Source organism: Humulus lupulus, chromosome X (assembly GCF_963169125.1).
Source record: "Humulus lupulus chromosome X, drHumLupu1.1, whole genome shotgun sequence".
NCBI lineage: Eukaryota > Viridiplantae > Streptophyta > Magnoliopsida > Rosales > Cannabaceae > Humulus > Humulus lupulus.
This window is the reverse complement of record NC_084802.1, coordinates 18,283,020-18,355,108: the sequence shown is the minus strand read 5'-3', so window position 1 is coordinate 18,355,108 and position 72,089 is coordinate 18,283,020. Positions and strand designations below refer to the sequence as shown.

The following is a 72,089-nucleotide window of genomic DNA, read 5'->3' as shown; positions in this document are numbered from 1 at the left end:
ATTTTATCGTTCATGGATGCATACTCTAGATATAATCAAATCAGTATGCATCCACCTGATGAGGATCACACTAGCTTTCTAATAGATACGGGACTTTTCTGTTATAAAATAATGCCCTTCGGTTTGAAAAACACTGTTGCGACTTACCAGCGACTAGTCAATCATATGTTCAAAGGGCTGATGTAATGCCCTGAAATCCCTAATGCGGTTTAATGGTTGGATTAGTAGGCCGGGAGGGCCATAATTGTTTATTATACCATTAAATGATTACGTGCATGCTTATATGAATTATATTATAATATGATGTTAAATGCATGCACGTAGGTCCACATTTCATCATAGGGGCATTTTGGTAATTTGGTCTGTGAAGGCGTAATTGTATATTTGTATGCATGTCGGTGATTTATTGTTGAGGCCACATTAAAATGTGGATTTTTTCGAGCCATTCGGCATGAGACGATTTTTGAGTAACAAGTTAGAGGTTTGGTCATAACAGGTTTAAGCTCGAGACTCGGGGTGAGTCTCGAGGTGATTTGATGACTAGATCATTACCGGGAATTCAAGGATAACGGGATATGAACTTTTTATATTTGAGAATTTTAGAAATAACGGGAATTGGAGAACGTTAATTATGATCAGCGGAATTAGAGGAGAAATGACATGTTTGCCCTTACTAGCCTTTATAGAGTTTTACTTAACCTAGGGGCAATATGGTCATTTGGCAAAGGATATATGTGATTCTAGTAAGCTATAGAAAATTGAAACCAAAATAGAGCCTTCTCTTTTCCTTCTCACGACCATCATCCTACTCTTTCTTCCTTTGGAATTCTTGAACCCTATTTGAAGAACCAAGCTAGGAAATCAAGGTTTGAAGCTTAGAACTTTAGTTCATCCATTGAAGAGGACTCAATTCAAGCTTAAGGTAAGAATTCAGCCATGAAACTTTGATTAAACTCTATTTTTCTAATAGTTTTCAATTGAGAAATTTGAAGTGATTAGTTGAGAATTCATTGAGGTTTTTGAGAAAATTTGCTTGGGTTTTGTTGTTGGTATGTTGATTGTGTTGTGGTAATACTTGGTTTTGGATTTGGAGATGTTTGAGTAAGTTTTTGGAAGGATTGAAAGAGGGAAAAAACGAGGTTTTGATGGGAGAAAACATGGGTTTTTGGCTACTGGGAGGCAATGCCGCGGCATTGGGTGCAGGAGCTTGAGGTTGGCACCTCTGTTTGGGAGGCGGGCCGCGGCATGATGGAAGTAGGGTTGCGGCCCTTAAGAGCTTTTTTGGCCAAAAATGTGTTTTTGTCATGGGAACTCAAACCTTAGGCCTCGGGATCGTTCCTACTACCCAGTTTAGTAGGATTCGACGTCCCGGAGGCTAGATCTTGGTTCGGGAACTTTTTATTATTCATTTTATTGATTGAATCCCATATTTGGTTATGACTAGGTGACCGCTAAGGGACTAAAAGACTGATCATTCTCAAGGGTCGTTCTTTTATTAATTCTCGCTCGAACCAGAGGTAAGAAAAATTGCACCCCATATGTGATATGCATGGTTATTCATGAGGCATGTTGAGTGTTTAAATGTGAACATTGATTGCATATCGAATGCTTAGCAAATCTTGCTCACTTGTGCATGGCGCTGACTAAATAGTCAGAATTGGCAATGGTGTCAGTATTAATTATGAAGCTATGACTCATTAGTCAAGTTCGACAGTAGTACTGAGCACTGATCACCTGGTATTGAATAATAAGTCAAGAACAGTCTTAGCGTGTTTAACGCAAGCCAACAAATATTAGATCTAATTGACATCTGCATTGAATGACTCAAATGAGCACTAATGCCAGACCGACCTCAAGTTCGATGAAAACTAAAAGCACTTGTCTAGCCAAAGGCTAGTCACTTAGAGTCAGGGCCAGAGAGCCCCAGTGACTGTTTAGTCACATGGTTGTGGGTGCCGAGCCCATAGTGACTACCCACCAGTCACTCATCTGATTAGAGCCAGGGCCAGAGAGCCCCAGTGATTGTTTAGTCACATGGCTATGGGTGCCGAGCCCCGTAGTGACTTTCTCGTCAGTCACTCATTATGGTTTACCAGAACCTCAAGTGTTAAATCACTCAACTGATTAGAGCTATATGATCCTTCATGGTTAACGTAACCACAAAGTGATATTCACTCATCTGTTCAGGGCTATAAGCTCTGTATGATTATAATAATAATCATTTGATAATATTTATATGCAGTAATAAGTTTTCTTGCTGGGCTTTAGCTCATGGGTGCTATATGGTGCAAGTAAAGGGAAAGAAAAGCTCACCCAGCCTTGAGTGGAGAGCTTAGGTGGTGATGTGTACATATACGGCCGCTTGACCACCACGGCCAAGAAGTTCTCAGGGGAACTAGGGGGTTTACCATATTTTTGCCGCTTAGATCGGCGGGTTGTAAATTTAAACTATAATGACCTTTTTGGATTGTAAATAACTTGTAAATGTTTTTGATGGGCCCATGAACAGTTTTATGTTTTAAATAAAAATATATCATTTCCTTTTGATTGGTTTTTTTTCACCTTAACCTATTAATGACACCTAGATGCACGTTTATAACCAAAGAACTTGATTAGCAAGTTAAGCACGGTTCAAAGTTCACAATAACGGTCTTGGAGTAACCAGGGTGTTACCACTGATTGGCATTAACATGGAAGTATATGTCAACGACATGCTGGTCAAGTCAAAGAAGGCCGAAGAACACATCAAGGACCTGCAAGAATGCTTCAACATCTTGAACAAATATCAGATGAAGCTGAACCCTCTCAAGTGTTCCTTTGGTGTTGGATCAGGAAAATTTCTGGGATTCATAGTAAACTCATGAGGAATCGAAGCTAATCCTGAAAAAATTTAGGCACTAATCGAGATGCAGTCTCCTGCCAAGATAAAAGATGTTCAAAGCCTAACTGGAAGAATTGCCGCCTTGAGTAGATTCATATCCAAGTCAACAGACAAGTGTGTTCTTTTTTTTAATCTACTTAGGGGCAACAAGAAGTTTGAATGGACAGAAGAGTGCGAGTAGGCCTTTCAAGCGCTAAAATCCCACATGTCACAACCACCAGTCTTGTCCAAACCGGTCGAAAAAGAAACTTTGTTCATCTACTTGGCAATCGCAGAGTATGCTGCTAGTGCTGTTTTAATTAGAGAAGAAGACAACATTCAGAAAGCAGTATACTATGTAAGTAAGAGGCTAGTAGGGGCAGAATTACGGTATCCACCCATAGAAAAGTTGGCCTATTGTTTGATTTTGGCCTCTAGGAAGCTGTGACCCTACTTTCAAGCTCACCCAATCATGGTACTCACCGACCAGCCATTACTGCAAGTCTTGCAAAAACCAAAAGCCGCTGGTCGATTATTAAAATGGGCAGTTGAATTAGGGCAGTTCAAAATTTCCTATTCTCCACGCGCAGCTGTGAAAGGACAAGCTCTAGCAGATTTCATCGCAGAATTCACCAGAATCTCAGTTAGCAAATCGATGGAAGAAACTGAAAGTCAAAATCAAGCTCCTCCCTGGAAGTAGTTCATAGACGACTCTTCCAACGAGCACAATGCAGAAGCAGGTTTGATTTTGATCACACTCGAAGGACATCGGTTCCACTGTGCAATCAGATTCAACTTTACAGCGTCCAACAATTAAGCCGAGTACAAAGCTCTGCTCGCAGGATTAAGACTAGCTAAGAATATGGATATAAAATCACTAGAGATATATAGCGATTCCCAGCTAGTCGTTAATCAAATTATGGGAGAGTATCAATCTAGGGGTCGCAGGATGGTTGCTTATTTGAACAAAGCAAAGGACTTATTGGCATAATTTCAAAAGTATACTCTCCAACAAGTGCCTCGCGATTAGAATTCAAATGATGATGCCTTGTCCAAGTTAGCAAGTGCAAAAGATGTCGACGCCTTGAGCATAGTACCAGTTGAACATTTGTTGGCACCGAGCATTCAAATGGAAGAATCCTCACTAGTGATTCAAGCGACAGACACGTGGATGACGCCCATCATTGAATATCTCAAACAGGGATTGCTGCCAGCGGAAAGGAACAAAGCGAGAACGCTTCAAAGATAGTCGACTCAATTTATTTTGGTCGACGAAATTTTGTATAGAAGAGGATACTCAATGCCTTTGTTACGGTGTGTTTCTAAGGAGAAAGCCAAGGTACTGATGCAAGAGGTCCATGAAGGTTTCTATGGAGATCATGCTGGGGGGCAGAGTTTGTCGAAAAAGATTCTAAGGCAAGGGTATTTCTGGCCTACCATGAATGAGGACTCTATGGATTACGTTAGAAAATGTTACAAGTGTCAGAGATTCTCCAAGATACCGCGAGTAGCCCCAAATGAGCTCAAACAGATGCAAAGCCCGTGGCCATTCGCAGTATGGGGAATTGATCTAATCGGGTCTTTACCTGCAGGAAAAGGGAATGTTAAGTATGCTGTAGTTGTAGTGGACTACTTTACAAAATGGGTTGAAGCTGAGCCATTAGCAAAAATTGTTATATTATTTTATAATATAATGTAAAATTATATTATATTATAATATAATGTTTTAGATTAAATAAATGTGACACAGTGTGTCACATATTGTAACATATAATAGAGAGTTACAATATTTAGATATATGAGATATATCCAAATAATGTAACATATTTGGTGTTACAAATTTGTAACCTCCAAATATTACCCTTTATTGTGTAAATTGTTGTTACACAATATTGAGATGAATTTCATAAAGCCATATGTGATATGGCTGTTAAAGATATGATTTTAACCCCAATGATGTGTTTTGGGAGTTACAAAATCATTTGGGAGGGTTTGGAACCGTTTGGGAAAACAGCACAATTTTTTGTGCTGAAATTGGTCAGTGGCTGCGGCCTGTGGCACAGAGACCAGTGGCCGCGGCCACCATTGTCTCTGCCCGTGGCCACAGGCCAAAAAACTGACCAATTTTTCAGTTTTTTCAATATTTGTTGAACGGCTCAAAAAACCCAAATAACTCTCAAATCTCTTTTTTAATTCCATATTAATCCAATTAAACATTGGTAACAGCCATGGGGGTTGGTGGAATTTGAAATTCAAAGGGTGTCTCTAAACTCTATAAATAGGAGCCTATAGCTCACTTGTAAGACACAACTTTTCTATCCACTAGAGCACTTGGCTATAAACACCTTGAGGCTTGATAATTCCATAAAGCTTTTCCAATATCTGAGAGAGATCCCTTAGTGCTTGAGTTAGGGGGAAATAAGCTTTTGGACAAAGGTTTTAAACCTTGTTCGAGTTGGTGATCCCCAATCCTCTTCACTTAGGTTGTGTAAGTGAGAGTTTGGTTGTGTTTCTGTTCTTCTTTTTATTTTATTGCTTTTCTTCTTATTCTCTTGTTCTATTTACTTGTATATTTTGTTTAAGAGTTGTAATATTTTCATTTGGTCTAAACACTTTATTTTACTTGTAATCTTTTGCTTAGAGTTGTATTCTCACTATTCTCCTCTTCATCATCATCTTCTTCTTTTCTCTAGTTTATTTGTATTTTCAGTTATAGAGTTGTAACTTTATTTAATCAATCTATATTTACTTGTAATATTATTGCATAGAGTTGTAATATTATAATCATTTCCATTGAGGCAAAACAATATTTTCCTAACAAAAATAACGACCAAGAAAGTATTGGACTTTTTTTTGTCAAGAACATCATATGTCGCTATAGGTTGCCAAAGAAAATTGTCTCAGATAATGGCGCACAATTTGATAGTGATCTTTTCACTGATTTCTGCGAACGGCATGGAATTATAAAAAGTTTTTCATCGGTAGCTCATCCACAGGCAAATGGACAAGTTGAGGACATCAACGAGATCCTAAAGGACACACTGAAGAAGAGGCTCGAAGAAGCAAAATGGGCGTGGCTAGAACAATTTCAGAAGTACTCTGGTCGTATATATCATCCCACCGAACAACAACAGGCCATACACCATTTTCCTTGGCCTATGGGTATGAAGTCATGTTGCCTGTTGAGCTAAATCCACCATCACATAGAAGGCTAACATACGACCAAAACACTAATGACCAATTCTTGATGGAGTCTTTGGACTTAGTCAACGAAAGGCGCGAGCAAGCTCAACTTCGAGTAGCAGCTTACCAATAAAAGGTCGCTCGATATTTTAACTCTAAAGTATGTGAAAGAAAGTTTAACATGGGGGATTTGGTACTTAGAGGAGTTTTTCTCAACACTCGCGATCAGGCTACTAGAGTGCTCGGTCCAAACTGGGAAGGTCCATATCAAATTGAAGAAATCCTTCAACCAGGCACATATAAACTTGCTCGCTTAAATGGAGATCTCATTCCTTGCTATTGGAATGGAGAACACCTGCGCAAGTATTATCAATGAACAATTATTTTTAAAGAATTGGCTTGTATTAACTTTATTTTTTACAAGTTTATGAACAATGGCTAGTCAATTAAATGGTTGGTCGCTCATAAGTGTAAGATCAATTCTTGATCACTCGTACAAACACAATTTTGTCCATTTTATTACGATAAATAAAAGGAACTGTGCGCAGCCAGTTATTCTTGCCAATTATTGTATTTATTATAAGTATTTTCTCATTACGTGTGTTGTTTTGCTATATCATCGTTAATTGTTTATAAGTACGCGAGCAGTAATGTTCGAACAGGACTTGGTCATGTCAAGTGACCGAGAACCTTAAGCTCCTCGATCACTTGGGGGCATATAAGATACCAAGCAAGCAAAGCATATCAGCAGGCGTATGTAAACACACGAGCAAAATAAGGGAAAGTTTACTACGACACTTAGAGTATTTTTCAAAAAATTTAGTTAAATTTTGCAAAATCTAGAAAAAGTGTTATGCTAAGTTCGGTCATATGAACAGATGTTATAATAGTAATAAAAATATTATAATATCAAAATGAAATGTCTTTACACCGCGAGTTTCTGCTCGGATGTAATTAAAAGTAAAAGAAAAGTTGCATTACGCAGCAAAATCGTCTCAACATTATGAACCTTTGTTCGTATGTTTTAATTACAAATTAAAAAAAATTATAAATCATTGTGCAGCTAGAGGGTCTTGCTGAGGGTGTTGGTTGACTGTTGCGCATGCATCTTCTTCGGCTCTGTCGACGCCTGTCGCTAAGGAAATTTCAGGAGATTCTTGAGTTTTTTTTCCTCTTCCAGGCGAGCAGCACACTTCCCCAGTTCAAATTGCCTCATCTGCTCGGGAAGGTAGTCGAAATTCGCTCCTGGGTTGTTCTTCTAGAGCAAATAGAAGCAATTAAAGGTTGCTCCTCTGACCTTCTCCAGGTTCTAGAAATTGGTTTCCTCGAGCAGCTTGACCCGCTCCTCTAGCTCAGTGGCCTCTTTCATGCTGGCCGCCAGGTTCTCTTGGAGTTTGGTTGCTTCTTTGAAGTTGTTCTCCGAAGCCTCCTTAAATTTTTCTTTGATAACAACAGCTTTGGCCAACTCCTCTTGGCACCTCTTCAACTCTGTGGTTAGACTGGTGACTTTGTCTTCAGCCGCCTTAACCTTCTCCTCGCACACCTTGGTCTCCTCGGCATGTTTGGCCTCGATCTCCTTAGCACGATGCCAACTATGGCTCATGGTCAGGATACCCTGCGAACAAAAAAAAAAGAGTGAAACAGTTAGAGGCAATTAAAGAAAATGTTGCTCGATATAAAAAAAAAAAAACACTTACACTAAGTACTTCAGAAAGCTCACGGCTCATGACCTGGCTGTGCTTTAGTGGAGGAATGTAACGCCCTGGTTACCCCAGAATAGTTACGGTGAACCGGAAATTTGACTCGCTACCCGAGTCCTTTGGTTAAAAACGTGCATCTAAGTGTTATTAACAGGCTAAGGTGGAAAACCAATAAAAAGGAAAGGATATATTTTATTAAATACATAAAACTGTTCATGGGCCCATCAAAACATTTACAAGTTATTTACAACTCAAAATGGTCATTACTGTTTCAAATTTACAAACTCGCCGACCTAAGCGGCAAAAATAGGGTAAACCCCATAGTTCCTCTAAGAACTCCTTTGCAGTGGTGGTCAAGTGGTCGTATATGTACACATCACCACCTAAGCTCTCCACTCAAGGCTGGCTGAGCTTATCTTTCCCTTTACCTGCACCACATAGCACCCATGAGCCAAGGCCCAGCAAGAAAACACAGTATAGCATGATATAATATCAACAATGATCATAATAATCATTCAGGACTTTCAGTCCAAAACAGGTAAGTCACAGTCGCAAAAGTCACTAAGTTGGGTACAGCTCCCTTTTTCCATGTGACGATAGGGTCACCGGGGCTTAATAGATAAGTGAACCTTTCACTAGCTTAAACAGGATAGGTGCATGATGACTAGTCACCAACATAACCTTCCTCATGACTCTAGAGTCATAACTATGGAACATTGTTCCTTAGCCATGTGACAAGCAGTCACCTAGGCCTTAGGCCTTGGCTCTGAGTAACTAGTCTTAGACTAGCCAAGCGCTTATAAGTTTCATCGACCTTAGGGTCGGTCCAGCATTAATGCCTTAGATCCATTCAATGCTGATATCGATTAGATCTAATCTTCATTCGGCCCTGCGTTCATGACACTTATGTCGTTTCTGACTCTTAGGTCAGTGTCCCTGACTAGTCAGTGCCATATACAAGTAAACAATATTCACTAGCATTTAATATGCAATCAATGTCCACATTTATCAACCAACATACCTCAACAACAATCATGCATGTCATACACAGGGTGCAGTTTTCTTACCTCTGATTCGAGCGAGAATGAATAAAAGAATGACCCTTGAGAATGATCTGACTTTTAGTCCTTTATCGGTCACCTAGTCATAACCAAATATGGGACACCATCAATAAAATGATAAACAAAGATTCCCAAACCAAGATCTAGCCTCCGGGACATCAATCCCCACTAATCTGGGTAGTGGGAATCCTGAGGCCTAAAACCAAGTTCTCGGGGCCAAAACACTCAAACGGGCTCAAACATGTCCAAGGGTTGCGGCCCTAACACCTTGGGCCACGTCCCCCAGACAATCCAGGAGCAAGGGCCACAGCGCCCTACACCTAGGGCCGCGGCGCCCAGTAAGGCCAAACTTGCTCCACCTGCTTCTTCGAGATAGGGCCGCAGTCCCCAACCCAGAGCCATCCCCAAACACGTTCTCCTTCATCCCAAACCTACCAAAAACATACCTAAACACTTCCAAATCATCAAATCAAAGTTCCTAAGCTTCCCAATGATCCAAAACCATCGAATCCCAAAGCTCAAACGAACCAAAAACTCAACTATTCACAAAAGCCAATTCGAAGCTTAGAAACTCTAAAAAATCAAAACTTAAAACTTAGATTACCTTTGATTGGATTGTTTCTCGTCAAATCCTTCAGTCAATAAGCTTCTAATCTTTCCTAGGATCGCTATGCCTCAATCCTCGCTTGATTCCGACTCCTAGAACTCGAGATTTCTTCGAAAATGCTTCGAACGGTAAAATGAACTAACGGGAAAGAACGAGAGGTTTTCTAACGTATGTTCTATCTAACAAGCTACTTCAAGCTTAAGTAACCTCAAATAAAACCTAGTGCTCGGGGTCCCAAAAACCTCCCCGGGAACATTATAGTCAAAACTTCCAGAATTTCCTCCTGATCTCAATAACTCCCAATTTATCATCAAATAACATTCTCATAACTCAATATCCCAATAAAAGACCCCCGTTATGATAAAACCTCTAATTTATAATATAAGTTCGTCTCATGCCGAATGGCTCGAATATATCTCCATAATAATGGGATCTCATTCACAAATCACAATATGCACCCAAATATACAAATATGCCCTCAACGGGCCAAATTACCAAAACACCCTAATAATCAAATGTGGACCCACATGCATGCATACAACATCATATTATAATATAATTCACATAAACATGCACATGCACATAATCATTTAATGGCATAATTAAACAGTTATGGCCTCCCAGCCTACTAATCCAGCCATTAAAAATTTTAGGGCATTACAAGAAAGATGGGCAAAGGCTTCCTAGTTGGGACGGTGCCTGGACAGTCTTTGCAGCTTCTTGTGGGTAGCGGTAAAGGCACTGTTCAGCAAATCAGCAGCCAAGGATCTCCCTGCCTTCTTGGAGGAAGGGCCACTGCGAGGAGGAGTTGTGGTCCTGGATGGAGTGGGCGCTAGAGGATCTTTTGTTCGAGCCTTTTTTCTGGAGGGATCATTGCTGCTCTCCCCAAGATGCTTCCTGCTTGATTTCTTTTTGCTCGCAGGAGCTTTAACATTGGTGTACATGTCGAAAGCATCTTTAGAAGGCATGACTGCAAGACAAAAACAAATGATCAGACAAAGTAGTTTGGAGAAGTAATGGAATAATGGAAAGGGAAATTCTAAGTAGTATACCCAAACTATTATTATTGGTCGATATATAATTTATAGAATTACAGCTACACTCACTATCTGCCTCGAAGAAGTTCGAACTTAAATTACTGGTCGTAAATTTAAAGTTTCCATCCCTATCGAATAATTGACAGGGGATAAGCAAGTTATCTAAGAATGAGAGGTCAATATTATTCTCATCAGAAGATTCAGATATAGGGTCGGTATACTCCAGTAGTTTTTGTTTTCCCCTCCCATGGTGGGCAGGGGCAGCAGCAACCCAAGGGTTGTTGGGTGGTTCTCGGATGGTCACTCCCGTTGTTCACCGCCTTGGGGGTTGTGACGCAACTTGATGCTGCTCAGGGATTTCCTGTCTGGTGCCCTCTCTAGTAGCACTCCTCACGGTGGATTCCCTCAATTCCTGATGAGGTTCTAAAAGGCCGACCAGCCTTAGATTGCTTTCAGTAACCAGCTCCTTGACACTTTTCTCTATGTTCATCATGCTGGCTAAGGTTGTGGTCCTTATCTCCATTTCTGGAGTAGGGTCTGGTCGGTGCCATGGACCTAGACGCGACACCAATTTTCTAAGGACAATGAAAGGAAAAATCGACAAAAATAAATGACCAAAAGGTCCGACTAGAGATTGAAAAATTTACCTCCTCGAGTAAAGGCCAAGTTGTCAGCGACCAGGTCTATCGTAAGGAAGTACTCCTGGAAGTATTTTCCTACGTTGGATTTGTAGGTAACATCACTCAGGAATATGCGAGCAGATTCCTAGTGGCGAAAGTGGAAAAACCCCGTGTTGTTTTAGTTGGGGTTGGATTTAAGATCGAACAGATAGTTGATCTTGTGTGGTGTAGGCACAGGCCATTTTTTATGGTTGTAAAGGATATATAGTGTTGATAGCACTCTATATCCATTGGGTGTTATTTGAAAGGAAGCGACTTCGAAATAATTGGCCACCCCTCGAAAAAAATTGTGCAAGGGCATGATTGCCCCTGCTTGATGTGATACCTTGACCAGGCGCCTCCGGGCATGTTTGCCCTTTGGTCGGGTGTGGGTTTGTGTAAAGTAATTCCAGGAAGTCCGTATTTCTTGGAATACTTGGCCACCATCCTGGTCGATATGACACTAGGAGGGGCAACGTACCAATCTACTTTTTCTTAGGGGCCATCGCGAGGGTGGGCTTTTGGCTGAATGTCTGGTGGAGAAAAATTTAGAGGTTGAGGTATGTTTGACATACCATCGGTATTGGTTGCTAGATGGTTAGAAGGACAATTGGTGGTTTTCTTTTTCTTCCGAGCTGTGTATTTGACACGACCCCTGTGTATTTGACACGACCCATGTGTAACCGACTGTCTAAAGGAATAGTCGTGGGATTTTGATGTGAAAATGAAGGCTCAGCGAAGGGAAAGGAAGGTTGGTCTTGATCCTCGAACAGCAACGCAAGAAGATCATCGTCTATTGGTCTCTCACCTCCCCAACGATCATGCATGAATATCTGAGAAGAGAAAAGGGGAAGTGAGAATCTACGACCAATAGATAGAAGAAAGGGAATACTAAGGATAACGTTGCTCGTGTATAAAAGTTAAGCTTTTATACGAGCAACAACATCCTAGTATAAACACTATAAGCATGCAAGCAGTTTGAGAATACAAATCAAAAAGCAAATGCAAAAAGTTTTATTTTTTAGAAATCTTTTCAACTCCGAAAACAGGCGGGAAAAACCCAGTTTTTCCAAAAACAATAAAATCGAATTTTCACTTCGATTTTGGACTCTAAACCTATACTCCTACGTCCTACATTGATTTCTAAGCTTCACCTAGTATTCTATACTACCTAAAAAATCCCTACTCTAGCATGTTTCTATATATCTTTGGATAAACCTGATTACCCAGAAAGTTTTTTCTCAAGAACTATGGAGGCACAATAAGAAAACTTGTGAAATCTATCATAGATTGCATAAAAAGAGAAGATGGGTTCGAAACTTACTTGGATTATGGCTTGCAAAGGAATCACAAAGGTTGTTGCTCGGAGCTAATCGAATGCGCCTCGGATCACAGAGGTTTTATGGGTTTTTTCTTGAAATTTTTTTCTGAGTTCTTGAAGAGAGAGAAAACTTTGGTAAAAAGTGAAAATTGGAAAGGTGATATATTTATGCTGATCGTGGTGTCGTTGAAAGGTAATGATGGAAGTGGGATTTCGATGTATGGGAAATTGCAATAACCGTCGAAATATTAATGGGAAACTGTAAAAGCCATGATTGCTTACTTTTTCGAAAAGGTGCTGACAGATGTGATAGGAATAGCTGGTCGAGTAAGTTTATTAAATGCTAGTCGCAATAAAATAAACTTGGGGGGCAAATATTTACCCAAAAAAGATTCACTTGATGACGTGGCAAGATTAGTACGCACGTGAGATGTGCGTGACTATTTAAGTGGTTACGTTCTGGTCAACCATAGACCAGAGGAGAGTTCGTATTGCAAAGGGCATGTTTCATAGGTGACCAGAGCTGGTCGCAGTATATCATATATTTTCTAAAGATATTTGATCTTGCATTTATGTAATAATTATAATTTCCATTATTATTCAGATATGTTTGTATTAAATATAATCAAGGCCCATTGGCCCATAAGTAGATCCTTGAGCCTATAAATAAGACTCAAATGGCTCATGAGAAGGATCTTTGGAAAAGGGCTCATGAGAGGGATCTTGGGAGAGACATGGAGAGATAAAATAATTATTTTTACACAATTCTTTGTATCTATTACTGAGCTTGTGAAAGTTGGTAAACCCTTGTTTACTAATCGCAGGTTCTAATTACATTAATAAGAACACTCACTACAACAATTTTCACTTTTAATGACTCTCTATAATGACTTACACCAATGGTGTAAGTCATTAAAAGTATTCAGGGATATTTAAAGTCTAATAGTGTAAGTCATTAAAAGTTCTTGTTGATGACTACCAAGGTAAGTCATTAAAAGTGGTGGGAGACGTTAATTTAAAAATATGAATATAAAATTATTTATTTATAAAATATCATACATGTAAGAGCATCTAACGTCTCCCCTGGGGAGACGTGCCAGACATCTAACGTCTCCCTTGGGGAGACGTGCCACATGGGACGTCTCCCCAGGGGAGACGTTAGATGTCTGGCACGTCTTCCCAGGGGAGACGTTAAATGTTTGGCCTAATATATATTCAACCTTTCTTTCTTCTTCCCCGAGTGCACGAACCAGAGGCGGAGAAGGGCGATTTCAGGGCTATTTTTTGACGATTTTGGCCGATTTTAGGCTATAAAATCTCATTTGAGGTAAGTTTTTATTATTTATAAGTGTTGTGTAATAGTTAGGATAATTTTCATGCTTATTGTCTTTAGTTATTAAGGAATTGATATTGGGATTTTAGGGTTTATGAGTTGCGGTTTTGGGTGATTTTTGGCTCAACAAAGTGGATTTAAAGCATATTTGAGGTAGGATTTCAAAATTAAACAACGTATTATATTTAGAATGGTAGAAAAAAATATTTTTGTGCATTTTTTTTAAATGATTTGTGGGTTTTGTTAGAAATATTAGTTTAAAGTATAAAAAGTAATTTTTATGTATATTTGAGATACTATATTGTTTAATTTTAAGATGATACCACATTATTTACTATTTTTAAATTTTTATTACTATTTAATCCGAAAATTATACATTTTTAATTAATTTTTAATGTTTGTTAAGTATATATATATATATGTAAATATGTTTTGCTAAAATGTATTTAATAATTGTCTAAAATAAGAAAAATATTTTACTTTTAATTTTACATACAAAATAGTAATTCAAGTTTATAATGTTTATAATTTTTTTAATTTATATTACTATTTAATTAGAAAATTATATATATTTGTAATCTTTATTAAAACTTAAGTAGGTTATTTATATATAGTTATGTTATTTTATTGATTTATTAATCTTTTATTAATTAATTAATTAAAATTTATAAGTTGTAGTTTTAACAGAGATTTTTATGAGATTTTTGTCTCAAATTTTCGATTTCAAGTACACATTTGAAGTTTTTAAGTTTCTAAAATTTCAATAATAAGTTATTGTTAATCTAATTATTTAGTGAAGTTTGTTTAGTAATATTTTATTTATTAATTAATTTACTTTTGTAGGTTGTGAATTTAATAGCAAAAGCGCTCTTTGCAAAGTGAAGTAAATTTGTTAGCAATGACTATTAATTGCAAGTGGTACATACATTATCTTCTTTCTTGTTTTAGTATTATTAAAATTTTGTTAGTGGGGTTTAAATATCTTAAATATTCATCCACAGTGAAGTAGGTTCTGAGATTAAAATTGTGTGTTTCGGTGATAACAGAAGGTTGAGAACTGTGTGTTTTAGTAAAGTAGGTTCTGGAAAATTGGTTTGTGTGTTGCGGAGCTATAAGGAAGAAACTTATTATGTGTTGTTTGAATTGTTTGACTTGTTGTTCACAGATGGTTAGATCACTATTATAGGGGAAATGCTGCTCGATTTTGTCTAGAATTATGTATTTTATTATTCTATTATTATATTTGTATTGTGTTGTTCTTATTCGATTGAATTTGATTAGATTGACAAATGGTTAGGTTACTAATATAGGAGAAATACTGCCCAATTTTTCATATGCTTATTTAGTTTTTTTTTTTAATTTTTCATAGACATAGGAGATGATATGGATAGAAAATGGATGTCTGCGAATAAGTTATCTGTGGAATATAAAAATGGGGTCAACCTTTTTCTGACCAATCTACCAAAACATCCCGAGATTCCAAATAATATAGAAATTGTGCAACCTAAAGTAAGTAACTACAACTTCAATTATTTTGAAAATCTATAGTTGAATTTTACTAATATTTTTTATATTAAGTATTTTTATTTAAATATTAGTGTCCACACCAACCAGACAATATGGCATTTGGATATTATGTGATGAGGATGTTAAAGGATTACATTGAATATCCACGACCTGGACGTTACTTGAAGAAAGAGGTATGTATATAAATTTACACAAAGTTAACAATTTATTTATTATTAAAGTATATATAATTAAATAATAATTAACTAATATATTTTATTTTGTATTTTTTTGTAGCTAAACACTACGCCATATACACCAACACAGATTAATGACATGCGACAACACTTGGTGAACCATATGCTACCGATAATTCAAAGTCATTGTCCCACATATTAGGTTTTTTTTAACTTTTTATTTCTTACTATATGTCTAGCTAGCTAGTGTAATATTTGTTAATTTTGTATGTTTAACAACAAATATTACATTTTTTTTATATTTAGCTAGCAAAAACATATTATATACACATTTCAGTTTTATTAATGAAAATTCACAATTTAAATTTGCATATAATTTAGATTTTTAAATTAATATATTTAATTCTATTTTAAAAAAATTAATATATTTAATTATATTAATTAATATACTGAAAATAATTATTTAATTATTTAAAAAAATACAAAAATCAATGATTACTCATTATATGAGTCATTGAATGTCTACAAAGTCTCCCCATGGGAGACGTTGTAAGTACCTATGACGTCTCCAATGGGGAGACGTTGAATGTCTACAAAGTCTCCCCATGGGAGACGTCATAGGTACCTACAACGTCTCCCATGGAGAGACTTTGTAGACATTTAACGTCTCCCCCTGGGAGCATCATAGGGTGTACACGTACACCCTATGATGACTCCCAGGGGGAGACGTTAAATGTCTACAAAGTCTCCCCATGGGAGTCATCATAGGGCCACTTTAGATGGCTACTGCAACAACGTCTCCCCTAGGGGAGACATTAAATGTCTACAATCTCTCCCCCATGTAGCCATTAAATGCCTATATTGTTGTAGTGTACTTAGTGGATGTAGGTCATTATCATCACTTGGGGCTGAACCACTATAAATCCTTGTGTCATTTATCTTCTTGACTTTAATTCATCTAATTTCTATCGTTTTATTTGACTTCGTGTCGTTGACCAAATCAAGGGTCAACATAGTATACTAAAAGTAACTTTTAATAGTAAGTTATATAGTAATTTGTTATACTTTATTGTAACTCATTAGTTTCTAAAAAATGATTAATCGGCAACGTAAAAGTATCTTAATAATAATGAGACACCATAATATAAACTAAAAATGACTAATTGGTATCTTAAGATAAAAAAAAATTCAACAAATAAGTTTTGGAAGTAACGAAAATGTATATAAAATAAAAATAAAAACAAACTTTTTATGAGAAAGTAACCAACTGGTAACTTATTCATTTTAAGTAACCAAAAGGTTACTTTTTAAAACCTAGAAAAACGGGCAAAACGAGATTTCGGGAATGTTTCAAATTCAGGTATATTACTTTTAGAATCCGATATTTTTTTATGATGTGGCAGGGCATTTTTGTAGGTAATTTTTGTAATTATTTTATATTATTGTAAAGATCCCTTTAATTTTTATGTTTTTATTGGCTAAATTTAAGGTTTGAGTTTAATTTTTAGATTTTATTTTTGAGAAATTTGTAATTTTGGTTTCAATTACATTTTTAAAAATAATATATTTTTTAAAATTGAAATTTACATTTTTTTTATTTTTTCATTTTTAATATATAAAATTTTATTAAGGGTGATTTAAAAATTAATACATAATAAAATCTTAGAGTATTTTGGCCATATTGAAAAATAATTTGATCAAAATCGAGTCTAGGGTACTATTTTGATCTGTTTTGCAAAATACAGGGTCCGAATTCTAATTTAACAAAACATAGGAACCGATCACGTATTTTGAAAAACACACAAGGATCAAACTAATATTTTCCTACACATAATTATTTCTTAAACAATTTTTGTTTTGTTTAATACGGTGGAACAATGCTATGGTGTGTGGACATACAACCAAAAGTTATCATCATCATCTAATAGTTAAGTTAATTATTAAAAATTGATATACTATCAAAATAATTGTATATTTCTCATATATTAAACTAAAACAGCCCAAAGGCAGTCAAACATGGTGATTCTCAAGCGTACATCCAATGAAAAACACTCAAGCCCCAAGCCCGACCACAAAGCCAATAGTCTAGAGAGTTAGGTTGTTGTGCATCGAGACGACAAGGCCATGAGCACCACTGAAGCTGAAGGAAAGTTGTCGCATATTCCACCACCAAATCTATCAGCAAACAACGCCTCTCAGCTAGTGTTGTGTCAGCTACACGATCAAAGGCAATGGCAGCCTCCCTAGCCAAGAGCGGAGAAGAAAATCAAAGGGAGGGGACCCCGACAATACTAGGGTTTTCAAGACGAGAAAGGAAAGAGAGATAATATCAATTAACTATTTATTATAGTATGAAGTGATAATTATATAGTTACCATTTTTAATAAATAATTAATTCAATTTCATATGTAATAATCTAATTTTAATTTTAAAATTATAATATAAAAAATAGTTATATATTGATAACTTATTGAAATATCCAATAGGAAGTTATTAAAAGTGTAACTAATTTTCACGTAATAATGATTAGATTCTATTTCATATGTATATATATATGTTAGATACAAGCAATGTGTAATGTACGTTTGCTTAGTTTTATTTATAGAATTTATTAATTATTTTTATTAAATTTGTATCATTGTCATATAAATTTCAAATAAATAAACAATATTTTATATAAAAGAATGATATAAACATTTTAAAAGAAAAATTAAACCAAAACATTGTTTGTAGATTTTAAAAATATATATAATATGATAGCTTTTTAAATATAAATGATATTTTTTTAATAAAAATTAAGATTATGTATTATATATTATTGCTATAATGATATTTTATAATATTTAAAGTTATATTAATATAAGTATTAAATATCTAATCTTGTATTAAATATTATTATAATAATAATATTTTATATAATTACGAAAAATGAGGAATTAGTTTTTCACTCTCTCTCCTTGCTTGGCCTGTGGAGATTGTCGTGACTGAGTTTGAAGGTTGTTTATGCGGCTGATAATTCTTTGATACAGATCAGATGGATCCATATGAATTATCTGCTCTTTATGAATCGCTTGAGATTGATGACCAAGAGAATGATATTATCATTGCTAAGTTTGATGAAGAACAAGTGGTCGAATGGTTGGCAAATGTGGCAAAAACTGTTGTGGGATGTATCCTTACAACAAGAGCAATACCCAGAGATGACCTAGTATGCTTTGTTAATAATATATGGAAATTAAATGATCTTTTTGAGATGGAGGCAATGGGCTGAAATAAATTCCTTTTCCGGTTTGCGGTAGAGTCCGATTGAAGACACGTGTTAAGGGGTGGATCGTAGATTTTTTAGAATCGCTTGTTGGCTTTGAAAGAGTTAGAGGGAGCGGGTTACCCCAGAACAGTTGCGGTGAACGGTGAATCGAAAACTTGACCCGCTACCCGAGTCCTTTGGTTAAAAACGTGGTCTAAGTGTTATTATCAAGTTAAGGTGAAAAATCAGTAAAAAGGAAAGGATATGTTTTATTTAATACATAAAACTGTTCATGGGCCCATAAAATATTTACAAGTTATTTACAACTTAAAATGGTCATTACAGTTTCAAAATCACAAACCCGCCGACCTAAGCGGCAAAACTAGGGTAAACCCCCTAGTTCCTTTGAGAACTCCTTGGCCGTGGTGGTCAAGCGGCCGCATATGTACACATCACCACCTAAGCTCTCCACTCAAGGCTGGGTGAGCTTTTCTTTCCCTTTACCTGCACCACATAGCACCCATGAGCCAAGGCCTAGCAAGAAAACACAATAAAGCATGATATAATATCAACAATGATCATAATAATCATTCAGGACTATCAGTCCAAAACAGATAGGTGACAGTAGCAAAAGTCACAAAAGTGGGTACAACTCCCTCTAGCCATGTGACGATAGGGTCACCAGGGCTTAACTGATAAGTGATCCTTTCATAAGTTTGACCAGGATAGGTGTATGGTGAATAGTCACCAACATAACCTTCCTCATGACCATAGAGTCATAACCTTGGAACATCGTTCCCTAGCCATGTGACAACAGTCACCGGGGCCTTATGCCCTGGCTCTGAGTACTAGTCTTAGACTAGCCAATCGCTTATAAGGTCATCGACCTTAGGGTCGGTCCAATATTAATGCCATAGAGCCATTCAATGCTGATATCGATTAGATCTAATCTTCATTTGGCTCGACGTTCATGACGCTATGCCATTTGTGACTCTTAGGTCAGTGTCCCTGACTAGTCAGTGCCATATACAGATTAACAATATTTGCTAGCATTCAATATGCAATCCATGTCCACATTTATCAATCAACATGCCTCAATACAAACACGCATGTCACATATACTTAGGATGCAGTTTTCTTACCTCTGGTTCGAGTGAAAACTAATATAAGAACGACCCTTGAGAACGATCAATCTTTTAACTCCTTGACGGTCACCTGGTCATAACCAAAATATAGGATTCGTCAATGAAAATGATTAACAAAGGTTCCCAAACCAAAACCTAGCCTCCGAGACATCAAACACTACTAAACCGGGTAGTAGGATCGACCTCGAGGCCTAAGGCTTGAATCCCCAAGCTAAAAACTCATTTCTGGCAAAAAATGCCCTATGGGCCACGGCTCGCCCCTCAGACAGAGGCGACCCTTCCCTGCCAACCAACGTAGGTCGTGGCTCACCAAAGCCATGCTGCGGCTCATTATGCAAAACAGCAAGGAACCCAACTTTTCTCCCCTGCGTTCTCCTTGAAACCAACCCTTCAAACCAGTCCCAAGCATCAACCTAACACCCAATTCAACCCCTAAACTTCATCTACAACTCACCCTCATCAAAACCCAAGTTAAACACCACCCAAACTTCCATTAATTCCAACTATCCACCAAGAAATCACAAACTGAAAACTTAAACCAAAACAGAGTAAAACCATAAACTAATGGCTGAAACTCACCTCAAACTTGAGATTAAACCCCCTTCAATGGATGAACCAACTCTATAAACTCAACTCCTTGATTTCCTAGCTTGATTCCTCAATTTGGGCTCAAAAACTCCAAAGGAGAAATGAGGGAAAATGATGTACGGGAAGGAGAAGTAAGGGCTCTATTTTTGTTCTGTTATTCTACATCCAACTAAAGTCTCATATAAATCCAAGCCAAATGACCTAAATGCCCCTAGGTCACTTAAGGTTTCTAAAATCATCCCAAGGGTAAAATTGGTATTTTCCACCTATCTCGTTAATCATAATTAACGCTTTCCAATTCTTGCTAATCTCAATATTCCCAAATACCAAATATTCTTATCCCGTTACCCTCTAATTCCCGGTAACGCTCTATTCACCCAAAACACCCCGAGACTCACCCCGAGCCCCGAGCTTAAGCCTGTCATGACCAAACCGATATTTATATTTAAAGATCGTCTAATGCCGAATAACTCAAACCAATCCACATTATAATGTGGCCTCACAATATATCATTGACATGCAAACGAATATACAATTATGCCATCAATGGGCCAAATTACCAAAATACCCCTGTAAACAAATGTGGACCCACATGCATGCATTTAACATCATATTATAATATAATTCTCATAAACATGCATATATTCATTTAATGGCATAATTAAACAAGTATGGCCCTCCCGGCCTACTATTCCCGCCATTAAACACATCGGAGAATTCGGGGCGTTACACATACTGCTTGAGGTAACCTCTCAAAATCAGACCTTCGATCTCATCCTTGAGTTGCCTGCATTCCTCCGTCATATGACCAATGTCCCTATGGAACCGACAATATTTTTTTTGATTTATTTTAACATGTTGATTTCGCATTGGTTCAGGTCATCGAAATAGGACGTGATTCTCATTTGCTATATAAATATTGTCCCAAGTCTCCATAAGCTCGGTGTAAACAGTGTAAATGGAGATGTACTTGTCTCTTTTTTTCTTCTTACTCCCTTCTGCATCAGGACTAATTCCCTCATTCTTCTTCCTCGTGGAGGAGTTATCATTAGAGGGTTGTACATCAGTTGGTCGCCGAGCTTCCGATGGGGTTCATATTCATCGTTGTAGTTATAGGGGCTGGAGGTGTCAGCTGTAATGCTGACCTAGCTTCTTCTACATTGATGAATCTTTGTGCTCACTCTGTAAACTCCATTATGGTTCGAATTGGTTTTCGCTGTAGGTCATCCCAAATGGCGCTTCCTGGCAGGATTCCAGCCTGAATAGCCATCAAGTGACTATTGTCGTCAACATCCTAAGCTTTGTTAGCTTCGTTATTGAGTCTCTCAAGGTACTTTTTGAAAGACTCACCTGAATTTTGCTTGATATTGGCCAAAGACGAGGCCTCAAGCTTAATACTTCTTGCAGCTCAAAACTGTTTTTAAATTCTTTGGACAATTGCTCCCATGATGAGATGGAATTCCTGCAGAACTTATCGAACAAACTTTTTACTGCTCTTGTTAATGTTTTCAGAAACAACATACACTTGAGCTCGAGACCCATGTTACTAATCCTCATTAGCATGTTGAAGGTGCTTAGATGGCATCCAAGTCGTTATTTCCATCATATGGTCCTATGTGGGATATTTTAAACCCATTCGAAAATGCGTGCTCGAAATTTGAGGAGCAAATGGTTCGAGCTCCTCATCTGAATCATACATCTTTTCTTTATTTTTTCCTTCTCGAAAGAGCTTGAATTTTTCTTCAAGCATATTTATCTTTTCTTGAACTGGGTCAATTAGTGGCAGTGCCTATGCTCTGGGGAGCTGGTGTAATGCCCCAAATTTCCTAATAAGATTTAGGACCTTGATTAGGAGGCCGGGAGGGCCATAATTGATTTATTATAGTATTTAATGATTATATGCATGTTTACGTGAATTATATTATTATATGACGGTGAATGCATGCATATGGGAGAATTTATTATTGTGAGGGTATTTTGGTAATTTGACCACTGTGGGCGTAATTGTATATTTTGGGTGCATGATTGTGATTAATTAATATAGCCACACTATAAGGTGGATTGGTCTAAGCTGTCGACATGAGACGATCATGGGATGTAAGTGTTCGGTCTAGTCATAACGGGTTTAAGTCCGGGGCTCGGGGTGCGTCTCGGGGTGAATTTCATGGTTAGAGCATTATCGAGAATTAAAGGGTAATGGGATATGGCTTATTGGTGTTTGAGGATATTGGGAATAGCGGGAATTGGAGGGTGTTAATTGTGATTAATGAAATAGGTGTGAAAGGACGGTTTTGCCCTTGGTGGCTGCTAAGGTTTCATTTTAGACCTAAGGGTATTTTGGTCTTTTTACCCTAAGAGATAAATATCAGCCATTAAGGCTGTAAAAGAGTAATAAAAACAGAGTCTCTCCTCCTTCTCTCCCGATAGATTTTCTTCCTCTTTTCTCTTTGGATTTTCGAGCTCAGTTTGAGGAATCGAGCCAAGGAACCAAGCTTAGCCAAGCTAGGGTTATGCTCCACCATTGAAGAGGGTGTGTTGCCAAGATTAAGGTGAGTTTCTAGCCACTAGAACTCTTGGTTTTGCTCTGTTTTCTTAGTGAAGTTTCTGCTGGTTTTTGAGTTGGAAACTTGGGAATTGGTTGGAGTTTTGGCTAGGGTTCTTAGGGTTGTGGTCCCTAGGACATGTGGGGATGGTTTTTGGGTTCTTTTGGCACCAAAAATGGGATTTGGAAGCATTAGAATCGAGTTGGAATTGAGGAAGTCGAAGAAGGAAGTTTCAGGGGTGGTGCTGTCTGGGGGTAGCGCTACAGCGCCCATCAGAGGGCGCTATAGCGCTACACAGGGCTCAGTTGGGCGGTTTGTGATTCTGTCTTGAGCGTTGGGGCGCTAGAAGGGCAGCGCTGTAGCGCTACCCTGCTCCTTCAGAACCCTGTTTTGGGTGTTTTTAAGGGCTTTTGGCTTGGGGTTTCAATCCTTAAGGGCCGGGATCGAATATACTCACTATGTGGGCATGTTTCGAGGTCCCGAGGGTGGGGTTTAGGTTAAGACCCTATCTTTGGTAATTTTCATTAATTGGAGATTATTTGGTTATGACTAGGTGACCGCTAAAGGACTAAAAGTTGATCGTTCTCAAGGGTCGTTCTTTTAATCGTTCTAGCTCGACTTTGAGGTAAGAAAACTGCACCCTGTGTATATGAGACATGCATGGTTGTTATCGAAGCATGTTGGTTGATTATTGAGTATGACATGCATGGTCATTATTGATGCATGACGGTTGATTATTATGTATGACATGCATGGCTATTCTTGACGCATGTTAGTTGATTATTAAACGTGACATGCATGGCTGTTACTGGTGCATGTTGGATGGTTGGATATGTTGCATGTGATGCATGAGAAACATGTGATTAGGACATGCTTTATATACTGGGTATGATACTGTTCAGAGCTTGAGTCTCTGTGGTTGTGCATGGTCCTAATTGTACTGGTATCTGTTTAGCAAGCATGCTAAATACCTTGTTTATGGATATTGGACATGTGATATATGTTTGGTGGCATGGCTTACCTGTGTATGGCGCTGACTTATTAGTCAGAATCGACAATGGTGTCAGATCCGTCTGTGAAGCTGTGACTTATTAGTTAAGTTCACCACGGGCTGAGCACTGGTCGTGTTTTACCGACCCAAGGGTCAGAAGTGGCAGTGCGTTGTGAACGCCGGGCCAAATAAAGATTGGATCCAATCAAGGTCGGCATTGAATGACTCATATGGGGTATTAATGCTGGACTGACCGGAAGGTCAATGAGAACTATAAGCGCTTGCCTGGTCTATGATCAGATGACTATAGCCAAGGTATATGACCTCGGTGACCGGTTGTCACATGGCTAAGGGGACGTTGTCCATAGTTTCGACTCTAGAGTCGTGAGGAAGGTTATGTTGGTGACTAATCACCTTGCACATGTCCTAATCAAACGTAAGAAAGAATCACTTGTCAGCTAAGCCCTGGTGACCCTATCGTCACATGGCTAGAAGGAGCGATGCTCATTATTGTGACTTTTGGCTATTGTCACCTATTTTCTTGGACTAATAGTCCTGAATGGTTATTATGGTTGTTGTTGACATTATATCAGGCTTTATTGTGTTTTCTTGCTGGGCTTTGGCTCACGGGTGCTACGTGGTGCAGGTAAAGGCAAGAGGAAGCTGGACCATCCTTGAGTTGAAGAGCTTAGGTGATGATGTGTACATATGCAGCTACTCGTCCGCCACGGCCGAGGTTTAAAGTGGAACTAGGGTTGAACCCTGTTTTGCCGCTTAGAACGGCCTGTTGTAAATATTTTCTGTAATAAACTCTGAAACTTTATTTTCGGGATCCCAATGTATATAATAAACGTTCTAATGAAACGTTACATCTTAATCAAAGTTTTTAAACCCTAAACCGATAATCATACCTAGATCACGATTTTGGCCAAATGACTCGATTAGCGAGTTTAGCACTGTTTACAAGGCACACCGTAACAGTCCCTGGAGTTTGGGGTGTTACAGCTGGTTATTGTTTAAGGGAAATGTAATTCCTTGCTTATGTAATGGGTTATAATTGTTCCCATATACTGGTTGTAAAGGCTCACCTTGCTGCGCATTTAGATGAGCCTCAAATCTAGGTTTCGTTAATTGTACTGCCCCCAAGTCTGGTTTAAATGGTCTCGAAGATCAGGACCATTATTCGTGTAATTTTCACAGTATCGCAGATCGGTGTTATAAACACTCACCGACCTACTAATGTCTTGGCTATCCGTAAGATACCTTCCTTCGGCAAAGCTAACAGTTATCTGCTATTGTTATTGGGCATAGTTTCGAGGTGGGTTGTCCATGTGGACCTCGATCCAATAGCTTAAGACCTAGACAAGTGACTTCCCGACTACTGGGGTTACCTTGCTTGTTCTTCTCCATGGCCTACTCCTGCGGGAACCTTCTAATTATCCCTGGGTCAGGGATTTCTATCTCCACTAGGGCTTCTCGTGCTTCGAGCTGGCCTTTGTGGCAGAATATTCTGTGGTATATCTCGTACTGATGACGAGTTCATGATAGGTAAAGGAGGATTTTGAATTGGTGATGGTGGAGGGCTCTCATTATTTTGGACCGGTCTTGCAGGTTCTAGGTTATTGGTCCGAGCTGCCTATGGAGCGGCTCAGTTATTCCCAATGCTTGCAGGGACATCTATTGCCTGGTTAGTGTTGGCTCGTGGGGGGATTTTGAGAAGAAACCCTTAGTTGGCTAGCTCTAGGGTTTGTCGCAGTTCCTTCTGCCTAGGCTTGTCAAGCCCTCTGCTCGCCCATTCGAGCAGCTATACTTCCTCAAGGTCGCCCCTGGTCCTTCTTGGAGGTGTCTGGGCTTCAGCAACTCTTCTTTCCATTTCCTCATTCAGCCGAGTGGCTTCGACCACCCTTTCTCGCAATCTTTGATTCTCTAGCTCCACCATTGGGATGTACCTTTTGGGATTATAATAGCCCTGACGGGATGGTCATGAACTTTGTTCAGGATCACATGGTGTTGTAGATGCACTCCCTTCATTTGGAGTTTGATCATCATTTACAGGTCGTTTGTCTGCCCGTCGAGGATGCTCCTCAATTTGTGGTGTATTTTTCTCTGAAATTCTGGGTAGTGGTCATCCACTTCATGATCCAAGGATGTTACCAATAGGTGCAGCGATCTATACGATGGACAAAGGTTTGAATGGGAGGTATAAAAGAATCGCTTAATACTCTCAACGAAAGCACCAAACGTTTGACAACGTTTTTCATCAACTAAAACAAGAGTAATTAAGCAAATGAATAATTAAGAAAGAAAAGAAGAACATAGAGTTTTTACGTGGTTCAGTGGTTAAATCTACCTAGTCCACGAGTCACTTTTATTAATGTATCTGCGTTAATGCTATGAAATCTATTTCACAGAGTTTTCGAGTACAAGAATTGAGCGTGAAAACTACAAATGACTATTCCCAATATTTATAGACTGGGTTCAGATACTCTCCTCCATGATTTTAGGAGGGAGTTATACAAGTATCTTATTTGAATTTGAATTACACAAGACTCAATCAAAAAAATAATATCTCAACTATAATTCTCCAAAAAATAGGGATAATTTACTTGAATACTGTTTTCTGATTCTTTTCAGCGTAACATCGAGTTGATATCAATATTGTTCGAGCTGACATACTTCAGTTATTCTTTCGAGCTGACACACTTCAGTTATTTTATAATTACATAAATATTATTACTAATGGTAATGATATTTAATTACGAGCCTAATTGTGGTACCTCCGAGCTTACTCTCCGAACAAGTATATTTTGTTCTTGGAAACAGGGTATAACAATATATTATTATAATAATGATATTTTATAATATTTGAATTTATGTTAATATAATTAATAAATATTTATTTTTAATTAGTTTTAAAAATATATTCTATTAAATATTTTATAATATTATGTTAAAGTTAAAAAAAAAAACCTTAAAATCAAGAATGTTTGTGTTCTATACAAATTCTTTAATCCCTTTCAGGATTTAGTCCTTCATGTGAGACTCATTTTTTTTTGGCCAAGTGTCGCTTGTTGGGTGTTGTTGAAATATTTACTTTTTTGCTATTCACTTGCTATAACCGGTTGTTTAAATTGGTTAAAAAAAATGTGGTGATGTGGCTTTAAAAAGTGATGTCATAATTATAATTGTATGTCCAATAATATGTATAGTTTAGGGCTATAAGTAAATTTATATTGAAGTTGACACTTATTTACAATATTGGACACTTAAGATTTTGGTTGTTGCTAAATAATTATTAATGATTTGTTACGGAACACCTATTAGAGTAGTACATAACAAAAACTGATACATATTTTTATTGTTTTGTGTATAATAAATTAATTAAGATTTTTTTGTAAAAATTTGATTTTTTTTTATCACTTAAATTGTCATAATCAAACTTAAAATCCTAAAATTAAAACATAAATAATAAATATTTTGAAAATAAATATTTTTAATTATATTTTTTCTAATCACATTTTCCAGCGACATAGGACCTATTGTGACACAATTGTCTGTATGAGTAAGTCAAATTTTTGTTTTTTTAATCAGAGTTTGTGTATTGTTGATTTATAATGTTTTAGATATAATTTTAATTTAGTGAAACAAAAATTATGTTTGATTAATTTATATATATATATATATATTTGTAGTAATTATTATTTTTAATGCTTAATATTATATATGCATATAATTTAATAAATTTTAAATTTAATTGGTAAAAAGGATAAAATTAATTGTTTAGGTCTTATTGTCATTGAAAATCATATACTTCAAATGTTTAAAAGAGTATCATTTAGAACACTTTTATCTCATTCTCTACTAAAATCTTAATTTTTTCTTTTTTACATCAAATATTTATATTACACTGCTAACTCTACAAAATAGAATTATTTTATCACAATTTAATGTCAAAAAATATATTAATTCTTGAGTTTTTAATTAATTTATTAAGTTTTTAAGTAAATTTGAATTAATTAGCATTATTTTATTTGTATAGAATTTTGTATGTGTTTTACACATTTTGTTTAAATTTGTTGTATTTTGTTTTTGATCAAGAAGGAAAAAACTTCATTGAACAAACAAACAATTACAACCAAGGGCAAACCACCCAACCAGCACAACATAGAACTCGGCCAAAAACAGCCCCAACACTCACACTAGTTACATTGAAGTTTCCTTATAAAAAGCTTATGTTGAGGTAATAACTTCCTATTATGAACAATGTATAACCTATATTTAACTAAGGCAATTACATCATTTGCTATACAACTAGCTGTCAAAGAATAACTATAAAAAATGCACCTATTTCTATTCCTCCAAATGTGATAAATCACTGCAGTTAACACCATATTCAGAATAGAATCCACAATGCCATTCTGCCCAACGTTGAGCCGAACAACCCAATCGGTATAGTTATTAGACCAAGCTTGAAACCCAAGCCAAGTAAAAATGCAAGACAAAATCCTCTTAGAATGGCAGCATTCAAAAAATAGATGGTTGTGACTTTCCAAATGGTCTTCACAAACTGGACAAGATAAGCTATTCAACTGAATGTTGAACCTAACTAAATTGTCTCTAGTCAGGAGGTAAGAATTGACCACCAGCCATAGTAAGAATCTGTGCTTAGGAAGGATTGTCCTACACCAAATTGCATTCTTATACTCCACAAGCTGCTGGTTTATTGTACTGTTATATAATATGGAAGGCTTGAACTTCCCTGAAATGCCAGCAGCAAACGCCTCTCTTTCACTAAACTTGCTCCTTAAATGGCAAAGTTTTCGCCAATACCAGCTACTATCCTGTTTCAATTATTGGTAAATTTTGTGTTTAATTTCTAATCTATTTTCTTATATTTAAGTGTGTTTGTGTTAGATAAAAGTAATGACTTAAGTGAAAGCAAACTTAGAAATTGGTTTAGAAATTATAAAATAAAAGTAGTGTAATAAAAAATATTTAAAGCAAAATAGTTTGCCACTTGTTTGGGACTAACAAATGGTATATGAGTATTTTAAGATATTCTCATTTAAATATTTAAATCTAACTATCTAAACACATAACAAAATGAATCTAATGACTCAAAATTGATAAAGGATTGAAGTGAGGGATGAAAGAAATACCATTTCTTTTATATATAAAGAGATATAAATATTTGATAAAGTAACAATTATATTTTGTAATATACAGTTTTGTGGACAAAAAAAAAAGCAATATATATACATATGAAGTAACATCTCATTATTTATCTCACTTTATTTCATAAAAAATTACAAAGACAAAAAAGCAGACAACAAAGAAATGGACAAAACTAAGGGAATATCACTATATTAATATTCAGATCATAAGAATTATTTTATAGTTTTACTTATTAATTATATATTATTATATTAACGTAGAAGACTCTGCCCCCAGTTGCGCCGGATCAAAATTAAGGTTACAACCGTTTCTCCAAGTAATAAAAATAATAATACTTGTAAAATAATATATAGTTCTACTCTTCAAAATAAATCATAATAATAGTTATGTATCTTTTTTGAGCTACGTGGAGGGTCCGATCACCAAGTGGATGGGATGGGAAGATACTTTTTTAATAATTTAGATAATGTTTATAAATTACATACAGATTAATTACTTTATGTTAATCAAGATTATATTTAATCACCCCAAATAAAACAAAATAATAAAGGGAATATTTTTTATGAGAACAACTGGCTCTATTATTATTATTATATGAAGTTTCCCTTTTGACACAACGAATCAGACCCTGGAATCTTCTTGGCTTCACATTAATAATCATGAAACTAAACTATATTGGATATTCACATCTTCAACTCCTTTAATTTTTTATTATCCAAAATAAAAGTTATATATAAAAAATTAAACATAAAGATAATGAACAAAAAACTTTTGCTAATAAATTACAATATTAAATGTTTCTAACTGTATAAGCTGGTGATCATATCAATGATGGGTTGTACTTATTATAAATTTCATAAACGCAACCTCACATATATATATATATATATATATTGTAGATCACATCTAACCAGTCCAGTTATATAATTTTAATTAATTAGCTAGTAACTGATCACTAATTAGATAATATAATTTTTGTAATATCAATATTAATAGCTTGTACAAAATGAGAATGGAATACAGCTTAACTGCCATTGCTTTATTTTGATCAGAGTACGTACTACTGTACCATTATAATTATATGCTTGGTCAAACAAACTCAATGTGTTTTACTAGGTAACTATTTAAACTACCTGGGATTTTTTTTTTTTTTGAAAGAAAACTACCTGGGATTTGAAATGATTAAGTTGTACTAATATTGCTTAATTATTATGTTAATCAACCCTATCAGCATGTTCCAACATAACAAAACCTACAGTCTAGCTATTAGATCCTATAGCTTTTTTTTCTTATTATAATTAATTACTTAATTGTAGCCTTGTACAATGAATGGAATCTTAACTGTCATTTTATTTTGACTATATGAATATGCTTCATAATAAATATATATTGTACGGATTATAGGAGTACTATGAATATTGTATCTTGTATATAATATATCCACCATTGGAAGTTTTCCTTCCCCACAAGGTGAAATAGTACTTACTCATATATTACACTTTTGAGGACTACAAAAACTTCAAAAACAATCCTAATTTGTGGACCAAAAACAGCTCTTATTTCTTAATTTTGAGATAACAATTTAAAAATATTTGGATCGCAATTGAAAGAGACTAGTACGTAGCACTTTGTATATAGTTTTCAATCTTTGTTTTTTTATGTTGTTTTTCTTATTTAAGTAGAGCCATATAGCCAACGCATGATTCATGCCGTGCCAATTGATTTGTCCAGATTCAAGCATATATAAATAATTAAATATTTCACATACATGTGGTTGTAGATATATATATATATTTATATAAATCCCAATTTGAAAAACTTATTTTATTTGTATGTTTGTGTGCAAGTTTGGAGAACGAACTGTAGTAAATCAAGCAATTATTTTTTCGAAAAGAAAAATTTTGGTTGAAAATTGAAACCTTAATTAGTCACTTTTGAAGTAGTCTTTACTAACTTATAATATCAAATTGAGCATTTTTTGTTTGACACATCATGATGATATCGTTAACTTTAAAGAATAAATAAATATATGCATATAAACACTTGTGGAATATTTATATTCAATAAAAGTGAAATTGGTATTTTCGAAACATGATATGACATAATATGGTACTTCACAAAACATAAACAAATTGTTACGGTATATTTCAAACAATACTTATAGTTTGTGGTATTTATGTAAATATATATAGAAAAAAGATTTTCAGGTGGGAAGAATTTGCTTCTGATTTAAGTTTCAAATAATGCTTTAAGTAGAGAGTTTGATAAGTTAATTTTTCAAAAGTAAACCCGGCTGCTCAAAGGTTTACTTTCACACCTGTAATATCAAATTAGTTGTTCATTAGAATTTTATTTTTATTTTTATTTTTATTTTTTATGAAAGCCCAATAACGAAAAGGACAATTGGGACGTGTTGCGAACTTGCTACTCGTTCAGTTTATCTATGTAAGACTGGAAGAGTGGATATTTAAAGAAAAGTTATGTCCTAATAATTATGAGAAAAAATAAATAAAAAGAAGTTCGATCTTATCATTCATTAATAATTAAAATGAAGACTACAAAGCAAATTTATTTTACATAGGTACTAATGGTAAGGTTTTGGTCGGTAAAATGTAGAAGGCTATGGATTTAGGATGGTTTGTTAGTGTTAAGGGAAGAAAGGTATAATGAGAAGTTTGATTATTTCAAAATTGGGTATAAAAATAAAGATTTTAAAGTGCAACTAAAAATTGAAGGGGCTTCTTAAAAGTGGGCATTAGGTCTAATTTCCTCATTAACTTTTAATATCTATGTTAATAAGTATTTTTTTTTTTGTATCATAAAAAAAATACAATTTAATTCGTACTCTTTATTGAATTAGACTATATCATCTTACAAGATATATTGTACAAAATCTTTCATGAAATGTAAGCGAGATATCTAATCTCCAACACACCTCAATGTAATTCAAAGTTTTAGACCAAAGGTTCATAATCAACTTAATAAAGTAAAAATGCAACTTGTTATCACATTAAGTTTAAGAAATAAATTTAGGGATAAGGAGAAATGTTAAGAGAGATGTGAATGACTAAAGTTTGACTAAATATAATAATCATTGAAAGTTTAGTCTTTAGGTATCTTTTAGTAGCTTTTTGTAAACTACTTATTTCTATTAACTAAAATTGTTTTAGGATTTTGATTGACTATTGCTAAGGGAGATCAACGATGTCCAATACCACTTAATATGATATATCATTATTAGTGCAATTTAATATTGAATCTGATGCTATAATAATATTGGATATGATGCTAAATTGCACCAATTAACATAAGATGATGTTCGGCACCATGGGTGTAACGTCTCAAATTCTCTAATAAAGCTTAGTATCTTGATTAGGGAGACAGGAAGGCAAGAACTGATTAATTGCATTATTATGTGATTTGATGCATGAATAAATGAATTGTGTGAGTTATATTGTAATATGACTGTATTTGCATGCATGTAGACCTGTTTCTTATTAGAATGACATTTTTGTGATTTTTGGCTCGTTGATGGCATATTTGAATATATATATATATATGTTTATATATTGATTGAGACCACATAGGGTGCAAGTTAGTGGTCTAGTAATAACATGATCAAATACCCGACTCGGAGTGAGCCTAGGGGTATTTTGGTAATTTAGTACATTACTGGGATTTTTCGGGTAATAAGAAATTATTTAATGATTATTTGAGGATATTAGAAGTAACGAGAATTATGAGGCGTTAATTATGATTTACGGAATATGTAACAATGAACTAGTTTTCCCTTGAGGGCATAAGAAAGCAAGGCTAAGGGCAAGGGGTATTTCGTCATTTATTGCCTAAGGAAATGATATACCCAGTAATTCAGAACCTAGTGGAACCAAATAGAAACACAAACACTCTTAGTTCTCACTCTCTCCTCTACGTCCTCTCCACTCTCTCACATAGGTGGGTTTGTTTTTTTGAGAAAAACTAAAGGAATTCAAGGCTTGGAAGCTGAATTTGGAGTTGTTTACCGAGATTTTCGGAAACTATAAATATATCGAGAAATAAGAGCTAGTAAGAAAGGAAGGAAATAAACAAGATCAAGATTTTTTACGTGGTTGGGGCTAGAGCTGTAAATACGGGTCGGGCTTTTGAGCACGGCACGAAACCGGCACGAGCCCGGGAGGCACGAGCACAACACGGCACGAAAAAATATGGGTCTGGGCCAGGCACGACATGAATTGAAAATTGGCACGGCACGGCACGACAAGCCCGAAGGCACGACACGAAAGCACGAACAAACTAGCCCGAAAGCACGACATGATAAAAAACCGGATATTTTGACATTAATAATCATAATAAATTTTTATTTGTCAATTATTAATAAATTAAAATGATAATAGAAGTCTTATTTTTCTCAATGTTTATATTTTTATAATTATATTAATTTATTTTAAGATTTGTGAGTTAAATTTTTTAGCATTTATTAGTAGGTATTAAAATTCTAATAATTATATTTGATATAATTTTGTGTAAAATATTGTTAAAAAGTATATAAAAATATCTAAAATAGAATTTAAACAAAGAAATGTATTTGGTTTGGTGGCAAGTCCATTGATAGTTAAAGAGGAGGTGGAGGGTTCAATTCTCCATCCTCACATTTTTTGGCAAAAATAAAGTGGGCCCAAATTTGGGCCCGAATAAGGAAAGTGTGCCGACATGGGCCTGGCCCATGGGCCGTGTTGGGCCTACTCTTTCAAAAATGGGCCGGCCCGACCCGACACGAATTTAACGAAGGCACGAAAATGTGGGTCGGGCTAGCTCACATTTATAGCTCTAGTTGGGGCGTTAATGAGCCTTAGTCCACGAGTCACTTGTATTGAATTTTACAGAGTTTATCAATGGAGGTTTTATGCAAGTTCAACAGCGTTTTTGCGTGCATGAAAAGTCAGATCCCTACTACAGTGCACTAATGCCCCTATTTATAGGTGGTCATGTAGCTTGGGTTATACTAATCCGGGTCCAATAAGGATATAAGCATAATTGCTCTCTAATGGAGCTATAGTACAAATGTAAAACATGATTACAAGTTGTTTAGTCTAGGCCCACTGGGCCGACTTAAGCGTGGTGGAGCCTTACAGCTGCCCTTTGTACGTTGATACAAACTGATGTGTGTGGGCTTTCAGGGGGATTCTGGGGACAAGATCTGTTAGAGTAATGGCAGTACCGATCCTAGGAACATTGTACGTTCCGTGCATATCCCTTTTGCAGGTTAGTTGAGGAGACCAACTGCCAAATTTCTTAGGGACACGTTAGCGGGGTGATGAGTTGGTCTTGTTCGACTAGGATGTATGGTGCAGGTTCATTTACCAAGGTTCATGTTCATTTACCAAGACGAACATCAAGTAGCGATGATAGATTGAAGGATGTGTCCTGATAGTGGGTTGACATGCAAGGATGGACCCGAAAGCGCTATTCGGATCCCTCATGGCGAGATCTGGCCCTTGGACTAGGGCATCCACTACAACAATCTACTTCCCGGAGGATGGAGGTTGCAGGCACTCATGAAGTTAGCCTGGGCCTTCATCTCAGGTCCGGGTTCTCGCTACACTTGTATTATTCGCTAGTCATTGGACCTAAGATGGATCTGGGCCTTCAGGGCTTTGGTTGCTCAGTGTTCGCGGGGCCTTAGCCTATCCTGAGAATTCATGAGGCCCACTTGATAATGCCACGTGTTCTTGGTGGAAAATATGGACAACAGGAGTGGTTTGAAGGCTTGACTTTGGGGTTGGATTGGTAACTGCTAGGGGGACTTAAATCACAATTGAGGTAAGCATCAATGTCTATTTTGATTAAATTCTGCCCCAGTTTTCTAGTGTTCTTGAGCTTTGTGGCTCAAGGTATTTATTTTGAGTTTTGGTGGGATTTTGAGTGAGTTTAGGGCTGAGTTTTGATGGTGTTGATGTGTTGTTGATGCCTCATTGATATAATACACAAGATTTCACCATTCCTTTACATTACTCTTTATCTATCTCTCTCTTTGCTTTTATATTTTAGTCTATATTTTTCTCAATAATTTTATAACAATTATAATTACTACATTAAGTCCTTAAAATATTAATTTTACAACACAACCATTCAAATTTAAAACTAATGTCCCAAAACTAATAACTAAAAGGCTTAAATAATAACATAACATAAAAACAACAATATCTCTAAAGTGCTAACATAGCATAAAAAAACAACAATAATCTAATTAAATATATTATAATATAATATATATTAATTGTAAATGGATTTGATCTGTTACTAATTGAATTTTTATAGTCTTATTAGCCAACCGATTCAATCCAATTAACTTCCAGATTTTCAAATCCAATTCAATTGTAATTGAATATTTAATTTTTCGTAATTGAATTAATTCAGAGTAATTTGATTGGTTTGAATTCTAGGACGACAAATAGATCCACTTGGAGCATACAAACACATAAAGAAAATGAGGTGATGGATAAATTGATTAGACTAACCGAAAGAGGATCTCTCTTGATAAGCAAGCATACATAAGTTGTGTTATATTCTTAACTTAGGAAGAAAAAACTGCATCCATATGGAGATTTATGGCTTTTAGCCTATCATTTGTACTAACATCATTGAAGTTTGAAATAAGTAGGTAGTCCAATATGAAAATTCACAGGGAATGTAAAAGTAACTACTGTTCCTTGAGACCATATGACCCTTTGAGTTTGAGCTTTCCACTCCACTCCACTCCATTCTTGCTTTGCAAATTGCTCTTATACTTTTTCAACAAGATGCACAGAGTCAAAGAAGACATATTCAATGGCATTATCACATAAACAATTGTCTCTCGCTTCATAGTTAAATTCTCCTCGTACACTTTTACATACTCTAACTGGGAGTGTTTATAAAACTGCCCATACCGCACAAACTGTCCACACAGCATCGCAATTTGCGGTTTAGAACTCTTCGCGGTGCAGTTTGTATTTTTTCCAAACCATGCGGTGCGGTCCGGTTTGCGATTTTAAATTTTATAAATGCGGTTCAAACTACACCACATCACATCATTATGTATATTAATTTTTTTATATATTTTTTATAAATTTTATAATATTTAAAGCTAATGCATAAATATTTATATAGTATATTATAATATACACAATATTTAAAAAGAAATATAATATTTCATAGGATGCTAATACATATTATACTTCAATCTAAAGATATTCTTCCTTAATTAAAATAATATTTACTTTTATATTACATTTTTTATTTGTTATTAGTTTGTTATATTTTTATTATTTTGCTTAAATTTTATTAACTTGTTGTACATTTAATTATTTTGTTAATAAATCTTTCTTAATTATAATATTTAATTGTTAAATTATTTGGGGATACGTATAAACCGTCATTTGACTGCGTTTTTGGGCAACGACGTGAGAACGTAAAAAACGATGAAGCCTTCAAGAGAAATAAAACGACACAGACAGTTTTTGAACAGAAAGTAAATAACACACGCAATTTTTATAGTGGATCAGCCCCAATATGTTGGTAATAGCCTAATCCACATAGAGTTGTGATTATAGATCTGTACTCAAGATCAGTACAGATTACAAGAATACAAGAATTCTTTCAGATGCAAGCACTTTCTCTCTCTAGAAAACTCAGACCCAAAATTTCCCCAAAAAGTCCAAAAAGAAGCAGAAGAAGCCTCTTTCTGATCCCATAAGCCATATATTTATAGGCTTAGGATCATACATCTGATATCCCCTAGAATCGGAATATTTCATTATATTTATTATATATAAATTACAAAAATATTCAAAATTTAACAGAATACCAAATTTGTGGGAAGAATGAGAGATTCCCGCGTGTGTCAAGACCGGTTCTTGTTGAAGCCTTTTCTGGGAATCTTGACTTAGTCCTCCTCTATCCGGTCGACCCATATCTCCTTCAAGTTGGTCGAACACACCTCTACTAGATAGTCACGCACTTAGCTGGTAGGATATACACCTGCTGGTAGGACATACACTTGCTGGTAGGATCACTCGCTGGTAGGACATGCAAGTGCTGGTAGGACACATGCATGCTGGTAGGACATGCACTTGCTGGTAGGACATGCACATGCCTCTCGTTTAACATGACACTCTGGTCTAGCATGCCATGTCTCTCCTCTAACATGGCACTCTGGTCTAGCATGCCACTCTTGGGCATCAATGTCACTCCTGGGCAGTAATGTCGTGACTGGTCGGACAAGGTCATACCTGGTCGGTCATGACACTTCTCAAGCCAATCAAAATTTTATCACAACTCTCAGGAGTCAATGTATTTATTAACTTATTAATGTGTCTTTTACGGTCCATGTACTGCCACTTGTCACTTCTATTGTCACGTCATCGATCTCCATTTTTTGGGGATAACACGTCAAAATCGCACTGCACCACACTGCATTTACGGGGCGGTTTATGTGGTTTGAGATGAATGCGGTGTGTATTGCAGTTTAGAAAATTATTCAAACTGTATATGCAGTGTGGTCCAAAAAATTAGAAAAAAACCAAACCAACCGCACCACGAATACTCCTATTAACCGCACCACGAACACTCCTTACTCTAACACACAACGCAATGTTAAGGTCAATGAGACAATTCAACAAACATTTAGTAGTATGTAGTGGTCATGCTTATAATAATTTTAATAGTGTGAGTGACTTCAAAATAGTCTTCACCGGAACGAGTGAGGGAGATGGAATCGTCGGAAGAATAATACAACAGTCGGAGAAGAAAATGAAAAGAAAAGGGAAAGTGGTGTGGTGTGGTGTGGTTTAACGAGAAAACCGTAGAAATGAGAGGAAAGTTTACGATTTAAAGTAAAAACTAAAAAAACAAAATATAAAAATGAGAAAAAAAATCGTATATGCTCTCACTGCCCCCTCAAAAAAAACCCTTTAGGTTCTTTCACTGCCCTCTCGCGGTGGACTCTTCCTTTCCTTGAGCTCCTCACGGTCGACTCCTTCCGTCTCTGCTCCTCAGAGTTAGTTTTTTTTAATTGTTTATTAATATGTGACTGAAATTGGATTTTTTTCTTTGCTATTTTTAATTTCTTAACAATCTATAACAGATGCAGCTCTCTCTCTCTGCTCAGTGCACCGCCATGGAAGACTGGTAAGAATTCTTTATGATTTGTTTTTCCTTAATTTTTGTTTGGATTCAAGGAAAATGCATCTTTACAACAATATAAGTGAGGCTCTAACTGAAGGCTATATTCGTTTTTTCTTTTTTGAATGAACACCAACATACATATATGCATGTATTGTTATTGTATACAAAGATATGACTCTTTTAAACATTGATTTTGCTCACCCTTTGCCATTTTTTTTTGTACTATATTCCTTTTCAATGCCTAATGACCGGAGACTCCTTTATTGGAAGTAGTCTTCTTTTCTTTCTGAGTTTTTCTTTTCTTCTTTTTTTTTTTCTTGGATTGTTGAATAAGTTGATTCATATAATAAAGGTCGAAGTATCAAGGCTGCTGTGTCTGAAGAAAAACTAATATTGATCTAATGTACCACTCATTATCTAGTATGGATAATTCATAATTCCTAACTATAAGATAATAAGTCATATATATAGGACCATTTACTTCATACTTAAAAAGATTTTGTCAAGCCTTTTTGAGAGTTGCTTACATTTCTGTTTTGGATTTTTTGAAGGCTAATAGTTAATGCAGACTTACGAATAGAAATAGTTACTCAAGCACTTGAGGTCACGGCAGTAGCTATCCTCTTACTCACTCCACTGGTTAGTGTTTTTTTAAATAATTTGCTTGACAGTTATTCTTAATTAATAGTGTAAATTATACATTAAAATATCATGTTCTGCTCTCTCTTTTTTTCTTTTTTTTTTGGTTTGCAAAGAATTTGTCATGTTGCTCTTGTTCTGTGTGTGTTTGCTGGCTTAGAATGTTTGAATCAGTCTTGTTTTGTTTGCTGTTTCCTAAAGGATTTCAATGGAGTTCTCGTCTGATGCGGACAGCTTGATTATATTGTTATTTATTTTGTGTTAATTATATATATTTTTTTAAAAATTATATTTAATTAAACGTTGTTATTTTATGAAAATCTATTGCTTTTGGAATAAACTTTTGGTACTTTGAAGTTGGCTTTGAATTAATTTGAATCTCTACTTATGTTTGTATGATTTTTGAACTTTTCATGAATTTTTTTAATTTATGACTTTTTTTAGATCTTATTATGGAACTATTTTATGGAATTTTTAGATACTATTTCTTACGAGGCTTTTAAACTTTTTTTATTAAACTTTAAGTTTTCACTTCAAGGTGATCAGGATGCCACTTCTCCTGACACAGCATTAGAATAACTCATCATCAGTAACCAAAACAAAACTCATAAAGAACAAATTTATTAATGAATCTAACTTGGTCTAGAACTCAAATCAATTTAGTTGTCAACCCAGTACACCAAACAATTGGGAGCAACAAAGAAAACCTTGAAGCCAGTACACCAACTATGGCTGAAATCTTAGAGACCTCACGAGCCCAAAAATTGGACCTTCAGCTACAAACTCTAGGGCCCTTTTCAGAATCACAGCCAAGAGCTTAGAAACGAATAATGAGCTAGGTAGAGCGAAAGGTTTCATAAGGGTGTGGTTGGGAGGGAGAGTTCTTCACTTGGATTCCATTAGACTCCGTAAAGATACTCTGGGAATGGAGAAGTCAATCTTTGGAATTGGTCTGTAATTGGAGCTGTTGCCATTTGATGCGGGTATGATTGTGGTTGTAGGACGGCTGAGTTGCTGGCTATCAATGATTTTGAGAAGGTTCGCTTTGCTCTTCATTAATGTTTGTTATTTTTGTATTGGGTCGTGAGAGGAGATTTGCTGTTGTTTTGTTTTGGGTGCTTTCAGCTTGTAAAATTGTATAGAGGAATCGGTTTCAAAGTGGTGCGTGAAGCTAGTGGTTCGACATTGGGTGACCTAGGCCACATGTTGGTATGGGGTGGAGTTGGGACCCTGATAGACCCTAGACCAGATATGAAATCCAGAGAATAATCTTCATTGATATAAAAAACAGAGGTACAATATTACAAATTTTTGAGACACTTGGAGATCTCCCAAAAAGAGTTCCACTCTTCCAAAATGCGCAATAATCAGATAACTCTCTAAGAGAGATAAGCCTCTAACTAAAACAAAGGATCATCACAGAACAACTCTAGCTAACAAGATGTACAACTCAGCCACTTAAAGAATAACAACTCAGCACATTATTCCTAATTAATTCTATTCTTGTGATTAATATTTGAGGCCTAACATTACCTGCCAAACGTTCACCTTGTCCTCAAGGTAAAGGATAATAAGCCCAACCCTGAAATGTTCCTGCTTTTCCCATTCTCTAATAAAAAAAACCAGTCAAGTAATGTTAGATTTGCGGCTCGATCGCCTTTTGTATCTTTGTTGCTTGCTGTCCAGTTAGATCCACCATTTATGTATGCACCAAAAGAGACATCTTGTCCAGTATGTAGAAATAAAAAGTGGTCACAGAGTTGCCTTTTTCATGTTCCTCATATCCTGAGGCCTTAATTTTTCTCCCAGCAAGTATCAGTCTAGCACCATTCTTAAAACTGATGTGAACCAGTTTGCATTTGCATTCCTATGTCTCTTGAGTAATTTCTGGGTCGAGGACAGCGTGGAAATTGGTTCCCATATTGACTTTTAAAGTGCTTTTGCGTTTCACAAGCTCTCTTTTCCCATGAAATTGAACCACCAGCAATAATATATTATATATGTACTTCCAGCTACACCAAATAGGCCCTGAGTTAGGGTGAAAGAGAAATAGAGACTAAAAATGATATCTGGGCTTTCCATGGTAAGTTGCAATTCGTGTTTTCCTCTTCCATGCTCTCTCCCTCCATCAAAAATCCAATTTTTCTCCTTGCCATGTTTCTCACCTCAATTGCTGAAAGCTGCCCAGATTGTTCAATGTGCCCTTCGTTTGGACCCAAACCAACCTAGAGCTAAGAGGGGATAGAGAGAAATTTATTGTGAAAGGCTTATCGAGTTTTTGAAATATCTAAATTCAAGCAGAGGAGTGCAAATCTAATTGCCAAATATGTTTTTCTTGATGTTGGGCCATGGAGCAATTACCCAAAAACCCGTTGTCCTGGACCCATTCTTTCTTTAATAAAATGTTGCCTAGAATTCACATTACCTCATCTCTCTTGACCTGACCATTCTCATCCATACGAACAGACCCAATTGGCTGGGTTTTCCTTAGTTGCAATACCTTCCTCTCTGGTTCATAACACTCCACACCCAATGGCAATGGTAGAACGTTGTTCTTTCCATCATCCACATTATTTCCCATGTCATCAGAATATTGAATTTGGGATTTGAGTTGTTTTTCAACAATAATAGCTATGGAAAATACCTCTAAGAGAGTTCGAGGTTGAAAAGATTGTACTTCAGTAGCGATTTCTTTGCTCAAAGTAGCGAAGAATATATCGTGGAGAAAGGCAACTGGAATTCCAGGAAGCTCTGCTACCATCTTCTCGAAGTGAGTCCAGAACGTATTCACCGATTCTTCGTATCAGAGTGCCATCAAATTGTGAAACAGATTTTCACCCATTCAACTACAACAATTAAACAAAATGATTCGAAAATCCAACCAGTTATTGATTCGTTCTTGTTCCTCTACCATTTGAAACCATCGCCAAGCAACTCCATTGAGGCATTCTTTAGCAACAACAACCTTCTTGTTTTCAATAATTCGATAGAGGCGAAAATATTCTTCAACACGAATCTCCCACTCAAACTGATAGACCATAGACCAAATATGAAATCTAGAGAATGATCTTCATTGATATCAAATACAGAGTTACAATATTCCAAGTTTTCGAGACTCTTGGAGATCTCCCAAAAAGGGTTTTACTCTCCCAAAATATAGAATAATAAGATAAATCTCTAAGAGAGATAAGCCTCACTTATATACACGGCTCCCTCAACTAAAACAAAGGCCATCACAGAACAACTCTATCTAGCAAGATGTACAACTCAGCCACTTTAAAGGTAACAACTCAGCACATTAATCCCAACTAATTCTATTCTTGTGACTAATTTTGAGGCCTAATGACCCAAATGGATGCCCCTATCTAAGAACTTCTTAGAAAATGGTGCACCAGGTTCAAGCCTCTCAGGTCGGATGGCTAGTTTTTTTTTTTTGAAACAGTAGGGAATTGAACCCTTGCCCCTTCCCACACACTCACACACCCAACCACTTGAACTAGCCCCAAGTGGCAGTCAGATGGCTAGTTTTGGATACTCATTCCTCAAATTGTCAAAAAAAAAAAAAGAAAAAAGGAAAGCCGAACCCACATAGTAAAACTACCAAACTGTCTAATAAGCTGGAAACATTGTGTGTTGACATTTAGATTATATTTTTTGAAAAAATTATAATAAGTTTATAATGCAATATATTGAAGATAGTTTTTATCTTTGCTTTAAAGTCTGATAAATAATTTATTTAGTATTCATATCTTGAATATGAAATATATGGTAAAAAAATCAAATAAAATGTATTAATTTTTTTTATATATATAATATAATTTCTAATAATAATTTTTTAAATTGGTAAAATGTATAAGATGTTGTCCTGCATAACTTAGCCAAAGTTCTAGCAAGTCTCTTGGAAGTTTCGTGTTGACTAGATGTGGGAGTCTGATTCAACTCACGTCTAACCAATTTGAGATGCCTTGGACAATTTCTCACTTCTTTACAAATGGGAATGTTTGAAATTTTGTTTGATGTAGATGTTTTGAACTTGTCCTTTCTCATCTTTCTTTAATCTTTTGGTCTTGTTAAACAATTTTTTTTAATTATTAATAAAAAAAAGTTTTCTACTATTTTCCCATCCAGGCAAAATAATTTGTGGCAAAGCAGTAGTGTAGATGTAAATATCCTTTATAATTATTATGGTAATTAAATAAGTATAATGAAAAAGTTATAGAAGCAGTGTTATCAATGGATTGATTTATAAAAGAGCGATTGATGGGGTGCCATTGCCTGCTCTATTACTCTACTTCCGCACCACTTCCCTCCTCTCCTTCCACAAGTTTCTTCTTCTCCTACCACACTTCCCATACACCACCAGCACTGCCGCTGCCGCCCGCTCTTCTTTTGCATCCTTTGCTTCTCGTTCCAACCCAAATCCAAGGTTAGCTATCTTTCCTTTCCTTTATTTCTTTTTTCTCAATTGATGAAACAAAGTAAGTAAACCTTTTTTCTCATGTGTTTTGATGCTTTTAATTGCTTTTCTATTTGTTTTGCTCCATTTCTCAATCAATTTTTTTTTGGCAATTTTTGAATTGGAGATTATATGATTTTTTTTTGGGTAGTAGTGGCAGAGGAGGAGATATGGAGATGAAGAATGGTCGAGAAAGATCGAGAAGTCATGGAGGAGGAAGTGGTGGTGGCTGTGGCTCTGGTAAAGATAAGATTGAAGCACTTGGTAGATTGATGTAAGAACTACATTACTTGCTTGGTATATTCTTTTGCTTGTTTTTGTTTTCATCATAATTGATTATTATTTATTGAACATGGATTTCATCGATTCCATGACACATGTTAACGTTAAATTTTGTCCTATTAAAAGAAAAAGAACAAAACCAGGATTTAAATGTAACAGATAGGCAAAGCAGTTAAATTTTATGGGGTTCAATGCAAAATGGGTAGTGTTAAAAAAGTAAATTTCCACTGAAGAGGGAGGGCATAAAGATAGCTGGTTTAGTCTTTTTTTCTCTCATGCAGGGCAATAGCTCCCTTACACTTTTCTAGCCTCAAATTCATATGCTTAGTGTTATATTCCCCTCCAGGACACGTATTTTGCGCCATACGGCATCTGAATTAAATTTGAGTATGCGAAGTGATGGGTTTGTTAAGGTCAATGATATCTTACAACTGAATATGAAGACATTTGCCCATATCTCTTTAAGATCACATACGGTTGATGATGTTAGGGAGGTCAGTGATCAAGTATTTTTTTTTTCTTATTATTTTGGATAATGTCATTTAAAAGCTTATTTACTATTTTGGAGTACATCAGAATAGACCCTTATATTGTGTTGCACCTCGTGGTTCTCTGTCAGCTTCATGCTTGTATTATGTTAATGCACTTTAAACTGTTTTAATATGTCACATAATCTCATGTTATTATCCATTTACATTGCATAAATTGTCTGAAGGAAGAACTTAATTTGTTTTAGGCTGTTCGGAATGATAATAAGCAGCGGTTTAGCCTCCTAGAAGAAAACGGAGAGCTTTTCATACGTGCGAACCAAGGCCACACTCTACCGGTGATATATCTTTCTGTGCTTTTGTGTTTTAACTATTGGGTATTAATTTCACTTAATGTGGATGCTAATTTTTTAAAGGGATAGCTCTAGATCATCTTCTGCTTCTTCTTGAGTATTCTTAATGGAGTACATGTCATTTACATCATTTCCTATTGCATTATTTAACTACTATTTCGGTATTATGCTATTTCTGGAACTCCATATTTTACATTGCAGAACTTAAGAATAACAGTATGAATTTGCCATTTTTGCACACAATATTAAACTTTTCTTGTCCACACTACTAAACTTTTTTCTTTCTTTCTAGAAACGCAAAACAGTAATTTGCACCTACAGTTTTGTTTGATTTTTCATTTGTAACTTGCAGATAGTTGAGACTGAAAGACTATTACAACCCATAGTTTCAGCTGAAGAAATTCCAGGTTTTTTTTCCTTTTTCTTTTAAACATTTTTTATCGGGTCACTCCTATTACCAAAGGAGAAAATCCCTTAGTCAATATTTTTGAATTGACCTTTTTGTTTGGCTTACTGTTTCTCTTTGCTCCTGATTTGTAGTGTGTACATGGAACTTACAGAAAGCATTTGGATTCTATATTACAGTCGGGTCTCAAACGCATAAAAAGAATACATATCCACTTCGCTCGCGGCTTGTCAACAGACTGTGAAGTCATTAGTGGTAATATTTAATTGACATTTTCATTTGTGTATATTATTTGAACCAATTCTAAACTTTTGTCTCGTTATTCACCCTTAATTGCTTCCCAAGTCCATTGTTTATTCTACATCTACACTAAGGACAGCAAATTGTGAGCCAGAGCACGAAGCTCTGACATTTTAGAATTTTAAAGGTGTTATGTTACGTGTGACAATTCACATGAGTCAGTTTTTCAAAGCATGAGGTGCATTTCAAAGAAGCATTATTATTTTTAAAATCACCAACATGATTTTCATTGTCAGGTTTTAGGCGCAATGTAGAAGTTTTGATCTATCTTGATGTCAAGAAAGCTTTGGAAGGTAAGACACTGATCAATGATGAAGTTGTTCTAGATTTAAGTTGATCATAGTGATTGATCTCTAATTGTTTATCTTCATTTTGCGGCAGAGGGCATGAAGCTCTACATTTCAGACAACAAGGTAATCTTGACTGAAGGTATAGATGGTGTTATACCTGTCAAGTACTTTGAAAAGATAGAATCATGGCCAGATAGACAACCTATTCCTTTTTGGTCTTATGGATCAGATAAAAAACTAGGAGCTTGATTGGTTCGCGATTGGAAGACTTTTTTTAAGAAGTGTGAACTTGAAATAAGATTCAGTTTCTTGGGTTTGGGCTTAGCCGTGTTTTTTGTTTGTTTTGTTGTTTGTTCTGGTTGCTTTAGTTTTTTGTAATGGTATTTTTCATCATGTCCTTCAAGGACCTTGGCTAGTGCCAATTTGGTATGATCTTTCTCCTTGTTCAGATCGCCTCTGGGTGGTGTCGTTAATTCAACTTTGAGCATTGAAACTTGATTGCAATATCTTATAAATGAAAACCACTGTTTTGTGTATATGCGCGGGGGTTGTGATCTGTATTACCTATTGTTGTTTCAGAGTCGATGTCTGTCCTTGTTAGGGGATAGTCTTAGTTCTTGGGTTGAATTGTCCTGCCAGTGTATTCGGCTTGCTTAGACTTTATTTGGGTATGATATCCGTTGTGAGATTTGTACGGTTATTTAAGCATTATCTTCATTTCCCTTAAAAAAATGTGATTGGTTGTTTGTCAATTATTTTTGAGTTTTAAAAAGTTAAATATGTGATTAGTTAACAATTGAAAATATAAAAACAGATTATGTGATTGGTGGAGAAATTTACTAAATTTTTTTTTAACAAATTGATATGATATTGAATTTTAATTTCATAGTACCAGACATTCTTATATATTCATATTTTTTTATTTAAAATTTGTAATATTTTTTATTATGACTTCACATTTATTCAGCAATATCTCATATCTCTTCTATATAAAAAGTGTGTAGATAACGAGAATTTTTTATTTTAACAGTTTGTTTTGTTAACTTAATAGAATATTCTAAATATTTATTGGAATATTCTTTTAAAACTAACTAAAATAGATATTTATTAATTATATTAATATAAATTCAAATATTATAAAATATTATTATTATAATAATATTTAATATAAGACAATATATATAATGATTAAATTAATATAAATTCATGGACCTTGATGATGTCCCGCCTGGTACCGAGGCGGGACGAGTGTCGTCAATTAATTGCAGTCGGTCATCCACACCTCCTCGTCAATTAATAGATATTATATTAATTGTTAGTTGATTTTTTAATCATAGCCGTTAACATGATCATGTGGTTAGGGAGGACCAAGTGAGATGTAACGACAACAAACATTTGATTAGACAGTGGCAGGCCTATGGTGTAGGGGTAAGTTGAGCTTGTAATGGGTTTTAGAGGAGAGAGAGAGCTGGTTGCCCGGTTGCACTTCCTTACTACTTATCTTCTCTTGTAAAAGAAAACCCATAATCGTTAGGTATCATATTTCAAAGAGAAAATAAAAAATTTCATGTTAGTGGAAGATCAAGGCATGTGCAGTCGTTATCGTTGGAATCGTAAACCATTTGTGTAAGATCTTGACGAGGTAAAGCCTTCTGTACAAGTACACATTTATTTTTTCGTTTATCTTAGTCGGGTTGAAGAATTTCGTTAACTTCTTTAAAATGGTTTAATGTTACTCTGAAATTTATGGGTTTGAAGAACTAATAGTGAAGCATGTATGTTTAGTTTAGTGGTGATGTCTTTTGTGTTGTCTTTTGAGCTCCATATTTATTTTAAATTTTATTATGTCAAAATAAATTTTGCCTATTTGGTCTTTGCTTCGAGGGGGGGTCGTGGTTTTGTGGTGAAACAACTTAAATTTGTTATATGTTTTTCTTTTCATATTTTGGGATGAAATCGTAGCTGCTGATTGATCGTAAATCACTGTACAGGATGCATGCATGGATTATAGCTTCAATCTTGAATGTAATGGGTGTAGTCTTCAAGTTTAAATTGATGGTTTATAAGATGTAATAACTTGTTCCGATTTCAATTGATAGGTTAAAAAGATAAGAGCATGTTTTGTTTTGATGGTAGTTGTAGTTCATGATCTGTTTGTTGTGATTACAATTAAGTAGTGACCATTTTTTTTAAACATGCATTGGTGTTACTCTGTTTTGATTGTAGTCATACAATCTGAGTTTTTTTTCGTGATAACCGAAATTAGACCATCCTTTTAATATTTAATCGTGGTTGTCGAATTTTTTGGCAATTATACTATGTGTCACAAGGTTTAGCCTAGAATTGCTTGCAATACTTGTCCCGGGATTGAATAGCTCTTGTGCATCTTAATTGCTTTGTTATTCAACATAATCTTATAAGGTGGATGTGATGAAACGAAAGCGAGGTGGAGCGTCGAAGAAGGTTGAGTCTCAGGGGGGGGGGGGGGGGGGTGATGTCGTGGATTTCGTGTGAGTATATTAGTATTTCCTCTTTGATACATGTTGGGTTTTTCTTGTTTTTTTTTTCAGATGGTGTCAATGTTCATTTCAGGACTGGAAGATTGAATGAAATTAAAAAGGAAAGTGCCAAACTAGAGGCCATGTTGAGAGATCAAAGAATACAAGAGAATAAAAAGGTATAGTATGATGGTAGCAACGTTTTTGAATAAGCATAGTAGTGTAGCTTTTGTTGAGGAATGAATACGACATAGGATGACTATTTTTAAAATTTTATTCAGATGCAGATGGAACTTGTTGGGAAGTGGGAGTCCGGTATGAATGTTGCTTCCACAAGTAAATCAAGAAAGCGGAAAGAGGTGCCATCTTCAGATTCAGATGAGGCGGAGGAAGATGAGGATGTTGAAGAGTGTAATGAAGAAGATGGTGCGTTAGAGGTTGAGTCCAAAGAGCTTGTGACTCAACCTCTAATATAGGCAGCCTAATGCAAGTGGGATTGATGGGGTGTATTGCACAAACCATATTCTATATATATTTGACCTCCGTTCATGCACCACTCGTCAAATACACCTCTTTGCCTATAATTCTGCAGTAAAGTGTGTTCTCTGTAACAAGGACACTGTTGTCATAGGATATAAAACTGAAGTGATCAGTAACACAACTAACAGGGTCCAGATGGGAGAGGACCATGTGGTCATTGTCCCAATGAGAACACTGACTCCAATAAAATATTACAAGTTGCTGATTCAGCGAAATAGTATCTACAACACATGGATTTCTAGTGTAAGGTACCTCAACGGTAAAGTATACGCTGTAAATGAGGTCGGACTCTATGTCTTGTATGAGGATGTGACCTACACTCAACACGACGATGAAAACTGGACAGTGACAGATGAGCACGTAAGCAAATGTGACAGATTTGAAGGTGAACTCCTATTCTCACCAAACATTTCATCAAATGATACTGATGTTATTGTGACATCAGCGAACGATCGAACGTTTTGGTGTTGCGCATGAATTTACCGCAGCCTATTGGCCCAAGTCTACAAGTACCAATTTGATCTCAGTAGACTTATAAGCACTAATTTATATCTAAATTATTATGATCATATGCCATGTTTTATGTTAATCAGACTCCCTTATATATTCATTACTTTGTTATTGTCAAAAGATGATGCATACAATTCTCAAAATACAATCGGTAGAATAAATTATTTCGATAAACAAATAACATGGTACCAAAAAGGGTTCAATAATTACTTTCAATCCATCAATCAAAATATAGTAACAACAATTAGGCTAAAAATAATGTGGATCATAGGCTATAAATTGTGTAAAATAGTGGAAATCTCTATGTGCTTCGATGTATTTATCTGCTTTGATGATTAATGTTGCATGCATTGGAGCACTATGCATGCATATGCAGATTAAAAAAATTACAAATTTAACCCAAAAAGTTAATTAAAAAATATTGACTAAATCGTACAATGATATGTTTACCCACTTCGAAAAATATTAATAAATCATTTAGTGTGAAACCAGTTAACAAAACCGGCTACAGCCAGTATTTTTTACACTATTTTATCTTGTTGTGGGACCCTCAACTCTATGTAAGTATGTTAGAGAAAACTACAATTGTACCACTTACTAAGACTTTTATCAATAAACAACATTATTTAATTTTTAAATATGGGCATTACTCGACTTGCAAATGTTATAAAATATCATTATTATGACAATATATAATACAAGATATTTAATAATTATATTAATATAAATTTAAATGTTATAAAATATTATGATAATATTTAATATAAGATTACATATATAATAATTATATTAATATAAATTCAAATTCAAATGTTATAAAATATCATTATTATAATAATATATAATACAAGACTAGATATTTAATATTTATATTAATAGAAATTTAAATATTATAAAATATTATTATGATAATAATATTTAATACAAGACTAGATATTTAATACTTATATTAATATATATTTAAATATTATAACTATCATTATAATAATATATAATACATAATCTTATTTTTTATTAAAAAACTTATCATGTATGTGTAAAAAGGTTATCATATTATATATATACATACATTTAAAAAAATCTGTGGATACCAAAAATCCACACTAAAAGAAAAAATACATGATTCCGTATTGAAATGAGTAAGGGTCTGCAAATGTAAAAGAATTGACCCAATGAGCAACACAAACTAAGCTATAGAGTTCAGGCTAGCCTAGAGCCTAAGGCCTAAATGCTCATATGGGGATGGGTCACATTGCGCAAAATAACCTCTATAGAAGCCAAAAGAAAACGTAACACACTCCCGAGGTAGTCCCAAGAGACCATGGATCAAATGATGGAATCTTCGATCCTCACGATAGTGGCTACATCCTAGACATGCCCATCTCGCACATATGCACCATGCTACACCACGCCTCGCGAGGCCGCCCGTGCACCTATGGGCCTCGCCCAAGCGCCATCTCGCGCAGATGCTCCAGCAGCCTTGCCCAGCTCGCGTCTTGCACAGATGCTCCAGCAGCCTCGCCCAGGCAGCGTCTCGCGCAGGTGCTCCAGCAGCCTCGTCCAGGCAGTGTCTCGCGCAGATCCTCCAGCAACCTCGCCCAGCCAGCGTCTCGCACAGATGCTCCAGCAGCCTCACCCAGCCAGCGTCTCGCGCAGGTGCTCTAGCAGCCTCGCCCAGGCAGCGTCCCGCGCAGGTGCTCCAGCAGCCTCACCCAGGCAACGTCCCGCACAGGTGCTCCAGCAGCCTCGCCCAGGCAGCGTCTCGCGCGGGTGCACCAACAGGCCTCGCGCCTCACACAGCCACGGCCCCTGCCTCGCCCAAGTGCCATCTCGTGCAAGTGTACCAGTGGCGTCACCCATGGGCCTCACGCCAAGTGAGGATGCACCCCGCCTCGTCCATATGCCTCGCCCAGGCAACGTCTCGCGCAGGTGCTCCAGCAGCCTCATCCAGGCAGTGTCTCACGCAGATCCTCCAGCAACCTCGCCCAGCCAGCGTCTCGCACAGATGCTCCAGCAGCCTCACCCAGCCAGCGTCTCGCGCAGGTGCTCTAGCAGCCTCGCCCAGGCAGCGTCCCGCGCAGGTGCTCCAGCAGCCTCACCCATGCAACGTCCCGCGCAGGTGCTCCAGCAACCTCGCCCAGGCAGCGTCTCGCGCGGGTGCACCAACAGGCCTCGCGCCTCACACAGCCACGGCCCCTGCCTCGCCTAAGTGCCATCTCGTGCAAGTGTACCAGTGGCGTCACCCATGGGCCTCACGCCAAGTGAGGATGCACCCCGCCTCGTCCATATGCCTCGCCTAGGCAGCGTCTCGCGCAGGTGCTCCAGCAGCCTCGTCCAGGCAGTGTCTCGCGCAGATCCTCCAGCAACCTCGCCCAGCCAGCGTCTCGCACAGATGCTCCAGCAGCCTCACCCAGCCAGCATCTCGCGCAGGTGCTCTAGCAGCCTCGCCCAGGCAGCGTCCCGCGCAGGTGCTCTAGCAGCCTCGCCCAGGCAGCGTCCCGCGCAGGTGCTCCAGCAGCCTCACCCAGGCAACGTCCCGCGCAGGTGCTCCAGCAGCCTCGCCCAGGCAGCGTCTCGCGCGGGTGCACCAACAGGCCTCGCGCCTCACACAGCCACGTCCCCTGCCTCGCCCAAGTGCCATCTCGTGCAAGTGTACCAGTGGTGTCACCCATGGGCCTCACTCCAAGTAAGGATGCACCCCGCCTCGTCCATATGCCACGCACCACCATGGTCTCGTGGCTCCCATGGCCTCGCACCACCATGGTCCTGCGGCCCCCCAAGGTGCCTCGTATCACCATGGTCTCGCAGCTCCCATGGCCCCGCACCACCATGGTCTTGCGGCTCCCATGGCCTCACACCACCATGGTCCCACGACCCCTAATGTAATGCCCTGGATAGCCAAGACCGTTACACTGTGTGTTTATAAAGGTGCAAGACTTGCTAATCAAGTCATTCAATTCAAAACGTGTTACTGAAACTATAGTTGATGTAATGCCCCAGATTCTCTAATATGGTTTAATGGCTGGATTAGTAGGCCGGGAGGGCCATAACTGTTTAATTATGCCATTAAATGTGTTTATGCATGTTCATGAGAATTATATTATAATATGATGTTAAATGCATGCATGTGGGTCCACATTTGTTTACAGGGGTGTTTTGGTAATTTGGCCCGTTGAGGGTATAATTGTATATTTGCTTGCATGTCAATGATATATTGGGAGACCACATTATAATGTGGATTGGTTCGAGTATCTCGGCATGAGACGATCTTTAAATATGATATATCGGTTTGGTCAAAACAGGTTTGAGCTCGGGGCTCGGGGTGAGTCTCGGGGGTGATTTTTATGATTAGAGCGTTACCGGGGATTCTGGGGTAACGGGATATGAATTATTGGTGTTTGAGAATATTGAGATTAGCGGGAATTGGGAAGCATTAATTATGATTAACGGGATAGGTGGAAAGTACCAATTTTACCCTTAGAATAGTTTGAGAAGTTTTTGATGACTTAAGGGTATTTTGGTCATTTAGGTTTGGATATATATGACCTAAGTTGGCAGCTGGTTGTAGAAGCTTGTGGATTAAACAGAGTAAAACAGAGAGACTTTCTCCTTCCCGTACACCACACCTCTTCAATTTCTTCTTTGGTGTTCTTGAGCTCTAGGCGATGATTCAAGCTAGGAAATCCAAGGGCTGAGTTAGTGGACCTGGTTTAGCTATTGAGGAAGGTTCAAAGCTGGTTTCAAGGTGAGTTCTAGTCACTAATTCAGGTTGTGCTCTGTTTTTTCTCTTTAGTTTTTCAGTTTTGATTCTTGTTGGAAGATTGGATTTGAGGAGGTTTTAATTGATGATAAGTTTGGGTTTTGATGAGGGTGAGTTATGGGTGGTGTTTAGAGATTAAAATGGGTGTTTGGAGGAGGTTTTGAGTTGGTTTGAAGGGCTGGTTTGAGAGGAAAAACACAGGGGAGAATTTCTGGTGCGTGCAACCTTTATGGCTGGTCTGGGCTGGGCGCCGCGGCGCGGCTGTGGTGCGTTGTGGCCCTTGGCGTTTGGCAGGGAAGACCCTCTCTGTCTGGAGGGCGCGCCGCGGCGCAGCAGGGGAGGGCCGCGGCCCTTAAGGTCATTTTGGCCAGAATCATGTTTTTAGCTTGGGGATTCAAACCTTAGGTCTCAGGGTTGAACCTAGTACCCGGTTGAGTAGTGTTTGGTGTCCTGGTGGCTAGATTTTGGTTTGGGAACCCTCTGTTATCATTTTATTGATGCATCCTATATTTTGGTTATGACCAGGTGACCGTCAGGGAATTTAAAGGTTGATCGTTCTCAGGGGTCGTTCATATAATAATTCTCACTCGAACCAGAGGTAAGAAAACAGTGTATGAATACAGTTGCACCCTGTATAGGTATATTACATGCATGGTTTGTTATTGAAGCATGTTGGTTGACATATGTGGACATGGATTGCATATTAAATGCTAGCGAATGTTGATTACCTGTTTGTGGCACTGACTAGTCAGGGACCGACCCTAAGGTCGAGATACATGCATTGAATGGCTCTATGGCATTAATGCTGGACTGACCCTAAGGTCGAAGAACTTATAAGCGCTTGCCTGGTCTAAGACCAGATGTTCATAGCCAAGGTATATGACCCCGGTGACTGTTTGTCACATGGCTAAGGGACGCTGTCCATAGTTACGACTCTAGAGTCGGGAGGAAGGTTATGTTGGTGACCAATCACCATGCACCTATCCTGATTAAACTTATGAGAGAACCACTTATCAGTTAAGCCTTGGTGACTCTATCGTCACATGGCTAGAGGGAGCTGTACCCATCTTTTGTGACCTTGGCCAATGTCACCTATCTGTTATGGATTGATAGTCTTGAGTGGTTATTACGATCGTGTTGATATTATGTCATGCTTTATTGTGTTTTCTTGCTGGGCCTTGGCTCATGGGTGCTATGTGGTGCAGGTAAAGGAAAAGAGAAGCTCACCCAACCCTGAGTGGAGAGCTTGGGCGATGTTGTGTACATACTGGGCCGCTTGACCACCACGGTCAGGGAGTTCTCAGAGGGACTAGGGGTTTACCCTATTTTTGCCGCTTAGGCCGGCGGGGATTGTAAATTTGAAACAGTAACAACTCTTTTGTATTATGAATAGCTTGTAAACATTTTGAAAGGCTCATGAGCAGTTTATTTACTTAATGAAATGTATCCTTTCCTTTTACTGGTTTTCACCTTAACCTAATAATAACACTTAGATCACGTTTTTGACCAAAGGACTCGGGTAGCGAGTCAAATTTCCGGTTCACTGTTCACCGTAACTGTTCTGGGGTAGCCAGGGCGTTACAGTTGAACTAGGGCTTAAATATTTTGGTCTCAAAAGCTGCATTTCTTATAAATAAACATTTTCTTTTTTACATGGGATCCCAAAAGTAGGAAAGTTAAAGACCGTTTACAAAAGATTCAAGATTTAAATATAGTTGCTAGCCACTCTAAGGAAAAACAGACAAATAGGCTTTTCTCGTCCTGTTCCACTCCTCGGCCGTGACGGCCGATCAGCTGACCATGTACATTCATCCCCGCAGCTCTCCATCTCAGGGTTGGTCCAACTTGCCTTTGCCTTTACCTGCACCACGTAGCACCCGTGAGCCAAGGCCCAGCAAGAAAACAAAACACAATAACAGTGCATAATCATTCAACAAACAATTAGATAACTCATACCGCATAAGCATGTACTCAACAGTCTAAGCATTCATGTTAATCAAGTATTCAGCATACCAAGTATATCATTTCATATCAGTTATCAATTCACCTATGATAACTAGGGTTAACGCCCTTAGGCCGCACCCTCTATTTATCCCACTGACTCCGACCCGCTTAAACCGAGCTCAGTGAATATTAAGCTGTCCTCAGCTACCAGTGGCCGAGCCGTGCCCTGTGCGTAAGTATTATTTACGGCACCCTTAGGCCGTTTATCACATGTCCCATGGAATAATACCATCTATGACATCATACAGATATAGGGAGCTCTTAGTCCCATCACAAACACATAATCGGGTGTAGTTTTCTTACTTTTAGATTTCGCTAGCTTTATTCAATTTGATCCTCAAGCACGACCCTTCCTGAGCCCTAGCGTACACCTAGTCACCGCCATATATCAGAATCATCACCAAACTTCAAATCCAAAACCTAGCCTCGGGTAGCCCTAATTCCACCAAACGGAGTGGTGGAATCAAACCCCGAACCCCCGGGCAAAAACCCTTAGAAATAACCCATAAACCCCTTTCTGGAAACAGGGTAGCGCTACAACGCTCTAAGGAGAGCTATAGCGCTACAAACAGAGCCAAAAGACTTTGAAACTTTGGGACCTAGTGTTGTAGCGCCCAGTGACTAGCGCTAGTCACAGCACAGCCTTGCACAGTTTTTCCTCCTTCGAATTTTCCTGAGCCAAACCTTCTCAAAACTCAACCAAACCTCAACCAAACTTCAAAACAAGCCTCCCAACATCCTCAACTCATCCCATACATCCCAACCACCCATAACTCAATCACATGCACCCCAAATCAAGGAAATCACCATGGCTGAACCTAAAGCTCAAAATCTCAGCAAAACCATAGAAATCACAAAGCTTGAAACTAGAGTTTCTTACCTTTGATGGGTGAGCTCAACTTAGGTTATCCTCCACACTAGCTTAGCCTTCACCTCCTCAAAGCTTCAGCCTCAACTCCCTAGAATTCCCCATCAAAGCTCAGCTCAAAATCCATATCAATACTAAGAACTATAAACTGAAAAACAACCTTAGACCTTACCTCAAATGGATGGACTTCTCTTGCTAACTCCTTGCTAATTCCTCAAGCCAGATTGATGCAATTTCTCTATCCTGTCGGTAGTAGATTGATGCAATTGGTTGTGATACTTGACACTTGGTGTGGTTGTCTTTACCTGCACAGGAGTCATATGGTTTGTTAGAATGACTCTAGCATGACATGATCATTTCCGTTGATAGATCATTTGGAAAGCTATGAAAATGGGCAAATAGCATGATCCTTGTTTTCACATGCATAGTGGCATTGCTCATTGATATTTTCTCTTAGCTTTAAGAAATCCTAAAATCTCTACCGTTTAGTTATCGGATGGGACAATACTATGTTTTGACATAACGATATCTCATTGTAAAGACGAATTAGGCTTAAAATTGATAAATCTTGAAGTCACATTGTTTAAATAGATGCCAAGTTACTCCATGATCAGTGGGAGATTGAGAATATTGAGATGGGTGTCAGTTGGCAGTAGTGAGGTATATATGTGTTAATCAATCCTTCTATGACAACTGTATGAGGATGAGATCGCTTAGGAATCTCTTGAGGTATTGAAGTGAAACTCTTATGTTTTTCGATAATGATGAGTTCAGGAGACTATTGCATTGATTTTATGCCCTAAGATAGTTTCAGTGGAACTAGTGAATCATCTATTATGGTTTTCTTATAATTAAGGTTCAAGATATGACATAGATCATAAATGGATAAATACAACAATGTATATGTGATCATTATCTATTTTGAGGTGATAATCTTATTACTTAGAGACGTTTGTAAACACGATGAATATGAATTTAATGAGATAACGCATGTGTACTCAATATCATGTCATTGTTGCTACTAAATTTGAGGATAGCTAAGTTATATTTAGGCAACAATTTTGGTTTGATTGAAATCAATGAAACAAAACTTTCCATATAGTGATATTGATGACTTAGTATTCTTTTTTTTTTTTTGGATAACCAATGGAAAGAATAAGAGGAAGTTAGGTTTTGATTTATTTAAGCATAGTACACATGTTGATCATATTAATTCTTTTGTCCATAAATTTTTTTATGATCTATAATATCATGTATAAGATTTGAGAGATATCGAGTATTTATTACTCTTTTGTTAAAATATCTCTCACGTTATCTTGAGCACAGTCTTCTCAAGCTTTGAATCATCAAATTTTTAAAAGTTTTTTGTGTTTTAGAAAGCTTCAAAGTGGGAAACACCTAAATGATTAATCCAAACATGCATAATGATATGCAGTCACTTCTTATATGCATTGTTTGACGAAGTGATAAGTACAAAACCGGACATATATATATATATAGTCTCAATGGTTGTACTGCATGCATGTTGTTTTAATGGTTGTTATTATATTTGAATATCTTCCGGGCCAAATCATGTTTAATATATGTATCCTATCGGTATGATATTATACATGATTTATTTGACTGCATATTAGATAATGAAGTACAATATGGTGTTTGTTTATTATATTGGTCCAAGTGGGAGAGATATTTGAATTTTTTGTATGGACTAATATAATCACAAACATAATTCCATATTCACAAGCATGTTCGATGCTTAAAGAGACAATATGAGTTAAGTATTTTTCTATGACTGACAAAAGGATTTAGATTTGATGATTTGTATCGTTTAATTCTGAATAGCCTTATATAGGTTAAGAATGAATAAGGATTTAATTTGCAGACCTTGTTTTTGGGCAATCACAATCTCAAAGTTTAATTGTGAAAGAGAAGATGATTATCTCAATGGTTATTTTTCGAGAGTAATAAGGTTCATATAATTGTCTCTTCTATTAACTATTGATGATAAGTAAATAAAATTGTCTATGTTGGAGTTTCAAGTTGGAATTAGTCAAGGGTCAAAAGGTTATTTAGGGAATAACTGGACTTATCCCTTATTTTGCTTCCGCTGTTATTATTGTCGACCCTACAATTGGCCAGAATATGATAAGAAACTCCATATGTGAACAAGCAAATATATAGGATCGAAATAGTTTTACAGACTTACAATTTCAAGCAGGAAATAAGGTTGACGACATATACCTCAAAATTGTTAATCGAGAGCCATTAGTAGTTCTTAATCCTTATTTGGAGAGTTGATATGTTAATATCAAGCTTTCCAAGATATGATCAAGCATGGAAGTTTAGGCTTAATCACATGATAATTGAGAGATTTTTCTTGATGGCAGTTCTTGTTGAGAACAGACTATTTGAGGAACAAATTAAGGTTGATTAAAGCCTATAGCTAGTTACCATTATGATGGAATGAACTGTTAAAAATGCATTATTATTGGATGGTAAAGTGGTGACTATTTGGAAATCAATATATAAGGATGTGAGAACTAAATTCTTATTTTAGAATTTCATTTGGCTCAATCAAGCCTTGAGAAGGCAACTGACAAGGACACCCGAATTCAATAGATTAAATTCGTTTTGGAAGGCATCAAGACAATGACTATTGTTATTCTCAAAATGGACAATTCGAAACATTATCGTTAGTCAATATTATGTGAAAGATCAGTGGGAACAATGATATGTTTATATTATTACATGGTATAGTACATTGCTCACATTTTATGATACTGATCTAATTTGGAGACAAGTAAAACCGTTATTTGATAGTCTCTGTCAGATGAAGAATTTTAGAGAAGCCTTGCATGGTCTAAGTATTTAGATTCCTCATGATGAGATCAACGGAAAGCTGAATTATTTCATAGCTTATGTTGACTAACTTTTGATGTGAGTAATGTTTCAATTTCATCTAGAACTTTGAAATAGTCTAAAGTGTGATGTATTGTGAAAGGCCTAAAGTCCTTGTGTATTTATAATGACGAGAGATCAATTTTGAGATTTTTCCGTGCATGCTTATTGAAGGCAGCCTCGAGTTTACTCAAGTATGCGCATTCCCTATTGTGATATTTGTCATGGGCATGCTAGATTGGTACTTGAGTATTCATCCTTATGGTATCAAGGAGATGTTTGCAATCAAAAAATCAACATTATGATACTTAATAGTTTGTTTTAGTGATATCGATTGGACAAGCTGCATGGATGACAAAATTCTTTTCTAAGAATTTATAATGGTAGGAGGAGCTATTTTGTGATTAAGTGTCTAATCAAATAAACACCTACAATTTCCTTTCTCATACATGCATGTATGATGGTAAGAGGAGTTATTTTGTAATTAGGTGTTAGGTGGACACTTACATCATCCTCATTCTAGATGTAGAGTAAGTGGCGTGTTATGAGGACATGGTTTATACAGTACAACTGCGATATTTCGTTTCAGTGTCAAGAGTAGTTGACTCTATTGTGAATTTACTGAACTTATGTGATAAATGTCGCAGTCCTATCTTTCTCTCAGAACTTGCAGAGTCTTGTTACTCCATTAATGATGATGACGCTCCATTTGTAGTGAAAAAGTTGTGGAGTCCTTTATTTACATTATGACACGCACTTATAGATAACATGTCAATAACTACACTGACAAGGCTTACCTAACCGTGTGTACCGAGAACATACTTCTTATGTGAATTGTTAGGTGCTAGAGATGTATTTAATCAGTGGGAGTTACCGTTTTCATATATGATAGACACGTTAAGGATTGCTATTTGTTGTTGAATACATGCATATTGTGGATCACTCTTTAGCATTATGAGTGCACACTCGTTTGGTAATGATATCATGATGCGAGCCAATGGCTTAGTCTAGATATCATGTTTAAGTGGATCCATATTGGGAGTTATCGCCATGCTTTGTGAATCTCCAATGTCTCGTTATGTATCATATTTGTATCATACCGATATGATATGATGCATAATTGGTTTTATAGACATTTGTGTTTCTTGAGATTCTTGTGTATAGATAGACACTATTGTTCAATGAGCACTTGTTGGTGCAATTATGTAGTCCAAGTAGGAGAATGTTATGATATTTTATATGGACTAACATATTTATACGTTGCTCCCGCAGTGTTATGATTAGCATGTGAGGATAACTCTATAATCGGTATTGCATGATATTACCATCAGGCCATAATGGGATGGACATAACTTACTAACACGCTCGGGGCCCATGGACACGCTCTCAAGATCTTTAGGCCAGTCCATTGCGCCAAGACAACTTATCCTCTCATTGGGTATCTAGGCCCAATAAGCACAATATGGTTTATAAAAAGGGTTACACCCTTTTATTAAATGTGTGTGGACAATGGGTGTTTTAGAGGAAAAATGAGAGAGAGAGAGTAGGGTTCTGTTGATCCCAAAAGAGGGTGTTTTAATATTTAAACTCGCAAGTGCACAATTCGTTTCGGAATATAATGTTCATGTAAGTACGAGATCGAACCCATGGGAGTTGACTAACATCAAAAGAAACTATTTCAAACAAAGCAAGAAGATTCTAACCTAGTTCCAAATATTTGATGAGATTTTGTTTTAGAAAAATAAAAGAGAAGTAATAAAAAGATTTAAGATTAAATAGAAAAATGGTTTTCAAATGAGATATGTAAAATAAGATTATTAAGATTTTAGAATCCACAAAATGCAAGTTCAATAGTATTTATAAGTATATTGATTCCCAAGTTTTGATATAGTTGAAATAAATCACACTATATATTTTTTCAAAATATATTTTCTATTCAAGCACAAGTTACTCTTTAAAAAATGTAGGATTTTTCTTCACTTATATAAGATATAATTTCTAAGCATTAGTTGTGTTACAACCTAATGAAATTACAAAAAATCAAAGAGATTATGTTTAGGCAAAATATGATACTTATGCTCTAAGAATTAGATGTGAACAATTTAATGAAAAACATTTAATCAAAGAATATCATATTTTTGCATAATGAAGAACTAAGTGTAATATGCTTTAACAATCAACACTAGATGAAAAATGCATATCTTTGATAGAAAAATCCATAAACAATGTTGTACAAATGGGAAATCAACATACAACAAAAAATACAATCTAGTTACATTTTGCTTCATCATCATCTTAATAACCTTTGAAAAAGATTAGAAGCTCATAACTAGATAAAAATTACAAAATAACATACTTGACATGCTCTTCAAAAGATGAAAATGGTAGAGAAAATAGTGAAAAGAAGAGAGAAAAATATGTGTAGAAGATGAAGAAGAAGAGCCCCCCCAAATGGTCTTACAAGACTCTATTTATAGGCAAAATATGGAGATTAAATTAATCAAATTAAAATAAATAAATTGATTAATTTAATTGTGTTGGGAAGTGGTAGGATAAATAGAGTAAGTGTAAGAGTATTGGAAAGATGAAATGTTTGGTTGTGTAAAAAATTAGTGAAAAGCTAGGGTAAAAAAATAAATTAGGAATGTTTATTTAGGTAAGAAAAATAGGGAAGAGTGAATTGATATTTGAGTGAAAAATATTGGGAATAAAAACATAATTTTTTGGTCTTTTTGTGGCTGTGGCAATGTGGGTTTCAGCTGGGCATTGGAGTGTGATTGGGCCTTGGGGCTGCTTTGTGTGCAGCTGCATGTTGGGCCTTTTTGGAGCTGGGCCCAAGTTGGTGCAGTGAAGCTAGAGGCGGTTTGGTGATGGCTATATGCTGAAGGTGCTGAAGAGGGCATGCTGGCGTGAAGGCTGGAGTGAAGGATCTTTGGAGGCTGGCGTGAAGGCAGCTGATGATAGGAGTGCGTGGGTTGTACGGCTGGAGAAGCTTCAGGAGGTTATTTGCCTGGACGTGAGCTGATGCAAGTACTGAGCCAAAGATGTGGAACGGGCCTGGCCGTGGGCTTGGTCATCTGCTGGGCTTCACTTTTTAGATTTGCCAATTTTTCTCCTTTCTTTTCCTTTTTTTCTTACTTTTCATCCCAACAAATACAATATATTCCCTAATAAAATAAAAAACACAAATTAAATTAAAACTAAATATTTTCAATAATAAAATATACATCATAAGTTCCATGAAAATATTAATTAAAACTTAATTTATATTTAACATTTAAGCTCGAAAATACAGGTTTTTACTTCTAACTTAACAATATTATTTTTAAATAATTAAACTATAACATTTTTCAATAATATACTATAAGAACACACAAAAATATATAAAAATCAAAATTAACCTAATAAATTCAACATCACTTAAAAACTTAATAACTCAATTAAAAACTCAAGAATTAAGCAACAATTAGCACATAAAAAGTGGTAAAAATAATTCTATTTTGTAGAGTTATCAGGTTCATCTACTCCCCAAGCACCCCTTTGATATTTGATGTGTAGGTGGCTGAATTGTCATGAGCATAATTATGGAGAATGATGGTTCATAGACTTGATCACAAAGGTAAGTAAAGCTTCTTTTTATTCATACTATGTTTGATGTCTTAAATAAGATGATTTTATTGTGCAATATTGAGCATGAATATGTTTGATCAATTCTTGATTATTGTTTGATGCTCAATTAATTTCAACAGAAAACTCTGTAAATGACATGGAATAAGTTGATAAAAGGAAAGAAGAAATAGAAAAACAAACAAAATGAGCACTAAAGATTCGTACTGTTCTCCTGTGACACCCCCATCTTCTGGAAAACTAGTTGAGGAAACTTCTTCAATGTGATTAACTGGATTTTGAAGCTCGAAGTTACCATCTTGGTCCTCGATTATGTGATAACCTCCCTCGGATTCCTTAATCGTTTGATCCATGTCTTTATGCAAAGATAGACCAGGAATTCTTGATCCACTTCCATCATGAACACTGACTATGGGATTGAAAACATCCTCTAATATCCAACCTCAAGTAGATTGATGATGGAACCCAACCTCAATCTGAGCATGGGTATTCAGATTACAATTAGCAGCCACTGGTTTGCTGTCTCCCACAGAAACCAATGAACTATCCTCCAAAAGGTGGCACTGCACAGATGGAGCTGCATCGGTAACTTCTATTTCATCAGACTGGAGAGCATTTTCCTGCTTTAACTCATCAGGAAAAATGGTTTTATCACCTAATAAGGAACCATCTACCTGCAATATAAATTCATCATGCAAAATGTCTTCTCTGGTAAGGGGAGACTTTGGAAACTCTAAAAAATTTGGGTTTTCAATTACATCGTCAATAACCATCTTGTGATCATTATTTGCATAAATGCTTATATTGTTGTTGTTGTTTCTATCTGTTCTGTTGCCAGATTGCATTCCTCCATCTTCGACATTTAATTCCTTTCTCAGTTCACCGATGGTAGTAGAATCCTCATTTTCATGCTCTAAGATGAAGAAAATTCTCAATTTCAGCTGTATTATAGTCTTGGACCTCTGAACTAATATTTGCAGCATTGTCCCATGAAAAACGTGAAAGAAGAAAAAAAAAAGAGATGTAGACAGATATGAGAATGAGTGAGAGAGAGTTTGAGATGGAGAAAAATCAAAAGCTTTTAAAATTAGATTTAATTCTTTAAAAAAATTAATAATAATAATTTAACTTATATAATTTAAAAAAGACAGATTTATTTATTTTTTAGTAAAATTAGTATCTATCTTATGTTGTAAGAGTTAATTATATAAAGTTTTTTTTTTAAAAAAAAGAGTTAATTATTTAAAGTTAAATATTAAAAATTTAAATAAAAATAAAATATAAAATAACTAAAGGTTCTTGCTCGTAAAAAATTATTAAAAAAACTAGTTAATTATTAATTACACAAATTATAATTATATAATTATTAAATAAATAAATATTAATTTAATTATTAAAATAGAAACTTTTTTAATGTTAACTTATTGTATCCTGTTGTAGCATGTCCCTAAAAATGTAACCAATATAAATAAATATATATATATATATATATATATCTATATACTATATTGAGTGATTATGTTTGTTAATATGGCTTAGCATTTAAAAAATTCAATTTCACGTTTTTTTTAAAAGAAATATATATACTTTATATTTCTATCTATTTTTGTATCATATATGTATCCATATTCATTAAAGGTTTATACCGTTTTGGACCCTATATTTTGTTCTATTGCATGTTTAGATCTCATATTTTGATAAATTAATTTTTGAATATTTTGTAAGATAGTTCAAATAGATCCTTAAACCCGATTTTGATCAAACTTTTTTTTTGAATTAAAATCACAAATAATTCTCCAAACTAACAATTATGAACAAAAGCACAATTATCTTCCTAACAATTATGTTGTTATATTCAATTTTTCGTTCATCAAAATCAGGTTTGGAGGTCTATTTGAACCATTTTACAAAACACAGGGTACAAAAATGTATAAACCTTTTTTTTTTTTAGAAAGAGTGATTTCATTGAGGCAAAAATAGCCAATAACTCATACAAGATACAATCACAAATTAGGCCATAAGCAAACAGGTAAGCCAGGCCACCAAACTTTGGACATCTCCATAGTGAGTGCCAATTGAGCTAAGGAATGAGCTAAATCATTATTCACACAATTACAATGGTTAATGGACACAATATTAAGCTTACTTCCCTACCCAATAATGTCCTGGATGACCATACTAAACTCTGAGATAGCCTCTAAATTATTGTGAATTGTTTGATAGACTCTTAAGTAGTCTGTCTTGATATGAACTTTGAGGTACCCAAGACTGAGACAGAGGGAAAGTCCCTGAATCACAACAGTTGCCTCAACAATGTGGGTTCCATGGTAGAGGAGAGTGGTATAGCTGAGGAAGCTAGGATATGGTTTTCATTATTATAGATGACTACTTCTAGCCCAATCTTCATACTTCTATTATCTACTCTTGCATCAACATATACCAAAACTACACCCTCCTCCATATGACTGGCGTTAGTCCCATTAGAGACCGAATTTTCCTCCACCACGCCTACAACATTGGATTTGGCTTGGGCATCTTGGTATCAGCTGAGAAAATCCATCGCCCACATGTATACATGTGTGTCATTGAGCCAGTAGTGGTCATGGATAACTTTGTTGCGGCGATACTAGATTCTCCAACATATTGTGATATTCTTCTCCATCTCATGCTTAGTCAATAGCTTCATACATTCAAGCAACATCACATAAAAATCATGGCAATCTCTAAGTTTTTCCATACCTTGTAATGGCCAATCATCCCTTATACTCTTTAAAGACTGGCAACCACATAAAACATGTGAAGTTGTCTCAGGTGCTTTTCTGCAAAGTGGTCAAGTAGATTCAGTTGGAACTCCATGTTTAGTCAAATTGAGGTTGGTGGAAATGAAATCAAGGGAGGCTCTCCAGGCAAAATTCTTAACTTTAGGTGGAATACCAAGGGAGCATAAGTAACTCCACCATTTTGATTTGCCTGCCGAAGAAGTTTCTTGGCCATAACCTTTGTCCCTCATTGCAAACCAGTATCCACTCTTCACTAAATATATCCCAGTCATTATGGTGACATGCTAAATATTCTGGTCCCTGAGTGATCAAAACAGGGATGGATAGTATAGCCCGAGCTTCCTCGGGTCCAAAAGAGTGGCGTATCAAATCCACATTCCACTCCCTTAATGGTATTTTCAAAGAGCTAACAGTCACCAATTCTTTCGTCCCTGTAAAAGAACGAACCCTTCCACCCTTCTTAGTAGGAATCCAACAATCTTTACATATATTTATCGACTCACCATTGTTCACTATCCATCTAGAACCCTTTAGGAAAAGATCTCTTCCCCACAATACACTACACCACATGTAAGAGGCTCTTTGGGTTGTCTTTGCATATAGGAAAGTCGAGTTAGGAAAATAGAGTCATTTCATAACTTTGGCAGCCAAGGACTGAGGCAAGTTGTATAAACGAGCTACTTGTTTTGCAAGGAGAGCTTGGTTAAAAAGGAAGAGATTCCGAAAACCAAGTCCTCCATCAGATTTGTGCCAGCACAGAAGATCCTAATTGCACCAATGCATTTTCCTTTTTTTGTCATCACCACCCCCACCAAATCTTGCACAAAGTCTATGGAGTTCATTAATCAAGGATGCTGGTAGTCTGAACAAATTCATCGCATAAGTTGGTATTTCCTGGATAACTAATTTCAGAAGGACCTCTCTACCCCCTGTTGAGAAGAGTTTGGACTTTCAAACAAAAAGTTTGTTCCACACTCTATCTTTGATGGACTGGAAGAGTCCACTTTTACTTTTTCCAGTGAAACATGGTAGCCACAGATGCTTTTCATGGCATAGAACTAGTGGAACCTTAAGCGCACAAGCTAGATTATCACACATCTGGTTAGCCATTTGAGGTGAGAAGCATACCACCAACTTGTTCAGGTTGACCAGTTGGCCTAAGGCGCTTTCATAACAAGCCAAAATCTCTTTGAATTTGGAGCAGCCTTCCATACTAGCCTCAAGGAAGAAAAAGTTGTCATCAGCAAAGAACAGATGGGAAACCATAGGACGATTTCTACCACACTTCAACCCCGCTAATACTCCATTGCTCAACTCCTATTTCAACAGTGCAGATAGTCCTTCTGCACACAAAAGAAAAAAGGAATGGTGATAGAGGATCCCTTGTCTAAGACCCCGTGTAGGTGTGATATTACCATCTCCATTAACATCATTTGAGAATTTGATAGAGGATACACACTTCTTAATCAATTCACTCCAACCATTGGCAAACCCCAATTTCTCCATGATACCCCACAAAAAGTTCCAATCCACTCTATCATAAGCTTTTGCCATATCTACTTTAAAGGCATAGTAACCAATTCTACCTTTCTTGTGATGTTTAATGGTGTTGAGGCATTCAAATCTCACCATGGAATTATTAGTGATCAGTCTTCTAGGGATGAATGCACTTTGTTCCTCTAAAATGATGCTACCCAGACAATCCTTTAGTCTATTAGTAAGCATTTTTGCAATAATCTTGTACGAAACATTTCATAGACTAATAGGGCGGTAATCTGTAGTATAAGTGGGGTTCTTAACTTTTGAAATCAGCGTAATATTGGTATCATTAATACACTCAATAGTACCTAATCCATTAATAAACTCGAGACACGCTTTGCACACATCGTCACCCACCACATCCCATACAATCCCTTAGTCTACCAGTAAGCATTTTTGCAATAATCTTGTACAAAACATTGCATAGACTAATAGGGCAGTAATCAGTAGTATAAGTGGAGTTTTTAACTTTCAGAATCGACATAATATTGGTATCATCAATACACTCAACAATACATGATCCATTAATAAACTCGAGACACGCTTTGCACACATCACCACCCACCACATCCTAGAATTTCTAATAGAAGCCAGCACCCATCCAATCTTTGCCTGGGCTCTTACAAGGATTCATCTGAAATAAGGCATGCCTAACATCTTCACCTGTGAACTCGCGCAATAATTTTCTTTTCACGGCATCAGTGACTCGGCTTGGGACAACGTTAAGTACCCTCTTCAAGTTGTCCTATGAAGGTTAATGCGATGTAAATAACTCTCCAAAGTAATCTTCAAATAATCTTGCTATCTCATTCGACTCTGTCACCCACAAGTTATTCCCATCAAAGATGCCTTCAATAATGTTTTTCTTCCTGCATTGAGAAGCACTTTGGTGGAAAACGCGGAGTTCTTGTCACCTAGCTTAAGCCATGAGTCCTTCGCTCTGGACACCTAGTACTTCTCATCTTTATACATCAATACATCAAGTTCTTTCTCCACTTATTTGTACTTCCCCCCAAGAATCCTCATTCAATGTTTTGTCCAACTCGACCATCTCCTCTTTCTTCTTCTTGGTAGCAACCCGAGTTATTTTAAAGGAAGCTTGGTTCCAAACAGTGGGTTCTTTGGACACTCCATTTAATTTATCACAAACCACCACCATACTAAAACTATGAGTAATACCCTACACATTTTTCACAAGATCTCTACATTCCTCCTCATCAGCCCAAGCCATCTTGAAATGAAAGTTGGATCTACTCCTTGGGAATTCCATATGATCTTCATTCCTCCAAATTCTTGTAAGAAGCGGCCTATGATCCGACCCCCAAAACTTGAGGTGTAAAACGAAAGTTTTGGGGAACAAGGTGAACCACTCGTTATTGCATAACATTCTATTCAACCTCTCTTGAGTGAAAGTTCCATTTACATGTCAGTTGCACCATGTGTAACGACCTCCCTCATTTCCTATATCATAGAGATTTGTATAGTTAAGAGCTTGCCGAAAGTTTTCCATTAAATAACGACTCCAGGGTGGTCCACTACTCTTCTCGTGATCAAAAAGAATTTCGTTGATGTCACTCCATGCAATCCAAGGCCCATTAAAACTATCTCCCAACCTTTTGAGAAGTTTCCAAAAGTGGTGTCTATTGTTGCTATCGAGCTCCCCATACAATCCAGTATATCGCCTTTTTACCGCATCGTGAAACGTGACAAAGACATCTATATAATTCTGAGAGTATTCCACCAAATCAATAACTACTTTGTCTATCCAAAACAAACATAAATCGCCACTCCTCCCAACCTTGTCGACAACCAGCTTGCCATAATTGTAATATCCAACATTTTCATAATACATTTATTTATTATAAATCAAAGTTTTAATACATAAAATGTACAACTTTACAAATTTAAGAAATAGTAATGGAAAAATAGTGTTTAAAATATGATTTTATGTTTTTAATGAGATTAAAGAAAGAGAAACTTGAGTAGTCAAGTATTGGACCCAAATGTCATATAATTTTAATTGGGGATTTTTATAAAATTAAGAAAGTTTGGCTAAAGGACTTATTTGAAAAGAATTTTAGTATTTTGGGTCCAAATGTAATTTTTAAAAATAAATAAATAAAATAAAATAAAAGGCTTCAGCCTTTCATTTTACCCGAGCCCCTCTCTCTCTCTCCTCAGAAACTCTCTCTCTCTCTCTCTCTCTCTCTCTCTCTCTGCGTGTTACTGTTGCCGACGACGCAGGAGTACTTTCCGGCCACCATTTTTAGCCACGCGCCGGACCGTTGGATTCAGAGGCCTCCGAACTATCGACCCACGCGAGAATCTAGAGCTCACTCGCCGATTAAACGCCTCAACCACTCGATTTAAGTTCGGCCACCCTGCGACTTCAAAGTTGCGATTCGGCCACCTCGGGCATCCGTTTGCCGATCCGTCACCACCATCGTGCTCCTCGTGTTGTGGGCTTCAAAACCCAATAACTTGTTCCTACATCTACCATAGTTGGGTGGTGGGCCCACCACGAGCCACCGCGATCCACCGTAGATCGACGGTCGAAACTTAGTGTTCGAGGTTCCGAAGTACGTTTTGAGTCTCAGAAAATCATCGTTTGACTTATTGTGGAACCCGATCATTTTGGTATAATTTCTTTAACCTATATATTGTGATTTAATTGTGATTGATTAGAGTAATTGTTATTATGTGTATTTATGGTATATAATTATATATTATTGATATATGGAATGTTTTCTGTAATTTACTGGCTGTCTGGGATTATATATATTTTTGATACAGGTTTTGATTTTGGAATTGTCCACTTTATAGCCGTTGTGCTGTCTAATTTTCTAGAAAATATTAGATATTAAATCAAGTATAAAAATACATATTTAATTGATTTTATATTAATATGGAAATTATTATGATTAAGTAATTTTAATTATTATTGTTATTATTTTGTTAAGTAAATCAAGAATACAGATTCATATATATATATATATATATGAAAAGTATAATTTATAGTAAACCTATTATCTAACCATTATTATTGTATATTAATATTTGAATATTAAAATAATATCAAATATTAGTTTCTTACAGTTATTGATATTTGTAAGACCAGTGAAGTTTGGAGAAAGTATATTTATTATATCACTGGAATTGATATTATGACTAATTAATAATAATATAAATATTTATATTTATATTATTATCATTATATTGATTATTACAACTTTATGTTAAAAATATGATTTCTTTTATAAAATGACTATTTGAATATATACATCCATATACGTATTGCTATTGAAGTATTTTGTTATTAATATCGAAATAAGTTTAATTATAGACGATAATTATTATTTTTGTTGGGATTATTATTATTATTATCATAAGGGTACATTATCTTATGAGCAAGGTTTAAAGCATGGTTTTATATGAAGAGTTATTTGCATTACGTTGATAATAATTTATTATTATCATTTATATAGTTTCTGGTATTATTAATATACACTATCAATAGTGTATATTTATGATTTTGATAGAATTTAATAAATGATGTGCCTTGAATAGGATTTGTATGGATTTGATTGATTGACTCTTGGTGAGGAATTTTAAAATAAGCTAAGGACCTAAGGTAAGTAAATCTCACCTTTTGTGCTTAAGTGTAAGATGCATGACTACATTGATTGTGTACATCTGATGAGTTAAGTATGGTATGATGATGATGCATATGATAAGTATGTGAATAATGGTTATATGAACACCATAAGGGTGTTGTGTGATATGTAATTGATGAATTCTGTGATATGTGAAAGATGTCTTACTTGGTTAAGAATGATATGAATTATGTGCAAGTATGTGTTCTTATGTTGATGGATATGTGGATTACTCTATGTTCATGATTTGTTATATGTTATGATATATGAAGCGTTTAAGTTTTTAGGCTGGAAACCTTAGACCTGAGCCATAGCTCTACGTTAAGGTATAACAACGCCACCAACCCAAAGCTTCATGTATTATGACTAAAGATGTTTTGAGTTATATGAGATGTGATACAATGCCTTGATTGAATACCATCAACATCAGTCATGAACACGAACATTGGCATTTCAGCATCAGCATGTATGCATGGCATGTACAGTTATGTGATACATTATTATGTGATATAAGATCATGCATATGAATATGAGAAAAGTTATGAAATGTCTTGAAAAGTCTTATGTAAAGTTAAACATTTTAATGACACAAGGCTTAAGCAAAGTGATAATAAGATGTTTAAAAAGGGTGCCACTGTTTTGATGAAGCAATCAAGTAAGTTCAGTAAAGAAGACGGAAGTCTATAAGACTTATAGTGGCTGCCCACTAGTGTGGGCTAGGTCAGAGTTGACCATTCAGATATGTTTGCCATGTTTCCGTCTTTCTCCTCCATATGTGTAATAAGTATGGCAGCTATGGCAACGATGAAATGAGTGTTATGATGAGCCTAGCTGAGATGATGGCTAGCCGGAGGAGAACCCATGGGATTCTATATGATATGTGTAACAAGCCCTGCAGGCATTGGCTGAATCAAACAGTGTGCACAAGTGATATTGGGCCCATAAAAATGTGAAACTAAAAGAAAGAGCATAAAAGTAAAGTTTGAAAGTGCATGAGCAATAAATGAAATGCATAAGTATATAAGTCAGCATATTAGTATATGTGCACTACAAACTCACGACATTCATGTGTATGTGTATGCATGAGATTTGCTTACTGAGCGTTAGCTCATTATGTTATTTTCCAACATTTTTCCAGGTGTGGCTTTAGCTGTTGAGCAACTTGTGGAGCACGGACTCAGTAGCAATGCAATAATGGTTTAGAGTTTTCATATGGCTGCCTTAAATTTAAAGTATTCATACGTGTAATAATTTCTTCTAATAAGTTTATATAAAAGTTTTAAATTTTTTCTGTATTTCTTCGTATCATTTTATTTAATTCTTTTGGTCAAGTGCCTTACATACTCGTAAACCCTAGAATTACGAGTATGTGGCAGACGTACCCTACCTTAGGGACGTTACAAATGGTATCAGAGCTTTGAGTTTGTAGATGTCGTATACTCGTTATGTTATTAGATTTTGGGATCTGAAATGCTACTGAGTTCCGCCACAAGACAAGCCACACGTTAATGGTTAGTATAATTTATCCATATTTTAGTTAATGTATGTTAATGATGTTGTATAATTGTATTAGAAACTCATTGTGTGTTTGAGTGTCCATGATATAAGTATGAGTTTGGATTAAATGAATATTCTCATGCACGGTAGAGAAATTGAAGTTTGTTATTTATCTGAATGCATGCCTTTATTATTGATGTGATAAATAATTGATGATTTATCGATGTCGATGTTTGGATTGTTAATTGATATTCTCAAGCTTTGAAAGTGATCTATCAGTTCAGTTAGTGTGTTAAGGGTTAATATGTCAGGTTAGTGTTTTGGAGAGCAAAGTTTTAGGTTGTTGCTGAGAGCACACACAATAAGAGACTTTAGTGAAACAG

At 36.1% G+C, this 72,089-nt stretch overlaps 2 protein-coding genes across 6 annotated transcripts; both read left to right on the top strand.

Moving 5' to 3' along the window:
- Nucleotides 1-37,854: 37,854 nt before the first annotated feature.
- LOC133805117 (uncharacterized) lies at nt 37,855-46,070 on the top strand. Its single transcript, XM_062243222.1, has 11 exons — nt 37,855-38,190; nt 38,278-38,321; nt 38,870-38,957; nt 43,283-43,383; nt 43,565-43,687; nt 44,042-44,189; nt 44,432-44,521; nt 44,889-44,943; nt 45,075-45,197; nt 45,479-45,535; nt 45,624-46,070. The coding sequence occupies exons 2-11, from the start codon at nt 38,278-38,280 to the stop codon at nt 45,779-45,781; spliced, it is 987 nt and encodes a 328-aa protein (XP_062099206.1). The 5' UTR covers nt 37,855-38,190; the 3' UTR covers nt 45,782-46,070.
- Nucleotides 46,071-46,750: 680 nt separating this feature from the next.
- Nucleotides 46,751-49,200, top strand: LOC133804189 (uncharacterized). 5 transcript variants are annotated; one of them, XM_062242354.1, is made up of 4 exons: nt 46,751-47,174; nt 47,954-48,042; nt 48,125-48,209; nt 48,318-49,200. In XM_062242354.1, the coding sequence occupies exons 2-4, from the start codon at nt 47,963-47,965 to the stop codon at nt 48,504-48,506; spliced, it is 354 nt and encodes a 117-aa protein (XP_062098338.1). In that variant the 5' UTR covers nt 46,751-47,174; nt 47,954-47,962; the 3' UTR covers nt 48,507-49,200. The 5 variants fall into 5 exon arrangements, 2 of the variants coding, with proteins under 2 accessions (XP_062098338.1, XP_062098336.1); XM_062242352.1 differs by having other exon boundaries at nt 46,788-47,174; nt 48,312-49,200; XR_009878345.1 differs by lacking the exon at nt 47,954-48,042 and having other exon boundaries at nt 46,770-47,174; nt 48,312-49,200.
- The last annotated feature ends 22,889 nt before the right edge of the window (nt 49,201-72,089 follow it).

Excerpts from the sequence above, each read along its gene's own strand:
- LOC133805117 (XM_062243222.1), top strand. The coding sequence starts at position 38,278 with ATGCAGCTCTCTCTCTCTGCTCAGTGCACCGCCATGGAAGACTG. Across the intron at positions 38,322-38,869 it reads TGCACCGCCATGGAAGACTG|GCTAATAGTTAATGCAGACT; the intron begins GTAAGAATTCTT and ends GATTTTTTGAAG. Across the intron at positions 44,522-44,888 it reads ACCAAGGCCACACTCTACCG|ATAGTTGAGACTGAAAGACT; the intron begins GTGATATATCTT and ends TGTAACTTGCAG.
- LOC133804189 (XM_062242352.1), top strand. The coding sequence starts at position 47,963 with ATGAAACGAAAGCGAGGTGGAGCGTCGAAGAAGGTTGAGTCTCAGGGG. Across the intron at positions 48,043-48,124 it reads GGTGATGTCGTGGATTTCGT|GACTGGAAGATTGAATGAAA; the intron begins GTGAGTATATTA and ends TGTTCATTTCAG. Across the intron at positions 48,210-48,311 it reads GAATACAAGAGAATAAAAAG|ATGCAGATGGAACTTGTTGG; the intron begins GTATAGTATGAT and ends AATTTTATTCAG.